Genomic DNA, 72089 nt, shown 5'->3' with positions numbered 1-72089 from the left:
GGGACCGGGCAGGACTGGCAAGTACAAGGGGCAGCAGTGACTTCAGTCAGTTGTTTCCTTCTTAAACAAGATTAGTGGAGTGAGCTAGGCCTGGGTCACGTGACCTGACTGAGACCCAATAGGTTATCTGAAATCAATTCCCTACTGCGGTGGCACACACTAATGCAGTGAAGCCCCAGAGGTTCGGCTGGGCTGACCCGGAGGCTAAGGCGGCGCATAGTAATACAGAGCAGGCCTCAGCAGCTTGACTGACCCGGAGGGGAGGGGCCAGCATATACTGCCCCTGTCTGCAACTCACTAGCAAACTGTAGTGGGAAGGGTCACCTAGCCAGTGTGCTTCAGAAGAATTGTAACCAACAAAGAAAGAAACTGGGGCCTCCTGGAAGAAACAAAAAGGATGGGAAGAGGAAGCAACAACAAAAAGTCCCCAGGTTCCAACCCTGAAAACATTGACCCAGGACAGGTAAATACAAAGGAGAATGAGAACAGCAAACATGCAATATCAGACACAGCACCAGTGGACATAAAGAGATATCTTCAGGACCTCATAGACGAGTCCAAAAGTGAAATACTTAGCCAAGTAAAGCAAGATTAATAAAAGAGATGCTGGGGCTGGGGATTTAGCTCAGTGGCATAAGTGTCTGCCTTGCAAGCAGGCAGTCCTGAGTTCGATCCCCAGTACCGATAAAAAAGGAAAAAGACAAAAAAAAAAAAAAAAAAAAAAAAGAGATGCTAAGCACTCCTCAAGCAGACACAGATGGAAGAAGGGAGGAACTCACACAAAGGAGAGAACCATTTGATGAAGAATATAAAGAAAATATAGAATACATGAAGCAGATTCAAAGAGATCACCATGAAACTAAAAACTCTATGGAAAGATGGCAAATCTGCTTGAAAGAAACTAAGCATAGATTATCCAAACTGGAGGAGAGGTTACAATGTGGCATTATGAGAGGGAAAACTTTTTAAAAATAACATGGAAACAAGCAGTAACAATACAAAGGCTAGAAAACGACAAGAGGACCTACAACTTGAGAATAAAGAATGTGAATGAAGAAGCGGGGTACAAACAAAGGAACTACAAAGGCCATTCACAGAAATAATTAAGGAAAACTTCCCACACATAGAAAAAGGAAACAATATTCAGATATATGAGGCATACAGAACTCCAGCCACCTACAACCAAAACAGAGCTACATCTAGGCATATAATAATCAAGATCCCAGAAATTCAACATAAGAACAGAATATTAAAAGCTGTTAGAGACAAGAAACAGATCACCTATAAAGGAAGGCCCATCAGAATAACAGCAGACTTCTTGACACAAACCATGAAGTCAAGAAGAGCCTGGAGCGAAATATTCTAAGCTCTGAAAGAAAATAACCTGCAGCCCAGATTGATGCACCTGCTAAACTGTCTCTAGAAATTAATGGAGAAACAAGATGCTTCCAAGACAAAGAGGAACTTGGGAAATTCACAACCACCAATCCAACTCTACAGAGAATACTGAAGGGCATTCTAGAGAGAGAGAAAAGTACTAGGATTCCAGGAACAGTGGCAGAGAAGCCTCAATGGATGGAGCAGAAAACAGAACGAAGAAGATAAGCAGACAACTGATGACAAAAAAAGAGCATAACAGAAACGAGGCAGAGAAGGTTGGTTATAATCTCTAATATCAATGGCCTTGATACAGTAATTTAAAAAAAAAAGAACCACACATGGAGTAGATCAGGAGGCAGGGTCCACCAAGATGCTATTTATAGGAGATATAATTAACATGAAAAAGACTGAAAATCAAATATGAGAAAACAATGCTCTATGTGACAGAGAACCAGAGAGTAATAGGGGCACCTAAACCAGTATTTGTGGACAGGTTAGAAAGACAAGCTTTAATAGGTAAAGGAATACAATTAGAGATCAAGTCTAGGAGAGAGAAGGTTCAGAACCATTTAGGTAAATAGCAGGTTGCGCCCCTCCAATTTAAAACCAAGGGTCTTGGTCAGACCCAAAATTTCACAGTGTACCTTGGAAAGGGGAGGGAGAGTCTTATAAAAGATGGCAGAAGATATTGTTAATAGTGTATCAGGATTTAAAACCCACTTTACTCACACCACTCTGCTTAGATAGATTTTATTCTTTTTTTGATAGATTTTATTCTGTTCCAGTGTGTCTACTTGCATTAGATTTGAGGGCACAGACAGCTATCCCCAAAACATCAGAATATAGCATAGTAATCATCTTTAATTTCCTATTATCTTAAGCTGGAGCCCTGTATGACTTACACTGTTTTATCATGACTGATCTTAGTTAAATGTGGTTTGTTTGATTGCTGTTTGGTATTGACAGATTTTATTCAAAACTGATATGATTGATAGTATCAAGTCTGAGAGTATAGGCAACTACACTGAAGATGCCAAGACTCTATGATACAAATCCCGGTTTGATAACTGCCTGCTTTTGAAGTTTTATACTATATACAAAGTTGTGTTTTTATTAATACTGTTATGTACTGATATATTCAATTATACTATGTCTGATGATATAGCCAATTCTATTGAAGATAACAAGAAACAACACAGAAACTATGGTAGAACTTCTTGTACAACGGTCTTATATGTCTTTTTCATTTCATGTGTTTATAGGAATGTGTTTTATTTTGTCTTGCTTTGTTTTGTTTCTCCCTCTAATATAGAAAGGATAGAAATACATGTTAAGACTGATGCATGTATAGAATCTATAAACAGTTTATGAGAACTGATCTTATGACTCATGATGAAATGAACAGATACTCTGAAGAAAAAGAGACACTAAATTACCCAGTACTGATCCTGGAGTGTCATAATGTGAAACCCAGCAATATCATTATTCTTGGTTCAGAGTGAGACTAGCCTGCTTGGATTTGTTCAATCTCAACATAATTGAAGATATGGATAACTGCATGTATGTTTAAGTGCATAGGATTGACAACCATATTTCTAAGTTTTTGTTGGACAGTTGAACAGAACTATTTGCAATCTTACTGTTTGAATTCCCACTTTGTATGTTCCACTTTTGTATCTTGAACAAGTATTTGTAAAAGGACAGTGTGTAAACATTAACTAGTGATTTCTTGTTGTTTATTTTTTCTCTGAACATGTGTATTATTTCTACCCATTTTCTGTTTTGTTTAGTCTTTCTTTAAGTAAAATTTGAAAAAAAAAAAGAATGAAAAGGATGAAATCACAAGATGCTGCAGAAATCCAGAAAATCATCTACACCTACTTTGAAAACTTATATTCTAACAAGATGGAAAATAGAGAACAAATGGACAGATTTCTAGATATATATGAATTACCAAAGCTGAATCAAGAAGATATAAAAACCCTAAATATCCCAATATCAATTGATGAAATTGAAGATGTAACTAAAAACCTATCAACAAAGAAAAGCCCAGGCCTTGAAGGACTCACTGTTGAATGCTACAAGAAATTTAGTGAAGACTTAACACCACTACTTCTCAAACTCTTCAGGGAAATTGAAAGTGAAGCAATACTCCCAAATTCATTCCTGAAAGCAAGTATTATTCTGATACCAAAACCAGAGAAGGACCCAACTAAGAAAGAATTACAGGCCAACCTTCCTAATGAACACTTATGCAAAAATCCTCAATAAGATACTAGCAAACAGACTACAGAAAATCATGAAGAAGATTGTACACAATGATCTAGTGGGATTCATACCAGGGATGCAGGGATGGTTCAACATACATAAATCCATAAATTTAATATATCATATTAACAGAGCCAAGGACAAAAATCATATGATCATTTCAACAGATTCAGAAAAAGCGTTTGACAAAGTTCAGCACCCATTCATGATAAAAAAAAATTCTACAGGAAGTTGGAAAAGATGGTCTTTATCTCAATCTGATAAAAGCCATCTATGACAAATCAATAGCCAACATCATACTAACTAGACAAAAACTGAAAGCTTTTTCTTTAGAAACAAGACAAGGATATCCACTGTCTCCACTCGTATTCAATATAGTCTTGGAAACTTTGGCCAGAGCAATTAGACAAGAGAAAGAAATAAAAGGAGTAAATATAGGAAAGGAAAATGTTGAACTACCGTTATTTGCAGGTAACATGATACTCTACTTAGAAGACCCCAAAAGCTTCACCAAAAGACTTCTAGATTTAATGAGCAAATTCAATGATGTAGCTGGTTACAAAGTCAGCACTCAAAAATCAATAACCTTCTTGTACACAAATAACAAACTCACTGAAAGAGAAATCAGGGAAACAATGCCTTTTACGATAGCATCCAAAAAATGAAATACCTAGGAATCAATTTAACAAAGGAGGTAAAGTCCTCTACATTGAAAACAATAGTACTCTGAAAAAGTATTGAAGAGGATATTTGAAAATGGAGAGATATCCCATGCTTTTGGGTAGGAAGAATGAATATAGTGAAAATGGCCATACTTCCAAAACTGTTATACAGATTCAGTGCAATCCCAATCAAAATTCCAATAGCATATCTAACAGAATTAGAGAAAACAATCCTACAATTCATGTGGAACCAGAAGAGACCTATAGCAAGGAAAATTCTGGGTAACAAAGACAAGACAGGGAGTATCACAATTCCTGACTTGAAATTATAGTATAAAGGTACTGTGATAAAAACAAAAAAACAGTGTGATACTGGCAAAAAAAAAAAAAAAAAACCACAACCAGACCTGAAGATCAATGGAGAGATTCAAAGATGCAGAAACAAATGCTGACATCTAAGCTACCTTATCTTTAACAAAGTGAAAACACATTCACTGGAAGAAAGCTTCTTTAAAAATGGTGCTGGAAAAACTAGCTTTCCATATGTTGCAAATTAAAACTGGATCCATATCTTTCGCCATGTACTAAGCTAAAACCAGAATAGATTAAAGATCTTAATATTAAAATAGAAACATTAAATCTGCTGGAAGATAGAGTAGGTAATACTCCTGAAGACACTGGTGTAAGCAAACACTTTATGAACAAAACCCAGATTGCACAGGACTTATCACAAAGAACCAACAAATGGGATCTCATCCTACTGAAAAGTTTTTGCACATCAAGAGAAACCACCAAGAGTGAAGAGACAAACCACAATGTGGGAGCAAATGTTTGCCAGCTGTTTCTTTTACAAAGGATTGTTACGTAAAGAATTCAAATTAATCAGTCTTCCCAGTTTTAAAGACTCAGTCCAAAAATGGGCATCTGAGGTGAACACACACTTCTCACATGAAGTACAAACAAACAAACAAACAAAAAAAGAAGTACAAACAGCAAGTAAATATGTAAAAAAAAAAAAAGTTCAGTGGCACTGGACATTCAAGAGATGCAAATTAAAACAACGCTGAGATTTCAACTCACACCAGAAAGAATAGCTAGTATTAAGAATTCAACTAATAACAAACCCTAGAGGGGCTATGGGGGAAAAGGAACCCTTCTCCACTGTTGGTGGGAATGCAGACTGGTATAAACACTGTGGAAATCAGTGTGGAGATTTCTCAAAAACTAGGATTGGAGGTCCCACTCAACCCAGCTATTCTTCTACTGGGTATCGTCCCCCCAAAATTAAAAACATTATACCAGAGCCATATATGTGCACCCATGTTTATAGCAGCACAGTTTATAACAGTCAGATCTTGGAAACAACAAGGCCTCAATGATCATATACTAAGAAACATGTTGTTCTGGAGTATAATCCTGGGATGACTCAAGAGGGCTGCTTGGAATATTTTCAGTGAAGCTTTTATTCTCCTGGATATCTGCTTGAATCTGCTTTATGGATTGCATTTCTTTCCAATGTTGAATTTCTATAATTTGCTTACGCTCACCTTTTTTTTTTTTTTTTTTCCGTCTGCGTCTGCTCTAATGTCGCCAAGCACGGTGTATATTTTGGTAATCTCTGTAGTTATCTGAGAGGTTATTTCTGATTTCAGAAAGAAGGAGGCTAATTTGGGAGATTCACGGGAGCCTCCTAGCGGTAAGGGCTGTACTAAATCTACTTTCTCCGGCCGAACTGAGGCTCAGGGCGGTTTTGCAAAAGTAGCTCTCTCTATAGTTCAGAGGCGATCGGCGCTGTCAGTCAGAAAGCGGCTCTGCGCCCCCACCTGGAAATTTAGCCCCAGAGAGCGGGTGAGCCGCTTACCTACGGTCTCTGCGTGCTCGGGAGGCCCTCTGGAAGGCGTGGTTCAGAGTCGCCCGCGAACGTGCGGGGATGCCGACGTGCCCCAGCTGTCCTCCTCCGTTCTTTCCCGCAGAAACTACCCCGGCTTCTCCTCTGACGGCATCTGGCACTTCTGCTTACTTTCTCTGAATTTACCAAGCTGAAACCGAAGCTGAGAAGAGTCGCCTACGTCGTCGCCCGAGTCACACAGCGCCTGTCTTTGCATTTTGTTTCCTGTCACTTCTTGCAGCTTCTAGACCTCTAAACAAGCAGTTTCAAAACAGGATGATTCATGGTAATGTCCGAAGCAGCAGGCAGGAAGGAGAGTCTTGGGAGACAGGATTAAGGGTACAGAGCCTCAAAGGCAGCAAAGGGAGCAATGCCTTACTGGTATAGAGACTAACCTAATTATAATTGGGTTTTGTTATGGTTGTGCTTCCACTGGCTTGTAAACCCTTAAGTTGTCAGGGACTGTCTCCCTAAACCTGGCTGGATTTGGTTCTTTCATTTGTTTTTGTTTTTTAACTATAAAACCTGTATAGTTCAAGGTAAAACAAACACCCACTTTCTCTCCACTTAGATTTAACAATCAGAATAACTCAAGTATAGCAAGTTTACAAAGCTCCACAACATTACCATATTGCAAATGCAACTCTAACTGGTGAGCAGTGTGGGGATCTATTGAGAGCCCCATTATGCAATCCCTCAGCAGAGTCCATTCCACCTTGGTGTCAGCCTTACTTTGAATAGCTAGCCTCTTGCTCTGTTATAACCTAAGTCCCTAACTGCTGCACTGTGTTGCCTGTCCTGTAAAGCGCCTGCTGCTCCCCCTCCCCTTCCCCTTCACATCTAACTAGGTTAAGTTTCAATTTCCTGCGAGGCCCTAAGAAAAGGCCTGAGGCCAGGCCTGGCTTAAAATAAAGCCTTTGCTCCCCAAATTTTAATTTCTTGCTTCCTTGGGTTTTATTCCGGGATCTGAGCTGTCACAGCTCCTCCCATTTCCATCCTGATCAGAAGCTCACAACTTTGTTAACTGGAAGCACAGTTATTAATGATTCTTAGTAGGAAGAGACCTAAGCAGCAGGCAAATTAGCCAAAGTTAAGAATTAGATCCTACAATAGTGTTCTGTTGCCTGCAGGATTCAACACCTACTCCTTAAGGTAGCACAAATGGTTCTTTGTAGAACATGGCCAAAGGCAGTGGTGACTCTTTACAGCCCAGTCCTATCCTCACCATCCAATCTATCCACTGTCCTGTTGGCTCTACTTTTGGGGTTATCCAGAATACAATGCTTCCCTACAGGTTTAAGGCCCTACAGTCTTTGTTCTAGAACTAGATTGTTTGTTTACTTGTTTGATCTCTCTACCTGTTCTCCTCTACTGTGTCTTCCTTACAAAGTTAGTTTTTCATTTAAAGCAGTAGAATCTGTCATTGCTGTGCTCAAACTTCCAAGTATCCCTCATCCTGGAGGAAAAGCCTAGTCCTTATTATAAAGTGGAAGCCCCATTTCATTGAGCTTCCTCTCCAAGCACTATTTTTCCTCAGTCACTAAGCATGCAGTTCCTCTAGATCCTTTACACCAATTCTAGAAGTAGCTGAAAACTGCTCATTTCCAAAATGAATTTTTGCTTCATTGTCTCCACTTTGTTAGGTCTCTGTTGAAGCATGAGTCTTTCTGAAACTGCCCTATTTTAAGTGAGTCCCTTACACTCACGAACTTCCTTATTTTTCTGTGGATTTTTTCAACTTCCTCATTACTCCCAATACATAGTATATTGTTTGTTGTTGACCTACACTTCCTCATAAGAGTGCACCGTGGGAGGAACTTTGTTTTATTTACTTCTGTAGCCATAGTAGGTAGAATGATATCTGGCACATGGCAGAGTCTCAATAAATATGAGTTAAATGAAAGAGCTGTATTAGTGTTCAGCCTCAATTAACAGCCCTAAGAAGGTAGCCAACTCCTCCAGGTTTCTCAAGACTGAAAGTTTCCAGAACAAGAGGACCAAACTGCATCTTGGTCCCAGACAATTTGTAGGTGACTTTACCTCTAAGTCAAGGCTTTCTCATCTAGAAGAAAGAAAGAAAGAAAGAAAGAAAGAAAGAAAGAAAGAAAGAAAGAAAGAAAGAAAGCGAGCAAGCAGGCAGAGTGGCTGTCTTAGATACTCTTATTGGGACAAAATACCCAACACCCACAAAAAGGAGAAAAGGTCTATTTTAGTCCACTGTGGAGTTTTCAGTCCAGAGTCTGAAGGCTCAAAGGCAGGGCAGCATGGCTGAGGAGAAACAGTTTATGAAAGGGCAGACAGGAGGCAGGAAGCCTTCCTTTCTCTTTTATTCCTTTCAGGCTTCAAACCCATTGACTGGGCCACATCAACTGGGCCTTCCCATTTTCCACACTTAGAACTATACTAAACCAGTCAGAGAATTAATTTATATTTCACATACCCTAATTCATATTTATATACTCTAGATCCAGTCACCTAGGAGAAAAGCCCCACCTAGGAGTACATGAAGCAGACTTTAGGAGGACATCTAGATACAACTCATAATAGTGGAACATGCCCATAATCCCAGCACTTGGGGAGGTAGAGGCAAGAGGATCACAATTTCAATCCCAGCCTGGGCAATTTAAAATTTTTATGAGATCCTGAACAAAATATTCAAAAACAAAAAGGAGCTACTGTATGTCAACGCAGATACCTTGGGTTCACTACATAGTACCAGGGTAATGTATGCAACATGGGAGTTCTGGAATATAATACATCACAGATTTTGTAAGTATGAATTGTAGTTCTATTCTGAGCCTGTCTCTTAGGCTTCAGTTACAATGAATAGCCTTTAAGCTCTATTGATAGGCCTTAGCTTATGCCCATCCCCCAGCTTGTGCATTTCAAGGCTGTCATTTTGTTTTATTCATTTTGGTTCAGCTTTTTGGGTGTATCAAAACATGTTTTGTCTCTCGATGAGATTCTTTTGACACAGATATTTAGACTTTGGCATTTTATTTTGGCATATTATTCTTGAGATGGTCTCTCTGTGTAGTTCAGGGTGGTCTTGAATTTATGGTGATCCTCTTGCCTCAGCATCACAAGTACTAGGATTATAGACAAGTGCCACCATGCTCGACAGGAATTTTTTTAAAAAATCAATAAATTGGTGATATAGTTGAGTAACAGAGTGCTTATCTAGCATGCATAATGCCCTTGGTTTGATTTCTAGAACTGAAGTTAAAAATTTAGAAAATAATTACCTTTTTAGGCTCTAAATTTTGTATTTATCAAGTACTGTGCAAAACACGATATTGATGCTACAGTGAGGACTGGTGTTGGGAATTAGGAGCCAGCTGCAGATAAGCTGTGAAAGGTCACCAGGCATTTCTTAGCAGCTTGCTCAACCTGGAGAAGGCCTCTGAGCAACCCCAAGCAAAGCATCTGTTTATTGCTTAGGAATTCACTTCAAACTTGAATGCTTAGCCTCTAAAAGTCTCAGATTTTGCTTTTAAAACTAAATATCTTAGGGACTGCATAAGGGGGGAGTTCTCAATTATAGATCAGCAAATTTCCCAACGATTCTTTTCATTCTTTCAAGGACAGATATATTTAAGTACCATAAACCTCCTTTATTATGTTTTAGGGAAGAGCACATATATTCCCTGAGAGACTAAATTAATTGTAAATGCCTTTTTAGAAACTACCATTTTTGTTATTATAAAATACAATAATCACTATAAAAGTCCACAAATGGGGTTAGGGATGTAGGACACTTTCTTATCATGTACAAAGCTCTGTGTTTGATCTTCAGCACTGGGGGAAAAATTGCATAACAATGTCAAAATGAATGTCATAGAAAGGGAAGCACCTCAGGGACAAACTTGGAAGGGAGATCAAGGAATCTGAGAATGTTCTTGGAGAAAAGAGCAGAGGATGCATCTTTTGCAGCAATTGTATTGGATTTGTTTATCATGTTGAACACAAGTAATGTTACTCATCTAGTGGGAGAGAAATAAGAAACAAGTGCTTATTACCACTCCACTCTCATTAGTAAATCAAACATTTAAAATATATCACAAGGGATATAATTCTATTTTCACATTCTTTCATTTTAAAAATTACCAGAACTTCACTAAACACAAGTTTCATGAGCCTTCCTCAGGAAGGCCCCCCATTTAACTTAGAAAGGCCCCCAAATCATCAAAACACTGCCTCAGAATTGTCCCTGTTGCAAAAGATGTCATTGCAATTGTGAAATATCCTGCTTTAGGCTGGAAAGCCCCATTCACTGCCCCTATTATGCATAGATGCTCAGAGGAGTTTCCTGACCAAATAAGATAGGGTCAGGGGTCCCCAGGAAGCCAAGGCAGCCTGCCTGTTACTTTACCACTTCATCATTTTTCTTTGGAAGGGATCTTTCCAAAGTCTGATACAGTTACTGGTCATAGCAAGACCCCACTCAGCATCCTGTGGCCTAACCTGAGAATTTCACACATCTACCATCAGCGCCATAAATATATATTTGGCTTCACCCATTTCTAGGAGAAAATGGGGTTGTCTTCTCGCATATCCAGTGTCAAAAAAAAAAAAAACAAGCCAAAAGCACTGAATACTCTGTGAAATATGAAGCACATGAACCATTCAGAGAATAAGTTAAATTCTGTTAACCAGAACTCATCAAAATCTTTTCAATCCCCTCAAAATTAGTCATCCCAGTGGTGCTCATACACCAGGAAGGCATCAGAATCTTTTAGTTGGCCTGTGAAAGAAGTCTATTCTGAGCCTCAGACATCAACTAAAAACAATTCCCTGATGAGTAATGAAGACTAAAATAATGAATTATAATCCGGAAGGAAAAAATACCATGAGGTGTTGAGTTTGTATCCTTATTCTGGATGTCATGAAGCCACTGATACCTGGCTGTTCATGGAGATAATAAATCCAGCACCGCAGAGCAGTCTCAGAGGTAATGTTTACAGAATAAACAGCACCTGCTACAGAGTAAGTGCTGTGGAAGGGTTATTGTGTTATCCATAAAATATCTTTTAACCAAAAATTTCATGAGGACAAAAAGTTTAAACCAAGATATGCACATGATGCTAATTGATAGAAACCTCACTGTTTTTAATCACTGTTGTAATAATTGATTTAAGAAAGGTTCATCAATGACTTGATAAAGGCAGAGGGAGAATGATCTGGGAAAAGATCACCACATGATAATTAAGGTCACTTAATTACAAAGAAAAAAATGTCCTTGAATATTGCAGAAATCTTAAGTATACATGGATATTAGTGCCAATCTAATGATAAGGAAACAATAACAGAAATCTAAATTGAAGGAATGGATCTTTAAAAACTTCTATGTTGGGGCTGGGGATTTAGCTCAGCAGCATAAGTGCCTTCCTTGCAAGTGTGCGGTCGTGAGTTCGATCCCTGGTACCAATAAAAACAAAGACAAAAAAAAACGAAACAAATAAACAAAAAAAACTTCTATGTCTTTAAAGAGAAAAATTTGAAGAAGTGAAAATGTTGTGTATAAAAGGAAACTATAGACTGGACTGAAAAACAATGCACAATCTCTAGACCCTGGGTTGGAAAATAAAAAGCATAAACTCTATAGTAGACATCATTGGGACCATGGTGAAGTTTGATTATGGAATAATTATTGTATTGTAACAACGTAATATTTATTTGTAGTAATTATATTATGACCACTTTAAAGTATCACCGTGGACACTATTTTGTGTATCTAGACTATGTGGAGTGATGTGTGATGTTTTCAATTTATTACCTAATGGTTAAGAGAAAAAGAAGCATCAGAGAGGTAAAGCAGAAAATACTGCAAAAATGTAAGCAGTTGGTGGATCTAAGTAAAGGATATGTAAGTATTCATTATGCTGTACTTTCCACTTCTTTTTAGATTGAAAGTTTGTAGATTGAAATGATTGAAGATGAAAATCAGAATGTGAAGAAGGGCAGAAACCAGTAATAAAGTTGCCATCCCCTCTCCATGCAACTTCCATTAGCTTTGGTGCCACCTCTGGGAACCAGCCTGGGAGCTTTTCATCTCCAGCACCTGACAAATGCCAAGAACATGTGATCTTAAAAGATGCACAAAAAAGCACCCTAGTTCTCAGGGAGCAAGGGATAAGTCAGCTCCAGGTACAGAAAAATCAAGATGATAGTCCTGGATATCAATTTTATGTTTAGACCTTTATGTTCCTGGAAAAACTGTAAATGGACTAGAACAACATCAACAGATGTGATAACAGTGCTTGTCCTCTAACTGTACTCTAATGGCCTCACCTGCCTTCTTGACAGGCCAACTTGTGAGCAGCTATATTTGCTGCTCATCTCACCTGTTGACATTATCCCTGAAAGTTCCAAGTGCTCCAAGAGTCTGGAGGAAAGCAGTTGGCCGGGTGGCTGAACTCTAGCATGGCTAACCCTTCAACCAGCAAGGGATAAAGAATGGAAGATCTGAACTGCAATCCCAGGTCCACTTTCTGCCATTCAGCATAGAGGTCTGGGAACATGGTTGGGAAGGTAAAGTCTTCCCTACTGGAAAATTTCCTCAATTCACAAAGAGGGGATGTAGCAGCCTGAGCACTGGACACACCCTTTCCCTTAGTCTTAGTTCCACTTTAGTTCCTGTTCCTTTTCCATGATTTCACAAGCTGCTTGCTCACTTGTGGGCTCCTGTTAGAGGGCTTTTTATCCTGCCAGAAGTCAGAGAGCTGGCTCCAGGTTCTCCTGGTCAGCACCATGGCCACGAACCTTAGCGACCATCTGCTGAATACTCTGGAGGAGCTTGTACCGTATGACTTTGAGAAATTCAAGTTCAAGCTGCAGAACACCGGTATGGAGAAGGGGCACACCCGGATTCCCCGAGGCCAGCTCCAGATGGCCAGACCAGTGAAACTGGCTACCTTGCTGATCACCCACTATGGGGAAGAGTATGCTGTGCAACTGACTCTGCAGGTCCTGCGGTCCATCAACCAGCGCCTCCTGGCAGAGGAGCTCCACAGGGCCACTGGCCAGGGTAAGCAGCCCAAGTCCCCTCATGGCCCAGTGCTGTCTGCTGACGAGGGAGAGGAAGACATACTCAGGCTAGAACTCTCTGGTTTAAATGTTAAGGGTCTCTCATCCACCACAACTTGAGCAGCTTGGGTCAAGCACATCCGGGTCCTCTTTCTGGCCCATATAGAGGTGTTAGTAAAGCCCCCTGGGGTTCCTAGTGGCTTTTTAAAAAAGGCTAAGGGTCTGACAGTCTTCATTTCCTTATGTAGACCTTGGAATTATGCCTTTCCTGTTACGTATATTATTGGTTGATTTCTTGACAATAGCCATTCTTTCTGGGTGAGGTGAAATCTCAGTGTTTTAATTTGCATCTCTCAAATGAACAGTGATGTTGAACATATTTTTTACGTATTTATTTGCTGTTTGTATGAAAAATATTTCTGAGCTGGAGGGCTGTGGGTAAAGAGGAACTCTTCTCCACTCTTTTTTTTTTTCGTTTTTGTTTTTTTTTTATCAGTACCAGGGGTCAAACTCACGACCGCACACTTGCAAGGAAGGCACTTATGCCGCTGAGCTAAATCCCCAGCCCCCTTCTCCACTCTTGATAGAAGTGTAGACTGGTGCAACCACTCTGGAAATCAATATAGAGATTCCTCAAAAAACTAGGATTGGTGGTCCCATTTGACCTAGTTATTCCCCTTCTGGGTATCTTTCTAGAAGAATTAAAAACATTGTACCACATCAATATATGTGCACTCATGTTTATAGCAGCACAATTTGTAATAACTAGATCTTGGAAACAAACTAAATGTCCATCAACCAAAGAATGAATTAAAAAATGTGGTATTTGTATACAATAGAGTACTACTCAGCCATAAAGAAGGATGCACTTGAGACTTTTATAGGTAAATGGATGCAATTAGAGATCTTATTCATAAGTGAAATAAATCATATTGACATGTGTAAACATCATATTATCTTCCTAGTGTCAGAAGCTAATATATGTATGTATATAAATGATAGTTACGATAGTTATACTACTAATTTCTCTTAGTTCTTTGAAAAGAATGTTATGTTTATGATATACATATGTAAATGTTTATGTTAATATTGTTCAGACAATTAAATGAAGATGTCTTGTACCCTAAGTAACTAATTTAAAGATAATACCAAGGTATTAGTCATTGTTATCCTCTAATTACCATGTTTTGAAATTTCATTATTTTTTCTCTTTAAAATAAAGTAATAAAAGTAAATATACATAACAAAAAATACTTTTCAGGTATTTCTGTAAGGCTAAATAGTTTAAATAACATAAAATGACTGTAGTCTGTGAAAGTCAGAGAACTTAGTAGAGTTTCATGAGTAGAATTTCAAAATTACTTTTTCATGATGTAAAACTTGATATTTTCAAGGGTTCTCATCAGTTCTTGAGCCAGTTTTGGTACATCTGCCAAAATATTACTTTTAGCTTTTTTGGACCACAAAGGAAGGTACTAATTACAGTTTATCTTCATGTCCTTCATGTCCTTCATGTCCTTGGAATTAAACCTTTCCTGTTATTTCCCAATAGAAACAGTGTACTGAAATTTCCAGGCAAGCTGTTTCTTTGTTTGTTTTACCATTTATACTTATTTCTTTTTACTTTTGTGGGTTTTTTTATGGAGTATCTTCTTTGAGACAGGGTCTTACTATGAAGTTCAGGGTCTTACTATGAACTCATTTTGTTGCCCAGGCTTGTCCTTGAACTCACAGCAGTGTTCCTGCCTCAGCCTCTCAAGTGCTGGCATTACAGACATGAGCCACCATGCCCAGCTTACATTTATTTCTGTATAAGAATTTTCTTCAGTTTATTCAATGAAGGAAAAATGAAAGAATTATAGACCTTAATTTCAAATTTTTTATGTTAATCAAACATTCTTTTTACTGATTGACTTTATAAAAAGTGCAATTTGTTTTGTTATTTTGCCTTGTCTTTTTAAAAATCCATTTTATTCAAAGATAAATGGAAAGAAAAAAAAGGATAAAAAACTATAAAAAAATTTCAAAGCCCATCAATCAGGGAAAAGGTAAAGTGGTACATCTGCAATCACACATAAATTTACATGAATAACCAGAATTTTATGTTATTTGAAATGAGATCTTATTGAAACAAGGTCTTCTACTTAAAAAGTTTGAGAAGTACTATTTGAGAAAAATACAGCAAATTATGTGTATGTTCTTACCTCATCATAATTAACTGCTACTGAGCAGGATAGTCTACACTTTACCTGCTGTAATTCTTAATGGGATGTCCCTCTCTCCCCTCCCCCAACACCCCAATCCTGGTCTATTGGCATGGGAGAGCTTCATGTCTTTGCATCTGATTGTCTTTACAGAACGAGAAAGTTGTACGGACACTTTGGCACCATCTTCTGGGGAGAACAAGTCTAAGAGCCTGAAGGTACCAAATGACCCAGCAGGTGATGGACAGAGACAAAGTGCTGAGGGGGCAGTCAGCTTGCTGTCCAGCCAGACTGAGGCAGTGAGGGGACCTCAGAAGAAGTCTCTGGGCAAACGGAGGGACCCGAAGGGCCCTGAGGGCCTGGATGCCCAGGGTAAGCTGTTGGGTAGGAGCACAGTGCTGCCAGCAAGGAGAAGTCCAGTGCCCACCCAGCAGCAGCCTGGAAACTTGGAGATCCAGCGGAGTATCAAGCTTCGAAGAAATGCCAGCTCAGCAGGAAGACTCCAGGGGCTCTCTAGCGGGGCCCTAGGGAAAAGAGACTGCAAGAAATCGGAAGTATATCTGCCTTCAGGAAAACAGCGACCCAAAAGTCTTGAATTTACTATTTCTTCAGAAAAAGAAGAACCCTCAAATCCAGAAACTCTTCTGACATCTCTTGAGGAAATGAGAAATACAAATGTACACTCAGCAGCCATCTCCAGAGGAGCGGCTAGTGTGGCTCTGGAGAATGGCTCCAGGAATGCAGAACGCTTTGGGGTCATGGAGGAGGGTGCATTCAAGATCACACTTTCCAGTGCATGTTTGGCTACAGACGAAAAATCCACAGCATCCACCGAGGAATATGGAACTGGGCATCCAGACACTGAAGGGAAGATCGCAGGTAGTGTGTTTCACAAGTCCTCAAATCCAGAAGTACGTTCATCTTCTGATGACAGGGAAGCCTGGAATTCCTCTACCAAATTTCCTTTTATCCCTCCTGAATTTATATCACTGGGATACCTGGGTGCCTTCTAAGGTCTCCTGATCCTGGCTATAGATCCTAAAAAGTACATGTAAGCACATCCTTACAAAATGTTGCATCAAAGTTCAATTTGTTCTTGGGCCCTCAGAAGTCCTTCTTTAGATTTCATGGCTTCATGGGGCCTAGAATGAAAACCCAAAAAATATCCCTTTTCCACGATCACTCCATAACAACATGTCACAAGGCCAAGAATCTACCGTTTGCCTTTCTCTGGGTAGGGAAGACATCCATTCATGAAAATTATGGGTCTTTCTTACTAAGGAATTAAGTCCTCATGATTCTGTTTGAAACAGAAACTCAAATATTTCAGAAGTTAAAACAATAGAAGTTTGTTCCTCTTTCACATAAATGACACCCAGTTGGGCCAGGACAAATCCATGGGCCTGGAACCTCAGACTTCTGTTTTTTTTTGTTTTTGTTTTTTTGTTTTTTTGTTTTTTTGTTTTTTTTGCTCCACCAAATTTACTTTTAAACTCATAATCTCAGAGTGTGACATCTCATCTTCATACCAGAATGAAGATAGATAGTGACATCTTCATACCATGCAGGATAGAGAAAGTAGATTACTTTGGGAAAGTTTCTAGAAGTTTCTAGAAGCTGCTCATGACACCTTGTTTATATTCTTTTGGCTAGAATATGGTCAGATGGGCACTCTTAACTGCAAAGGAGTTTGGGAAGCAGGCATATGGGTAGCAATGAATTATGTCATAAGGGAGGAGAGGAGAATGCTTCTTGGGAACTATTAATAGCTTTGTTTACAGGTGTAATGTGAATTCCTGGGGCAGCAAGTTTAGGAAGACAGAAGGACTGACTGCATGTATTTCTATTTTTTCTTCTGTTTCCTGTCATTTCTGTGATAGTCTTTGAGTAGAACTATTCATAACTGTTACATCTTCAAGTCAAGATATACCCAATAGCCTTACAAAGTCCCTTTCTTTGCTTTCATTTAATGCCTTTTTTAACTTGGATATGAGCAGTGATCCATTTGCTCTTTCATTCAACACATGCACCAGATGTTTAATATGTATTCTGCCAGGAGCTAAGAATCAATCTGAGAGAGGTAGTTTTAAGTGGCAAAGCAAATGCTGTTCAGGATGTCTTTTTTTTTTTTTTTTTTTTTTTTTTTTTTTTTTTTTTTTTTTTGTCTTTTTCCTTTTTATCGGTACCGGGGATCGAACTCATGACTGCCTGCTTGCAAGGCAGGCACTTATGCCGCTGAGCTAAATCTCCAGCCCCAGGATGTCTTTTTTCATTTCACCCACTGTATCCATGCCTCGGCAGGAGGAAGGTAGAGGCTCTGTAGGAAAAGCCTGCGTCTCTTTCCTAGAATGAATGCCCAAGAATCCCATGTCTCAGAAATAGGCCTGCCCTTAGCTTTTGATCCCTGTGGCCTGTGTGCTCCTTCAATGAATGGAAGTCAGGACAGAAAACCGTAAGAAGCAACCAGATACAACTAAGAACTCATGGCATAGGCTCCTTCTCATAACATCTTGGAATTGACACTCAGGAGTTTCTTTTACTTCCATGTCCCCAGGGAGACCACAGGATGAGGCTGCATGTCCCCAATGCCGCTCCCAGGAAGGGGATCTCCTTGGTGGTACCTGTGTGCATGGTTCCGACAGCTGCCTGGTTGCTTCTGGAGACTCCAAGACCTCAGGCAACAGCTTTCCCAGCTTCCTGAAATGCCAGGCCTTATTGGCAAGGAAGAGCTCTGGAGATATGAGTCCCCAGGCCCTGCCACAGTGCCAGCGCCACATGAAACAGGCACGGCTGCTCTTTTGTGAGGACCATGGCGAGCTCATCTGCCTCATCTGCAGGCTGAGTCAGGAGCACCAAGGCCACCAAGTACGCCCCATTGAGGAGGCTGCCTTGGACTACAAGGTAAATACTCCCTGTCTGGGATATCTTCTCTGCCACAAACTTGGACACACTGGACCTTCTTCATTTCTCCAATCACTCTGACCCATGAGTGCACTATCCAGGATTCTTGGGCTATAAATGGAAAAAACACAACACAAACCAAGACAGCAAAGAAAATTGAGTTTTTGTTGCTCAGAAATTCACAGGGGAAGGGTATCTACTTTCAGGTATGGCTGTATCCAGAAGATTCCAGGAGGTCAATGGAACTCCTCCTCACCACCTCTTGGCTCTGTTTCCCATGATAATAGAATCCTTCCTTCTTCCTTCTTCCTGAACACATCTCCTTATGATCTTGATTGTAGCACCCTCCTACTTTGCTCCTGGAAGTGTATTTTCCTCTGGAATTGTCAGTAGCTAAAGTAGGAGCTAACGGAAGCATCTAAAATATGTTTTTTCTCCAGGAGCAAATTCAGAAGAAGCTGGAGTATCTGAAGGAACTGAGAAAATCTGGGGAGGAGCAGAGGTCACAGGGGGATATGAAGACAGCACACTTCCTGGTAAGGTTGGGAGCATGCTGTGGCTGGTCCTTTCCCTGTCACACATACAGAAGGAAAAGAAGGGATTGAAAGCAGGTAGGAGTCTGAAATTTTGCTCTGGTTCACAGGGCATTAAGGATAGTCATCTGTTCTTCAGGCACAGGGAGTTAATAGCATCCAAGGCCAAACTTGTCCCAGTAGAGGGAGACTACCCCAGCAGGGACAGTCACCACTGAAAACCAGGTGCATTTTCTTATTCTCAGCATCAAAGAGTTCACAGAGACCAAAGGCAATGGCTGTCACCAAGGAAAGAGATTTTAAAAAGGGAAGGAAAACTATTTTGTCTTTAAATTCTTCTTTTTTTCAGTACTGAGAATTGAGTCTAGGGCCTTAGAACTAAGCTACATCAATTTAAATTTTGATACAACATCATTGTAAGGCACGAAGTGGCCCATGCTCAGCTCAAACTGTTAATCCTCCTGCCTTAGCCTTCCAGAGTGCTGAGATTACAGGCATGTACCATGCCTCGTTCCCCTATAGTTTTTATAGTTACTATCTTCTTAAATATAAAAACTATAATGATTCTTAATATTCAAATGGAAAACATTTCCTTTAAATTGGTCATTTTGTGACACCACATATTTTACTGGCATATATCAAGCAGGAGGTGTCCAGCCTTTTGGATGTTTAAGTTGCTTCCACTTTTCCTCGACCCTATCCTACAGATTTTTTGAGTTGTCTAATGCATTTTCATTGGCTGGATCCTGTCTACCTCTGACTCCCAAAATTTGAGAAGTCAAGGGTACTCACCATGCCTCACTGGGTCACGGGAAAGATAACAAAAGAATGAATGAAGGTGACCCAGGTGTCTGGCTTGTGGACACTCCTGAACTGTAGGAAAATGAAAATCTCTTCCTATAAATCTCAAATGGCTAGAAGCCTGTGGATGGAGCAAAGGTCAGAGTGTCCTTAAGGAGATCAGGCAGGAATCTGGGTTGTTTTGGAAAACCCAGAAAGACCAATGGTCCAGCCTTTCCTTAATGCACAACACAGGGTCCTTTTGCTCCTTCTCTTTCCTTTTTCTCCTTCTTTCCATAGTGAAAAAAATACTTTTAGTTATAGGGAATAGAGCAGGGATTCTTATTTATAACAGAATGCCAGCTAATACAAACAGTATAAAAATATGATTGGGTTAGAAATCTTCCATTATACCGAGACTAGTGTGATGATTGACAGGCAGGAACTATTACTTGATGCTAAATTTTTTAGAGAAAGAGTGTTACAAAACAGGATATTTGTTCATTCTCAGAATACCATTCTCCAGGTAATTAGAGGGAAAATAATGTAAATTTATAATGGAGAAACCTGGTAGACCCTTCTATAACCAACTGATCAATTTAACTCTCACAATAATGGCAATGGACCAATTGTATATTCTTTGTTTCTAGATGAGATGTACTAGGAAGGACATTTGAGATTAACTAGTTTAATTAGGTTTTTTTGCCCAAAATGTTTAGCATAAAATTAATCATAAGCAAAGTTACATTTTATAATATAAATTAAACATGAAAACTGACTAATCCTTTTCAAAAAAGAAAACAATCATCATCATCACCAATAGGAACACCTGAAGATGAGGAGACATTTGAAGTTCAAAAGAACTAAAGAGGGATGGAGATACAGCTTAATAGTAGGGCACTTCCCTGGCATGCATAAGGCTCTGGATTTAATCTTCAATACCACCAAAAGAGAAGAGGAGAAGAAGGGAGAGGAGGAGGAAAAAGAGGAGCAAGAAGAGGAGGAGGAGAAGGAGGAGTAACAAGATAAGTTAGTCCTGTTGTTTGGAAACCAGAGCAATAAGACTTTTAAGTAGCCTAACGTTTGTACTTCTGAGCATCTCTCTCCCTTTTGGAGGAAGGAATGAGTGCTCTGGAACCATGTCACCTCTCTAAAGAAGCTTCCTAGCCAGACATGATGGTACTTGCCTATAATCCATCCCAGCACTTGGGAGGCTGAGATAGGAGGATAACTTTGAGTTTGAGGCCAGCCTGGGTTACACAGGAAACTTAAGGCCAATCTGAACTACACTGGACACACATGTCCACCCCCGCTGCACAGACTCCCTGCACTTACTCCTATGGGAAACCCTGCAGCAAGACTTGTCTCAAAAAAAAAAAAAAAAAGATTCCTGAGGACCATGAGAAAGAGGATAACAGAAAACCAATGATTGACCTCTGCATGATAGTACAAAGCCGAACTCATGTATTCAAATAGGCTGACTGTCCCCATTCAGAGCCAGAGTCATTAGAGCCATGTTAAGAAGCCCCTGCACACCAGCACTTTGGGAGTGAACAGAGGCCACCATTCTGGGACACAGTTTGGTGGTTCACTTGTAGCCTTGGCCACTTATGACGCCAGGACACTTTCTATCTTCATTCTGGCTTTCAAGACAGGAGAGAAATAACCCTGATGTCTTAGTTTCCTATGGCCATCATACCCAAAAATTTATCGTCTCACAGTTCTAGAGACCAGAAGTCTGAAACCAGTATATGCAGGGTTGGTTCCTCTTGAAAATGAGGGAAGGATCTGGTCTGCCTTCCTTCTCAGCTTTAATGACCATTTTCTCTGTATCTTTCCAGCTCATGTTCTGCCAGTGTGTGTGTGTGTGCGTGCGTGTGTGTGTGTGTTTTAATGTTGTTATTATTTCATAAGGACACCAGTCATATTAGATTAGAGGCCTGTCCTACCCCAGTATCACATCATCTTAATTAAGTAAACTTGCTTGGACTGTAATGTTCAAATAAGAACACTTTTTGAGGTACTAAAGGGTTAGTGCTTCAACATATGAATTTTGGAGGGAACACAAATAAACCTGTAACCCCAGATTGGAGAGCATCTTCCAAAAGCTAACATCTCTAATCCTGTCTATTCTGAAATGTTCCAGACAACACTACCTTTGGCTCTGGAGTCCAGGCCTCCAAGAAGCAGAGGAAACCTGCCTTTAATCCACCTCCAGGATTCAGAGGCCTTACTGGACACACATGTCCACCCCCACTGCACAGACTCCCTGCAACTTACTCCCTATCTTATGATTCCCAGAAACAAACTGAAACCCAGAAACAGAGGGTGCAGTATCAACTAGAGCAGCTGTGTCAGTTTCTCAAGCAACAGGAGCAGGTCTTTCTGGCCTGGCTTGAAGAGCTGAGCCAAACCATTGGTCGGGTCCAGAAGACCTATGGCACCCAGATGTCCCAGCACATAGCCCTCCTTGATGAGCGGATTGGGGAGCTTGAGGCCAAGCAGGGACAGTCGGAATGGGAGCTCATGCAGGTGAGTGCTCTGGACCAATGACATGACCCAAACAAGGGCACCTCTGTCGAAGCAAGGGAATAAGGCCCTGGAGGCTTAGGTGCGGGCTTGGTTTTGGTGTGCTACTGTGCTTCATGGGCCTAGACTTTTCTGATGAGGTCTCTGGAGGATCCAGGGTGGTACAGCATCAGGATGGCTCTGGCATTGACCAGAAGAGATATGTAGGGATCTTGTGTAGTTCTACAACAGACTCTGGCAGGGGGTACCACCTGAGTGATGAGAATTAGAATTCAAGAGAGGTATTTCAGCTACCTGATGCCACAAGGCTGGAATTCCTGGAAAGGGGAGGGAGAAGCTTAAAGACCAGAAGTCCACAAGGAGAGGACAGGATTAGCCTGGCCACCAGGAGACTGGTAATGGAGAGTGTCCTTCTTTTCTCTCCTAGGACATCAGAGTCACCTTGAACAGGTACAAAGAGGTCCCTGGTGTTCCCTTAAGTATCTTGCAGGCGGCATTCGGGTGAGACAGTCCTAGGAGGAAGCTGTGTCTGTGACTTGTGACTCCCCTCATTTCCTGAAGCTTCTTGGATTTGTGCAGGGTTAAAAGGAACCTAGCCAGGTTGGGTGGAGGGAACATGGGGTGGAAGCCTGGGAAAAACACAAGTGAAACCTTCACTTTATGAAAACTCCCCCTGTAGAGCTGTCAATGGCCTCCAGGGAAAAAGTACTTTCTAGGAGTCTCTGGAGAGATATTTGGACTAAGGACAGAAGTCAATATAAGAGAGGGGTAGAACAGTCATTTGGAGAACTTTATGCAAATCTGGCGTCTGCCATCTACCTCTAGAACTTTTTCACTTTCCTGTGGGAAACCCTGCAGCATTAAAACTAACTTTTCACCGCTCTACCACTAGTCCCCGAAAACAACCATGTCCTCTCCGGTCATCCTGGCCAGGTTTCTGTTCTCCCTATAGCCCCCGCTGAGCTATGCAAAGTGAGGACCTTCCTTTGCATAGACCAGGCTGACCTGATTGTGTGTCATGGAGACTGCAACTCATTTACAGCTCATGGGGACTCAGGTCACCCTCTCTCTCCAGTCTTCCAGATAAGTTTCTTGTCTCTAGGACCAAGATAATGACTGTCCCTGAGCCATGGACTACTCCTCCAGAAGTGAAAGATAAGATCCACCTGCTGCACCAGAAATCAGAGATTGTGGAGAAGAGTATGAAATACTTCTCAGGTAGGTGGGCTCGGGGAAGGATGGGCAGTTGCTCACTTTCCCCATGGGGTTTGTGGAGCCCAGATCACATTTGCTTCCCTTTTTACCTCCCAAGTCCTTTATGACCATGCCTTCAGCTTCTCTTTGATTTTTTCCTAGCCAGACCTAACTTGATCCTCTATTCTCTTTCCCCCTTTGTAGATACTTTGCGTTCTGAAATGGAAACATTCAATGGTGAGTAGGGTGGCAGAAGTGTACACTGACCAGGAATTATTGTGACAGTCACTTATGCAGTTGATTTCAGGGAGTTGTTTTAGAAGAGAGACAAACATCTGGAGAAAAGGCAGGAGGAAGGTCATGGCAGGGTCCACAGAATTGCATAGTCTTTTCATACTTGCCTCTCTGGCAGCCACAGTCACTAATGTGGGGATGGCTGGCATGGAGGCCGAGCCTAGGAGGTGGGCCCTAAGCAGGGGGATCTTTGTCTTTCCTTGTTGCAGGATAGTGTAATTTAGATCCTCTGTATGGGAATGTCCAGGACCTTTTCTTCTCATCACTCTTTTTTTCTCTCTGTAGTTCAAGAACTGACTAGTGCTCAAGCACATGCTGGTAAGTGCCCGGATCAAGACTAGTAGTCTTGGCTTGTGAGGTCCCACTACAATCTAGAAAAACAGGTCTGTCCTGTTTCCTGGAGGTAGGTGAACCCTAGCAGCAGGATGTTATCCATGAAATCCTAGATAAGTATTCTAATTCTCTTTCCAGTTAGAGTGTTCCTGGATCCAGCAACTGCCCATCCAAACCTTGTCTTTTCTGATGATATGAAGAGTGTGAGACTTGGAGGCAGATGGGACAGGCTGCCTGACAGCCCAGAAAGATTCGACAGCTGCATCTTTACCCTGGGCTCCCCTAGATTTTTCTCTGGCTGCCATTACTGGGAAGTGGAGGTTGGAAACAAGACAGCGTGGGTCCTGGGAATATGCCACGCATCCACAAGCAGAAAAGGAAGCGTGACTCTGTCACCAGAGAATGGCTACTGGGTGGTCATGATGATGAAGCCAAATGAATACCAGGCATCTACCGTTCCTCCAACCCACCTTCGCATGAGTGAGCCCCCGAAACGTGTGGGCATCTTCCTGGACTGGAAGATTGGACACATTTCCTTTTACAATGTGACAGCCAGATCCCACATCTATACATTTACCAGCTTCTCTTCCCCTGGACCCCTTCAGCCTATCTTCAGCCCTGGAACACATGATGGAGGGAAGAACCTGGATCCTCTGACCGTCTGTGCAGTGAATAGCAAGGCACCTCACTGAACACCCAACACTGTGCCTCCATGCCATCTCCTGGCCTTGTATCTTGTGTTCAGGCACTCAGCAGTTACTAGTTGCATATCTACTGTGAGCCTGCTGCTGCCATAGGGGAAGCCAATGAACAAGAAAACAGTTTCAGTGCCAAGAAGTTTATCAAACCATAGCAGAGGTAAGGTAGCTATACAGATATTGGCAGTGAAGATAAAACATACATTGATAACACGCAGTGGATTTCACAGGAGGAAGTACATGGACGTTGTGTAATAAGTCCTAGTATGAATTAGCACTCTCAGATCCTCTGGAAGCAGAACACGCTGCTCTCATTCTCCCTTCTGTATTCCCTCTGTCTGCCTATTTTGAGGACATAGGAAACCTAGATAAAATGCAAGTATACGGGATTGTTACAAAAGTATTTATATGTCCGCATTAATAAATTGTGATTCTCAAGGATATTAACTGGGCCTCACAAATAAATCAATCAGAAAATCTGATCATAATTTGTCACTTTTTATCACTGGGGAGTTTCATTTTCCTACTATGTAGGAAAAGAAACTGAGTTGATATCATGGAAAAGCAATGAACATAACACAAACCATTGTTCATTTTCTGTTAGTTAATTCTAAACACCCTGTAATACTTTCATTCTCTTGAATGGTTTTACATTGTCTTGATATGTTTGATGCTACAGTATACGAAGTTATACTCAAAGATTTCAAGGAAAGAGACACTATAGTAACTACTTTTATGTTGGGATATCTTGTGGTGAAACACTATTTTGCTTAAATGGTTATGTTTTGACCTGTGCTGTTTTGTTGTTATGCCCTCTTTTATCTCAATCTCCTTTTTTTATTATTTACTTTTTTATTTTTATCCTTTTAATTAAGGGAAAAATAAATAAAAAATAGCAGGATATATTATAGTAACCCACTTTGATTTCCTATATTAATTTTATTTGAAACCCTGTATTGCTCTCACCATCTTCTTTTGACTGATTTTCCTCTATTCTATTTTGCTTGATAGTACCAAGTTCGAAAGTATAGGCCACAACTGTGAAGACAATAAGATTCATTGTAACGCCCATTCTGGTTGGCTATTATCTTCTTTTGAAGACCTGTAATGTCTCCAATGTTTTGGTTTTATTGGTTTAGTTCTTTACTGTTTTGTTCAATTTTATTATAACTGATGATATAGGCAATTCTTTTTAAGATAGCAAGAGGCATTATGGTAACCATTGTCAATCACCTTATATTTTGTTTTTACATTATGTATTATGTCCATCCTTTTGATTTGACTGACTCTGTTCTGTTATGTCACATTTGGTTTTACTCTCTTCAAAAAAAAGTAGTAAGAACTGTGGGAGTAATAAAACCCAAAATGTGTAATTGTCATTGTAGAAAAGAGAGCAAAAGAAAGTGCTCTAAAGGACATAACTGCATGTATATTTAAGTGTATAAGATAGATAACCATATTACTGACTTTTGTTGGATCATTGAACCAGAACTGTTTGCAGTCTCACTGTTTGAATGTCCACTTTATATGCTTTAATTTTGTAACTTGAACAACTATTTCTAAGATGACAATATGTAATCTATTAACTAATGAATTCCTACTGTTTATTTTTTCTGAAATTCTGTATAACTTGTATCCTTTTTCTGCTTTTTTTTCTTTTTCTCCTTAAATAAAGTTAAAAAGAAAAAGAAAAGCAATGAATACACAGTCCAAGAGTTCTGTCTTAGTTTTTATCAGAAAATTTTATGGGTTTGTGGAACACTAAGTGTTTTACTTCATGAATGTCTCATGACATTCCCATTAAAGAGAAGAAGAGAAGAGAAGAAAAGCATGCCTATACTCCCAGCTATTTGGGATGCTGAGGTAGGAGAATCACTTGAACCCACTTCAAGGGCAGTCTGGGTAACATAGCAAGACCACTGTGCCCTCAAAATAAAAGCAGAAAAGAAAATCAAACGGAGATTTGAAAAATCAGTACATTGGTAGTATATGATTATGTTTATTATGGGGATCAAATGAAGTTTAAATTCCTCCTATCCCAACTTGTCTTTTGTGTTTGCTACTAGAGTCTAGCCGGGACTCCCAAGTTCTCCATAGTTACAGTCATAGCATGCACCAACATGTTTTGCTTTCTTCATAGACCTTTATTCCACATATGGAATCCACATGCTAACAAACTTCATGTGCCCTATTATTTAGCTGTTTCCTGTGGTTGGGAATTTGTTACTCACAGTTCTCCTTACTGATAAGCTTTCCAAAAGCTGCCCTGAGTATGTGTTCCACCACCCTGAAGTATACATATTTGTCTCCTGTAATTCCTGAAATATTAGCTAATATTAGCTATAGGTTGTTACACTATCCTTCAAAAAGGTTAAGATATTTTACGCCCAAGTAAATATATGTTACTTTAAAAGTCTTAATAGGGATATAATGAGGTTATACCTTGACTTTAGTTCATTATGTGTGAGGCTGTAAATTTTTCCATGTGAATTTTTGCTTTTCACTTCATCCTTTTTTTTTTTCACTTCATTCTATAGAAATACTACAGTTTCTTTGACTACTATTTGGAATCTAGATGCTGAACTTAGTGGTTTGTAGCTCTTCATAAATTAGTAAAATAGTAAACATTCAAAAATAGTAAACATTCGTATCCATCAGATGGAGTTTTTCTACCTGCTAATCTTTTAAATGTATAATTTACCCCTTTAGAGCACAAAATCTAGTGATTTTTAGTATATTCATTATGTGTTCAAATATTACCACCATCTAATTTCAGAACATTTTATTTCCTCAAAAAGATAAGCTATATTCATTTGCAATCACTCCCCATTCTTTCCTTTCCCCAGTCCAGAAAATCACTAAGCTATTTTCTCTCTATATTGATTTTCTTATTCTAAACAGAGTATGCAAATGGAATCATAAAATAAATGGTCTTTGGTGACCAGTTTCATTCAGTTAGTATAATGTTTTCAAGGACCACCCATATTGTAATATGTATTAGGGCTTTTTTCCTTTTTATTGTTGAGTATATGGATTCACATATATATAGAGACAGAGGGAGAGAGACTGGGAAAGGGAGAGGTTCATTTTTACTTTTAGGAGTGGAACTTCTTATTCATATAGTAACTATGTTGAGAATAAGCCAAACTTTTCCAAAGTGGCTGGATTATTTTATATCCTCACCAGAAATACATGAAGACTCCAGTTCTCCATGTGACTATACTTGACCCATACGGTCTGTTTTACTATAGCCATTATAGTGTGTATGAAGTAGTATGTCATTGTAGATTCATTTGCACTTAATATATTAATAGAATTTTCTTCCTTCACTATTTTACTTCTAAATGACCAAATATTAAAGTATTAACCCTTCAAATGTTTTTTCCAATTATAAAACTAACACATATTATTTGAAAACCTCTGGATTTCTAAAATATAGAGTCAAAAATCCCCTCTAATCCTACTTCTTAGAGATAACTGATATGCGGAGGTTAAGGCAAGAGGACTGTTACGAGTTGAAGCCAATCTGGGCTACACAGTAAGACCCGGTCTCTAAAACAAAAAAACAAACAAACCTATGGTAAATTATTCCAGTTTAAAGAAAAGACTAATATTTTTACTTTGTTTTAGTTTTTTGAGACAAGATCTGACTATGTAGTTCAGGCTGACCTTGAACTCTCTATGTAGCCCAGACTATCCCTGAGCTTGCTGTGATTCTCCTGCCTCAGCCTCCCAAATTCTGGGATTACAGGCATGCACCACCATGTCCAGCTTTTAAAAAAACACCTAGCATTTTTAAATAACATCTTATGTGTACTGTTCTGTAACTTGTATTTTCACTTAATTTATTTCTTAAATGGTTGCATTGTATCCTGCTGTATAAACACATAATGATTTAATCAATTTTTGATCTTACAAAGATATATACCCATCTTATTTTCTTTAATATAAATTGAGAGCCAAGTAGAGTGGCAAATGCCAGTAATCCTAGCACTTGGGAGGCTGAGGCAGGAGGTTTTCAGGGAGTTTAAGCCAGCCTGGGCTACACAGGGAGTTCAAGGCCACTCACCATGAATTATATAGAGAGACTACCTCAAGAAACAAAATTAAAATAAGATAAGTTGAGAAACATTTGCAAACTTAACAAACATGTACTTTTAAAAATAGTGCTATATTGCCTTATTACACTGAAGAGGCACCAAGCTTCTGAGTATTGGGAGGGAGAAATTAACAGAGTGTAGAATTTCCACTCCTGCAGGCTACTGGCAGGAGTAACACTGACCACAAAGACTTTCCCAAGAACTACAGTAACCACAGAGACCAACGATGTTTCTGTGTTTCATAACTCCACCCCTAAAGTAGCGGTTTTGCCCTCTTGAGCAGCTGTTCTGGCCAGCTCCTCTATTTCCCCCGCTGTAGCTTTGATATATACAAGCCTGTCTGTGAGACAACCCCTGCCTTGTGCCAAATAAACTTCTTTATGGCAGTGTCTCCATCATCTTTGTGCAGGTTATGGTCTCATTTACCTTTCATACAGAATACTATTAGTTTGATTTCAGAACACTGTTACTTTTGATAAATAAATGCAATTTTAATAAATACAAGATTTTGGAGGTGGAGCAAAGATGGCAGATAGATAACAACTGGCTACAGAAGCTCCCTGAGATAATCAGCTTAGAATTCAACATAATACAGAGTGGGGAGCCCCAAACAGAGGGAGATGAATTCTCTCGTCCCAAGAAGAAATTAAGGCGACTTGACGGCCAACCAAGGTCCCACCCAGACTGGCCGACACTGTGACTTGCCAGGGCCCTGCTGCGACTTACTGGGGGTCCCGCTGCCACTGGCCAGGGTCCCACTGTGACTTGCTGAGGTCCTGACGCAACTTGCTGAGCCTTCCGAGGTCCCGCCACTTTGACTCAGGTTGAGTTCGGGGGTCAGAGTGCCGAATGGAGAGCTGAGTTGGCAAGGAGCCTATATCAACCTGTGGTGAGTGACGGGAGTGGAGCCATTCCATAAATGGGGGGGGGGGGCAGTGGAGGACATTCTGGGAACTGGAGAAACTGGAGGCAAGTACAAGGGGCAGCAGTGACTTCAGTCAATTGTTTCCTTCCTGAATGGGATTGGAGTGAGCTAGACCTCAGTCACGTGACCTGGCGGAGACCCAATAGGTTATCCCTGCAGCCGGGGTGCACACTAAACACACTGGCCTAGTGGGGCCTCAGAGATTTGGCTGGTCTGGAAGGAGGCAGTGCAAAGTAATACAGTAGTGCAGGCCACAGAAGCTTGACTAACCTGGAAGGGAGGGTTCATATGCTGTCCCTGTCTGCAACTCACTAACACACTGCAGTGGAAAGGGTCATCTAGCCAGTGTGATTCAGAAGAACTGTAACCAACAAAAAAAGAAACTGGGGCCTCCTAGAAGAAGCAAAAAAAGATGGGAAGAGGAAGCAACAAGAAAAAGTCCCCAGGTCCCAACCCTGAGAACACTGACCCAGGACAGGTAAATACAAAGGAGAATGAGAACAGCAAACATGCAATATCAGACACAGCACCAGTGGACATAAAGAGATATATTTGAGACCTCATAGATGAGTTCAAAAGTGAGATATTTAGCCAAATAAAGCAAGATATAAGATTAATAAAAAAGATACTAAGCACCCCTCAAGCAGACACAGAAGGGAGGAACTCACACAAAGGAGAAAACCATTTGGTGAAGAACATAAAAAAATATAGAATATATGAAGCAGATTCAAAGAGATTGCCAGGAAATTAAAAACTCTATGGAAAGATGGCAAATCAGCTTGAAATAAACTAAGGATAGATTATCCAAACTGGAGGACAATTTTGCAACGTGGGAGTATGAAAGGGAAAACTTTTTAAAAATAACAAGGAAAAAAATAACAAGGAAACAAGCAGTAATAATACAAAGGCTAGAAGATGACAAAAGGATCTATAACTTGAGAATAAAGAATGTAAATGAAGAAGCTGGGATACAAACAAAGGAACTACAAAGGTTATTCACAGAAATAATTAAGCAAAATTTCCCAAACATAGGAAAAGGAAATGATATTCTGATATATGAGGCATATAGAACTCCAGCCACCTACAACCAAAACAGAGCTACACCCAGGCATATAATAATCAAGAGAAATTCAATATAAGAACAGAATATTAAATGCTGTTAGAGACAAGAAACAGATAACCTATAGAGGAAGGCCCGTCAGAATAACGGCAGACTTCTTGACACAAACCATCAAGTCAAGAAGAGCCTGGAGTGAAATATTCCAAGCCTTGAAAGAAAATAACCTCCATCCCAGATTGATATATCCTGATAAACTATTTCTAGAAATTAATGGAGAAACAAGATGCTTCCAAGAAAAAGGGGAACTTGGGAAATTTGCAACCACCAATCCGACTCTACAGAGAATACTGCAGGGCATTTTAGAGAGAGATAAAAGTACTAGGAATCCAGGAACAGTGGCAGAGAGGCCTCAATGAATGGAGCAGAAAACAGAATGAAGAAGATAAGCAGACAACTGATGGCAAAAAAAGAGCATAACAGAAATGAGGCAGAGAAGATTTCATTCAAAACATGATTGGTAGTATCAAGTCTGAGAGTATAGGCAACTACACTGAAGATGATAAGCCTCAATGATACACATTCTGATTTGATAACTGCCTGATTTTGAAGTTTTATACTATATACAAAGTTGTGTTTTTATTAATACTGTTATGTACTGACATATTCAATTATACTATGTCTGATGATATAGTCAATTCTATTGGAGATAAGAGATAACACAGGAACAATGGTAGAATGATTCATACAATGGTTTTATATGTTTATTTTGTTTCATGTGTTTATAGGAATATGTTTTGTTTTGCCTTGCTTTGTTTCTTCCTCTAATACAGAAAGGATAGAAATACATGTTAAGACTCATGCATGTGTAGAATCTACAAACAGTTTATGAGAACTGATCTTATGACACATGATGAAATGAACAGATACTTTGAAGAAAAAGACACACTAAAGTACCCAGTGCTGATCCTGGAATGTCATAATGTGAAACCCAGCAATATTATTATTCTTTGTTCAGAATGATATTAGACTGCTTGGGTTTGTTCAATCTCAACTAAATGAAGATGTGGGTAACTGCATGTATGTTTAAGTGTATAGGATTGATAACCATATTTTTAAGTTTTTGTTGGATAGTTGAACAGAACTGGTTGCAGTCTCACTGTTTGAATCCCTACTTTATATGCTCCACCTTAGTATCTTGAATAACTATTTGTAAGAAGACAATCTGTAATCATCAACTAGTGATTTCTTACTGTTTTTTTTCTTTGAAAGTATATATTATGTCTACCCATTTTGTTTTGTTTAGTCTTTCTTATAAATAAATTTTTTTTAAAAAAAAAGACACTATAGTACCCAGTGCTGATTCTGGAGTCATGATGTGAAATCCAGCAATACTATTATTGTTGATTCAGAATGACTTTAGCCTGCTTTAGTTTGTTTAATCCCAACATAAATAAAGATATGGATAGCTACATGTATGTTTAAGTGTATAGGATTGACAACCATATTACTAAGTTTTTGTTGGATAGTTGAACAGAACTGTTTGCAGTCTCATTGTTTGAATTCCTACTTTATATGTTCCACTTTTGTATCTTGAACAACTATTTGTAAAAGGACAGTATTTTTTTTTTGTCTTTTTCCTTTTTATCGGTACCAGGGATCGAACTTACGACTGCCTGCTTGCAAGGCAGGCACTTATGCTGCTGAGCTAAATCCCCAGCCCCTAAAAGGACAGTATGTTAATTTTAAATAGTGATTTCTTATTATTTATTTTTCTCTAAATGTATGTATTATTTCTACCTATTTTGTTTGTTTAGTCTTTCTTTAAATAAAATAAAAAGAAAAATAAATACAAGATTTACAAAACAATTCAAAATTTGTATTATTTTAAATTGCATTTCTTTAGTTTTGCATGACAATGACCATCTTTTATGTTAAAAGGCCTTAGTAGATCTATTGTCTACCTGTACCCTTAAAGTCTGATATTATTTCAAATATATTTATGATATCTATTTCACTGATCAATTTTTTTAAATGCTATCAAATTTTTAAAAATTATTCTATTATCATCCTTCAGCTTAAGACCTTATAGAATCTCATTAAGTTTCCCACACTGATCTTGAATTTGTGATCCTCCTTCCTCAGTCTCCCAAGTGGCTGAAATTATAGGCTACCCTACCACACTTAGCGAGATTTTATTTTTAGTTACTATCTTGGTTACTTTTGCCTCTTTGTGCAAACAAAATACCTGACACCCAAAATGAGGGAAGGAAAGGTTTATTTAGCTTACAGTTTTTGAAGGTTTCAGTCCATACTAGCTGGCTCCAAGGCAGGGTGGCCTGTCAGCAAGGAAAAAGTGGGCCAGCACAAAAGGGAGAATGAGCAAGTCTCTTTTCCCCTCTAATATTGTATACAGGTCACATCCCCCTCCAAGGCGGGTATAGCACTCACAAAATCTTTGTGCCCTCCTCTTGTACAGGATGAGGGTATTTACAAAGTAAAGATCCTGGCTCCCTGCAGAGTCTCCCAGTTAAACTTCTAAAGGTCTCAGGTTGATAGGATATATCAATCATAACAGTTAGTAAACTGATGCTTTTGGGCCGGGGATTTAGCTCAGTGTTATAAGTGCCTGCCAAGCACTAGGTCTTGAGTTCTATCCCCAGTACCAAACAAACAACCTTAAATTGATGCTTGTTCATTAAATGAAGTGAGGAGGCAGTGCAATAGTGTTTCATCTCCCCTTTTGTTCTCCTCTCTCATCGAGCAGTAACCGTTTTAATAATCCAGTATGTATCCTTCCATGCAAACATATATAGGATGTTTTCTGTTTGTCCCAAAAATGAGGTACAGTGACTCGTAATTCTTTTCACTCAATATTCTATAGCCATCTACATATAGCTCTAATTCGTTCTTCACAGCAATTTCCAGATTAAGAATGCGAAAATGTATTACACTATGACCTTACTGATGGGCGTACGTGTTGTTTCAGTGTCATTACAGAGAACCCTATCTTTAAGTTCTAGAGACTTACATTGCCAAGGTCAAAGGGTAGGTACGTGTACTTTTAATTTTAATATTTATTATAAGATGACTTCACGCACCTACCAGAAAACAAAAGTAGAATGCCTCTCCACCGTTTTATAAGTTGACAAGTGAAAAATAGCGTACTCTGTGCGTCGCGGGGGCGGGGGGGAGGTACTGGGAATTTGTGCTCGCCGGGGCGCAGCGCGGATACGCAGCGGCTCTTGCAGACCTTCCGGTCTGAGAAATAGCCCATTTCCGGTAGCTCCTCAAACCTGCCCAATCCCGGGACAGCCACCACCTGGTGGTTTTCTTATTGGCTGTTTGAAGCCAACTACATTTCCCAGAGACACCTGGAGCCAGACGGGCCACAAGGCAGTGCTGACAGCACGAGGAGGACTGGTATCAACTTTCCGCTTTCGGATTCCGAGGCAGATCAAAAAGAGAAAGCGGCTTTCACCGGTTTGCCCTGTCTGGACCCGAGAGTCCTGCCGGCGAGCTCGAGCTTCGTCCTTTCCGGGACACACTGCTCGCTCCGAGCGGGGAGACCAGGCTTTCACGCCGGAAGCGAATCACCGTGCGTGACGTCAGAGAACGGAGGCGCCCACACTCCCGGAAGGCATCACGTCGGCGACTGCTCTCCCTGAAGGCGGCGCTTTCCAAAACTTGCTTGCGGCTAGTAAGGACACTCGAAAGGGCGAGGTGAGCGTCAGGCCTCTTGTCCCTCGTTTTCCTGTCTCTTCCAAAGCCCAGGCCTCAGAGCCTCCTTCTGGGAGAGGCTTCTCGAGGTGACGGGCTCAAAGGGGTGGGAGCCAGGCTGAGGTGGCTTCTGAGGAGCCGAGCGCACTCCGTGCCGGGGAGCCAGGCTGGGTGGAGAACCGGGGCCGCGACCCAGGCACTGCCGCCGGTTGAGCTTTGCCCTTTGGCCCCTAGAGTCGGACTGGCCCGGTAAACCCGAGTATGATGGCCCTTGCCGATTTCAGTAGGACATTGACAAGAGAGAGAATTAAGCACGCCATGTGTAGACACCTCAAGAGATGTGAGACACCTCTCAGATATGCTCCCCTTGGAGCCGCATCAAGCGCTCCGGCTCCCGAAGGAGTGCTGAAATGTGAGGGGCGCAGTGTGGCCAGGTTCAGCTGTTAGCTTTCCTCTAAACAGTGGCCCTCTCGATTGGACCCAGGCTTACCTGTTTTCTGGTCCGTTGCTCTTTGTACAAGATTGAGTTTTTCTTTTCTCATTGAGTATCGTACTTATTTCCTCGGGAGATTACCTTTTGGCCTTCTGTGGCTTTGTTCCCTTCTGTTTGGGTCTTGAGCTTAGTTTTCATTCACAGGGTCTTCCTTTCAGGCCTTCCTAAGTGTATCCTGTTCTGGAATGTTCCATTTCGGTTTTGACTTGACCCCACCACCCATGCCTTATATTGAAGTCATACACCTGCCTTGTCCTGTGGCTAATCAGTGGTTTCTCTATCTGCAGCTTGACTAACCGGAAGATTTCCTTCAGTAAGAAGTGGATCGAACAGCCCTCAGTAAACGAGTGTAGTCTTATGTGGTGAGGCATGATGGCTACAAAAGTGGCTTCTATATCCTCAAAACCAAAGCAGTCTTTTGTACTGAGAGTTCCTCCAGATTCCAAGCTGGGGCAAGACCTCCTTCAACATGCCACTAGTGGGCCCAAGACCATCCACCAGCTGGTGCTAGAGCACTTCCTTACCTTCTTGCCCAAGGCAGGCATGGTCCAGCCCAATCAGAAAGTGAAGGAGACCTTGGTTATTATGAAGGATATTTCAGGCCTTCAGAATAGAGGTAAGAAGCACATGCTTATGTCAGTAGAAGAGAAGAGCATGGTACTGGGCTCTGAGATAAACTTCTGTATTAGTCATGAAATAAAGTTAGGATGGTGAGTATTGAGGAAAAAAAGTCAATTTTAATACATTAAGGTATTGCTTTATTTTTAAGCTGGGGCTTATGTGGTGTGCCAGATGTGTATAAAGCTATATGAAGCATGCATCTTTTTGTATTGTCCATCTTAGTGAAACTTCTGCCCAAACATTGTGGAGGGAAGTATCTTTAAAAGAATATAGAAATCAGGCAGATTATCATGTTGTCTGTACTTTATATGGGATTTTAGAAATTTTATGCTTGTTCAAGTTTTTATACTTTGCCTTCCTCCAAACTCCTATATAGTGACTCTTAGTTAGAAATTTTGAAAGATGCTTAGGGGAATCTTTTTAATACTGAAGAGATCCCACAAAGGTTCAAGACTCTGGGGCTTGTGGCTTGAACTCTGTTAGGGTTCACAGGAGCAGAAATAGCTGTGAATTGCCTGCTGAAGAAGTAAACATATCTTGGCTCGAAGGTATGGGCGGTATCTGTATTAGAGCCACTGAGTTTTTCCTCTAACTACAATTTCTTCTTTTCCCAGTGCAATCTCATCCCTTAGTGAAATTTCTGCCCAAAGAGAGAGTCCAGCAGAAACAGGAGACAGTGTCTCTGTCTTTTAAAGCTGACTATGAGGTGAGTTTGATTTTCCACTCACTAAGTACATCACCTTCTCTGCTCTTGAAATCTTGTCTTCTGGGTCAACCTGTGTCTAACACATTTTTGGGAATCAACCTTGTAGGACATTTCTCTTCTGCTTTGCTGCGACCCATGTGGCTCTTGAGGTTCCTGGGGTGAAGGATTGTGAAAGGATGAAAAAATAAAGAAGAGATAAAGCTGTGGTCAGGTGGAGCCCCCGATGAGAGAGAAGGAACTGCTTAACCACTGTAGCACACTTATTTATACATTCAAGAGGAAGATGTCGATTTTAACCTCGTTGCCTAATAACTTGTTTGCCTGACTGGCCTGGGCCCCTTGCCTTCTTAAAACTGAAACAGCTTGTTTATGTGGCTTGTTTTGAGCCCTCTCTGTTTTTAGGGCTGGCCTTGCTTTAGCCCCACATGTGATCAATCTCCAGCTTCAGTGGCTCCCTATACTACTTGGTTCTGGCTCCTCTTAGCCTGGCTATCTTGTCTACGTTGCTCCTATGTGAAGCTTATAGAGATGTCTTTCAGAAAAGAAGGGCTGCAAAGGAACCTCATTTACTGAGAAAAAGGGGATCTCTTGCTCTTTTAGGAGCTGGTAATCTTTGAGGATTTGAATGTGTTTCACTCCCAAGAAGAATGTGTGTGCATGGAATCTGCTCAGCAACCCACCTCAGAGAAGGAAGATAACAGTGATGTTGGGGAGATGGTATTACTAGGTAAGAAATCAAGTGCTTTGTGTGTTCAGGCTGCAATGCTGTAGCAAAAGCATGTCCTTCACCTATGGAACTTCTAAATTGCTATTCACAGCTGCTAAAGCACAAGTGCACACATTTTGGTTTTGTTTTATCTCATATGACAGAGCCTAACTACAGAGTTCTAGCTGTAGATAATCATTTTTACCTGAAGTTAGGGAGGAGAGGACATCTTTGGTAATCAAGACCTACAAACAGATAAAAAATGTGGGCACACTTTCTGAACTCTTTCCTGGAGTCAGTTCTCACAACAGATATATATTTTGAGTTATTGATTTAACGTTTTCTTTAGACCCATGACTTTTCTAAGTTACCTGCTTTGATTTTTTTTTTTTTTTTAATGTTTAGTAGGGGCAGTTACTACCATTGCAAGTGAAAGTATATTCCATTTTTGGTGAAAATAACATATATATACATATGTGTAACTATATATTGCTTGTTTTTTGCAACAGGATCTTACTATAGTTCAGGCTGGCCTTGCTCTTACTATGTAGCCCAGGCTGGCCTCAAGCTTGCAGTGATCTTTCTGCCTCAGCATCCCAAATGCTCAGATTATAGGCTTGTGCCATCATGCCTGGCTAATGAAAATAATGTCTAATAATTACTGAGCACTTAATGCTATCTGTATTGTATGTAAGGCACTGATCCATGCATGCATGCAAACATACAATTATTTATTTGTTTGTTGTTGAGACAGAGTCTTACTGTGCAACTCAGGCTGACCCAAAACTCACTGTGCAACCCCAGGATGGCCACAGACTTGAGACAGTCCTCCTGCCTGAGCATCCTGAGTGCTGGGATTATAAGCATGTGCCTCCATACCTGGCTTAAACATGCATTTATTTTATGTACTCCTCATAATAGTACTGTAGGGTATAGCAATTATTAATACTTTATAGGTGACAAAATGAGACAGAGGTTAAATTTGCCAGGGTCATAGCTGAAAGTAGTTAGTAGAGTAGGTAGTTAGACTCAGAGACTCATGTGAGAGTTTGCAGTTGTAGTTCACATGTGCTGCTTCCTGGATGAATTTGTTACTCGTTTGTCAGTGAATTCTCTGTGTGGTTGCTAAGTAGGGCTTTATTTGTCCTCATTTTCTTTTTTCCTTTTTCTTTTTCTTTTTTTTTTTTTTTTTTTGGTACTGGAGATCGAACTCATGACCGTGTGCTTCAAGGCAGGTACTTATGCCACTGAACTAAATACACAGCCCCCAATTTTCCTCATTTTCCAACTGTGATGCTGCATGTGATATGATCTGGCAGCAGACTCATTATAATCTGCTTAGACATGCTTCAACTTTTCTTTAGAAACATAAAACTATTTTAGAATTGGATGTCCTCACAAGTGTCTTTCCTGGGTGCCTCATACTCTTAATTTGCCTTTGGGGCAGTTTGCATCTGAGACTGAAGTTGAGCAGAGGGTAGGTTTGAGGAGTTCTCCTGAGTGACAGTAATCAATTATAACTTACAGAACTCTTACGTACATTGTTATGTGTGGTCAGGTTAGTGGTACATAATGGGCCTAGTTTGTTTCCCACAGCATGCTCTGTGAAACATTTTGTTTACTGTAGAGAAAAGTATAAAAAGACCAGATTTATTACAATGGGTTTTTCTTGAGTCATAAAACTAGCATTTATTTCAGGTTATTCAATACTATGTATGTTGCTTATTCCAGGCATAGTTTTGAGTGTATTCTTTGGGGCCCTAAAACTGAATTCTCACCCTTTCTTCTTCATTGTAGGATATTGTAGGATAATTTAAACTAGAAAGTAAGTAATCTGAAAATAAAAATTCCTTCCACGTAGAATTCTAAAACTGTTAGGCAGGGGCTGGGGATTTAGCTCAGCGACATAAGCGCCTGCCTTGCAAGCAGGCAGTCTTGAGTTCCATCCCTGGTACCGATTAAAAAAAAAAAAAAAAAAAAAAAACTGTTAGGCAATCTTGGGCTAAAAGGAAAATACAAATTAGAATTGCATAGTTTTTATTTTATTAGTATATGTTTTCAGTATATGTGGTTTATAGTCATTTTGGGGGGTGGATATTTGTGCCCAATAAAATTTGGTTCATTTTAGTTCACACCTCCCTCCCATCTTTTAATTTCTCTTTCTCCATTTTCATCTTGGTGATATTACAAACTTAGCTCATCTTTATGGCATGTAATGTTTATATTCATTGAGGTTATTAGATTCCTGAATATGGCATATCTTTATTCTATCTAATTCCCCTTCCCCTCTTTCTCATCCCTTATCCTTGATCTCTTTCCCATTTGAAAGAGATAATTGTTCTCTTGATTCCTATCTATACTTTATTATCTCTTTGTGCTTTACCTTGCTCAAATAGCATTGGGTATTTAAGCTTGCGTGCCTGGTTTATTTCACACATTATATTTTCCAGTAGCATCCATTTTCCTATAGGTGTCTCAAATGTGTCCTCCTTTATAGTGAAGTAGTATTCCATTATACATAGATAACCACATTTTCTTTATCCAGTCATCTGTTGATGGGTATACAGTCTGCATGCAGGATTTAGCTATTATGAATTATGTTGCTATAAACATTGATATGCATGTATCACTGTATTACGGTATCTTAAGCTCTTTGGTGAAAATACCTAGATGGAAGATAGCTGCGTCATATGGAATTTCTAATTTTAGTACTTTTAGAAATCTGCATACTGATTTCCTTAATGGTTGTACTAGTTAATATTACCACCAATACCTTTTTCTCCACAATTTCTCCAGCATTTGTTATTTTTTAAATTTCTTAATGATTGCCATTCTTTCTAGTATAAGATGGAATCTTGGTATTGTTTTAATTTGCATTTCTGTAATGACCAGAGAGGTTGAACACGTTTTCATGTATTTGTTGGCTATTTGCACTTCTTCCTCTGTGAAGTACCTGTTTACATGCCCATTTCTTGCCTGAGTTTTTTTATTTTACATGATCTGGTTTTTTTCTAGTTCTTTATGTATCCTAAATATTAGCCCTCTGTCTGAGTAGTAGCTGGCAAAAATTTTTTCCCATTCCACAGGTTGTGTCTTTACTAACTGATTCTTTGTTATATGGAGGCTTCTTAATTTGATATAATCCATTTGCTGATTCTTGCCATTGTTTCTTATGCAATTGAGATTTTGTTTCAGAATCCTTTCCACCACCTATGACTTCAAGTATTTTACCTTTTATATCTTCCAGAAGGCGTAGTATTTGTTTTAGTGTCTAATTCTTTATTCCATTTTTTACTTAATTTAGTACACAGTGAGAGATATGGGGCCAGTTTTCCCTCTACCACTTGTTGAATAGGCTATCTTCTCTCCAATGTATGCTTTTGGCCCCTTTGTCAAAGATCAAATACAGTGGACCCTTAACTTATGAACTCTGTTTGTGAGGACTGGTTGTAACTCAAGTTACTTGTAAATCAAGACTATGTTTCCCAAAAGAAATAATGAAAATACCCTGTGTACATTCCAAACCTCCCAAAGCATCCCTTATCTAACCTTTTCAAAATAAAAAGGGTTGTATAATGTGTGCAGTTTACCAGAAACACCAGTAATTTGCCTAGTATATACACCAAACAAGTTATAAAATATGTGTAGTTTATCAGAAACAACAGTTTCATACTGTACTCACCGTTTAAGTTGACATCTTTGGTTTGCAGGAAGAAAGGGTGGCATAGAAGGTCGTTACTGTTTGAAAAGAGAATCCACTTCCATAAGAAAATGAGGAATCTGGCTTGCTGTCCTTTCTCTCCTAGGACCTGCTTCTCAATCATTAGGTCTCAACCTTTTTAGAACTGAAGACTGCTGCTCTAAGGTTGTCTGTTTTTGTCTTTTCTTTAACACTGTTCTATAGTATGACATGACATTGTTATTTAAGCAAGTGAATACAATGATTGTCTTTTTCCCTGTCTGAGTGGTCTTCTTTACAAATGTTTGTAGCTCTGTCCATCTTTTCAAGATTTCCTTTATTTTAAAAGAAACTTGCTGCACTGATTGTTGATACCCCCCCTCCTCTTCAGAAGGCTCCTCAGCTACCATTGCTCAGCCAGAAGTTGCTGCAATGCCTCTATAGACAATTCTTCAGTGTTCCTCCACCAGTTCCTCAACATCACGGTCTACCTACAAGCCTATCAACTCTACTGTAGTGACAGTGTCATTAGCCACAGGGTCATTTGAAGGCTCAGGGTCCCCTATGTAGCCTTTAACATCTCTTTCCTGTATAATTTTAGGCCATACTTTCTTCCAGGCAAATCTCAATGTCTTTAGAGACATTGGCCCAGAATTTTTCAACCCACAGGAAAGGAGTTGGAATGTTCCTTCTAGAACTCTTTAAGGGTTGGATGTGTATCTGAGACCACTTGGAAGCACTTCAGGAATAATTCTCGGTGTATAGCTTCTTAAGCTTAACTATAACTTGCTGGTCCATAGACTGTAATGAGGAGTTATATTAGGTAGGAAGAGCTCAACTGAGAGCCATGGGAATTCTTAAGCCAGTTCTTCTTCTAAATCTCATGAATGAGCAGGAGCACTGTCCATGATGAGGAGAGCCTTGCATGGCAAACCCTTGTCCTTTAGATATTTCTTAATAGTAGGAAAGTCTCCTTTATCCACTTGGGAAAATACTCTTTTTAGCCAGTCTTTTGCTTTAGATCTCCCTGGAACTCCTAGCCTGTTCTTCGTGACTATGTTTTCTGAACACTGTGGACACCTTAAAGTCATAAACCAAGAGAGGCTTTATTGGCACTTGTGTTGGCACATAGCAATATGGTTAGCCTAGGTCGGGGATTTAGCTCAGTGGCTTAAGCACCTACCTGGCAAGTGCGAGTTTGTGAGTTCAAGCCTTGGTACCAAAAAAAAAAAAAAAAAAAAAAGGATTAGCCTATACTTTATAACTTGTGGCCTGGCATGTATGTTCTTCTGAGCATTTTCTCCCCAAAAAGGCCAGTTTCATCACAGTTGAAAACCTGATGACAGGGGCTGGGGATTTAGCTCAGCGGCATAAGCACCTGCCTTGCAAGGAGGCAGTCGTGAGTTCGATCCCCAGTACCGATTAAAAAAAAAAAAAAAAAAAAGAAAGAAAACCTGATGACAGCAAAAGCCATTTCTCTGTGTCATTGTTTCAGAGTGGTTGTGTGTAATTTTCAGCAGCCTTTTATCAGCATTGGCTGCTTTACCATGCCTAGGTACACTGTGTACCCTAATTCTCACTTGAATATTGTGAAACCACCCCTTACTGGCATGAAATGTTTCGCCATTAACACTTATTAATGGAGTATCTTTTATGAGATCTGTATTTATAAACCTAGTTTTCTCACAACTTACAGACTTGGGAAGGCTATAATCTGCTCTTTACCTTTAGTTTATCCATACTAATAATGGCCTTTCTACCTAGTCTGTTGATTGTGACTTAACTAATCTGAGTAATACCTTTAGCAACACTAGGAGATGTGCTGTATGTATGAGTGAGATTGATCACATGCCATGCTCATATTTCTCCGTAGTTTTCTTCTTTTCAATCATGATTGCTTATTTACCTTCCCTTCCTTCCTTGGCTTCTTTCTACCTTTTTTGGGTAGTAACTGTAATGCCTATATAAAACTTTGACTGAAATCATGTCCACAAACACATGTACCTGGGTTTGGACTGATGCTTATGTATGCTTTTCTGACATCACGAGACTGCAATATTCAGGTTGTAACTCAAGACTTTGGTCCTAAGTTACCTAAAATTCTGGCCCTTACCCAGGTTATTTGTGTGCGAGGCCAGTCATAAGTCTCAGGATCCGCTGTAGCCGAATGTATCAGGAGACATTTCTGTGTCCTCTGTTCTGTTCCATTGATCAGTGTGTCTGTTTTTGTTCCAGTACTGTTGTATCACTGTTGCTTTGTAATATAATGTAAAGTCAGATATTGTGATGGCTCCTGCTTTGTCTTGTTGCCTAAGATTGTTTTTGCTATTCTGGGTCTCTTCTGATTCCATGTATATTTTAGGATTGTAAATTTTTCTAGATCTGCAAAATGTGTTCTTGGTAGTTTGATTGGTACTGCATTGACTCTGTTTTGGGAATGTGGGCATTTTGACAGTAGTTTTGCCTAATGAGAAATGGGACATATTTCCATTTTCTGATGTCCTCTTCAATCTCCTTTTTCAGAGCACTGTAGGTTTCATTGTAGAGACCTTTCACTTCTTTGATTAGGTTAATTCCTAGGTATTTCATTTTTCTTGAATTTACCATAAGAGTATTGGGTTTGTTTGTTTGTTTTGGTACCAGAGATCAAACTTAGGACTTTATGCTTGCCAGGCAAGCGCTTAAGTGCTTGCCAGGCAAGCGCTTACTCCTCTGAGTAAAATCCCTGGCCAAGCACATTGTTTTCATAATTTCTTTTTCATTGAGTTCTTTATTGGGGCACTTTATTGGGGCACAAATGCTAATGATTTTTGTGTGTGGATATTGTATTCTACTACATTGCTGACACTGGTTATTCTAAAAGATTTTTGGTAGAGTTCTTTGTGTCTTCTATGTAGACTTATGATGTCATCTGTAAATAAGGATTAATGATCTTCCTTTCCTGTATGTATCCCTTTTTATTTCTCCCACTTGCCTGATTGCTCTGGCTGTTTCAAGTACTATGTTGAATAGAAGTGTTGATAATGAGCATCCTTGTCTTATTCTTGATTTTAGAGGAAATACTTTCAGTTTCTCCCCATTTAATATGATGTTGGCTGTTGGTTTGTCATAAATAGCTTTTATCAAATTTAGCTATGGTCCCTCTATACCTATTTTCTTCAGGATGTTATCATGAAGGGGTTTTAGATTTTGTCATAAGCCTTTCCTGCATCTATTGATGCGGTCATGTAGACCGTATTTATGTGATGTATTATATTTATTGATTTGCATATGTTGAACCATTCTTGCATCTTTTTTTGGAGGGGCTCCGCTGGGGATCAAACTCATGACTGTGCAAACTTGCAAGGCAGACGCTTATGCTGCTGAGCTAAATCCCCAGCCCCGATCCTTGCATCTTTGAGATCAAACCTACTTGATCACAACATACAATCTTCTTGATGATGTCCTGCATTCTATTTGCTAATGTCTTGTTGAGAACTTTTGCATCTTTGTTCATTACAGAGATCAGCCTATCGTTTTCTTTTTTAATTGGGTCTCGGTTTGGTTTGGTTTAGTTTGGTTTGGTTTTAGCTTTTTGACACAGGATTTCACTATGCAGTTTAGGCTGGCTGAACTTGCAGAGATCCTTTTGCCTCAACCTCCCAAGTGTTAGGATTACAGGCATGCACCACCGTGCTCAGCTTTAGCTGGATCTTTATTGGGATCAGGGTGATGCTGGCTTCCATAAATGAATTTGGCAGAACTGCGTCCCTTTCAATTTGTTTGAAAAGCTTAAGGAGTATTAGTAATCCAACATCCTTAAAAGTTTTGTATAATTCAGCAGTGAATTCAAGTCCTGGGCTTTTTAAAATTGGTAGATTCTTTATTACTATCAATATTTTATTGCCTGCTATTAGGTTATTTAGCATTTGTGTGTCTTCTTGGGTTAGCTTTGCGTGAGTTCAAGAACCTGTTCAATCCTTTAGAATTTGCCAATTTGTTGGAATACGAGTTTTCAAAGTAGATACTATCTTTTTCTTTTCTAGTTGCATTGATGTGAGTTTTTATTTCTCTTTGTAAGTCTAGCTAAGGACTTACTGTGTTCTTTCAAAGAACCAACTCTTCATTTTATTGATTATTTTGTGAATTTTTTGGTTTTTGATTTTCACGATAGTCTTTATAATTTTTTCTGCTTAATTTCAGTTTGGGCCTGGCTTATAGTTTCTCAAATATCTTAAAATTCCCCGTTAGGTTATTTATTGGGGTTGCTCTGTTTTCTGCTGACTGCAGTTCACTTTCCTTTTAGGAGTACTTTCATTGTATCCCAGACACTATGTATAAGCATTGTCATTAACTTACAGAAATTTTAAAATTTCTTCCGTGATTTTTTTCTGTGACTCATTGGTTGTTTAGAAGTGTGTTGTTAATTTTCCAGGTGCTTATACTTTTTCCATGATTTCTTCTGTCATTCATTTCTATTTTTACTGTTCAGTGATCCAATAGTACACATGGGGTAATTTTGATTCTTTTACATTTATGTAAGCAGGCTTTGTGAACTAGTATGTGACCTTTTTTGCAAAACATACCATGTGCTGCAGGAAAGAATGTATATTGTACTGGGGTGGGATATTCTGTAGTCTACATGTAATAAGAGTGTGGTTCAGAGCCTGGGGATTTAGCTCAGCAGCAAAAGCGCCTGCCTTGCAAGTGTGGTCCTGAGTTCAGTCCCCGGTACCAATAAAAAAGAAAAAGTCAAAAAAAAAAAAAAAGTGTGGTTCACCTCTGATATTTCTTTACTGACTTTTTTTTTTTGTTTAACTGATCTATCTGTTTGTGAAAGTGGGGAGTTACAATCCCCTACTATAATGGTGTTAGTATTTATTTGATTTTTATGTTGAGCAGTATTTCTTTTTTGAGTACACGTGCTCCAGTATTTGATACATGAATATTTATAAACATTCTCTCTTCTTGTTGGATTATTCCCTTAAGTAGTATATACTGATCTTCTTTATCTTTTAAAATCAGTTTTAATTTGAAATTGCTATATCTGAGATTAAAATTATTACCTCTGCTTATTTTTGGCATCCCTGTGCATTCCTTTTTAATTTTTTTTTTAATTTTATTTAAGGAGAAAAAGAAAAAAAGCAGAGAAAGGGTACAAGTTATACAGATTTATAGAAAAAAATAAACAGTAGGAAATCACTAGTTAATGGATTACACATTGTCATCTTAGAAATAATTGTTCAAGTTACAAAATTAAAGCTTATAAAGTGGACATTCCAACAGTGAGACTGCAAACAGTTCTGTTCAATGATCCAACAAAACTCAGTAATATCATTGTCTATCTTATACACTTAAATATACATGCAGTTATATCGTTTAGAGCACTTTCTTTTCCTCTCTTTTGTACAATGACAATTACACATTTTGGGTTTTGTTGCTCCCACAGATCTTATTACTTTTTTGGAAGAGAGTAGAACCAAATGTGACGTAACAGAACAGAGTCAGTCAAATCAAAAGGGTGGACATAATAGATAATGTAAAAGCATAATTCAAGCTGATCAACAATAGTTACCATAATGCCTCCCGCTATCTCTAATAGAATTGCCTATATCATCAGTTATAATAAAATTGAACAAAACAGTAAAGAACAAAACCAAAACATTGGAGACATTATAGGTCTTCAAAAGTAGATAATAGTCAAACAGAATGGGCGTCATAATGAATCCCACTATCTTCACAGCTGTTGCCTAAACTTTCGAACCTGGTACTATCAAGCAAAACAGAATAGAGGGACGTCAGTCAAAACAAGATGGTGAGAGCAATACAGGGCTTTAAATCAAGATAATGGAAAGTCAAAGTGGGTTACTATAATATATCCTGTTTTTTTAAAATTTATTTTTCCCTTAATTAAAAAGATAAAAATAAAAAAGTAAATAATAAAATGTAGATTGAGATAAAAGAGGGCATAACAACAAAACAGCGCAGATCAAAACATAACCATTTAAGCAAAATAGTGTTTCACCACAAGATAATCCCAACATAAAAGTAGTTACCATATTGTCTCTTTCCTTGAAATCTTTGAGTATAACTTCATATACTGTAGCATCAAAACAGTGTAAAACCATTCAAGAGAATGACAGTATTACAGGGTATTTAGAATCAACTAACAGAAAATGAACAATGGTTTCTGTATAATCTCCTTGTCTATAAAAGGTTTTGCTTATACTATCATATATAATAAAATCCAATAAGATACAACCTGTTTAGACCAATGGAGACAGAAGAACAAAAGCTTGATGAGACTTCAAAACAAGATGATACTAAATCAGTATTACCTATTAAGACGTCATTTTCTCCAAAATAGCTGTTCCTATCATCCAATCTTCTCTGCCTCGTTTTTGTTGAGCTCTTTTTCTGTCATTAGTTATCAGTTTGTCTTCTTCATTTTGTTTTCTGCTCCATTCATTGTGGCCTCTCTGCCACTATTTGTGGATTCTTCGTATTTTTCTTTTTTAGAATATCCTGCAGTATTCTCTGTAGAGTTGAATTGGTGGTTGCATATTCCCCTAGTTCCCCTTTATCCTGGAAGCACCTTGTTTTTCCATCAATTTCCAGGGATAGTTGTGCAGGATATATCTCAATCTTGGCTGGAGATTATTATCTTTCAAAGCTTGAATTATTTCCCCCCACGCTCTTCGTGATTTGATGGTTTGTGCGGAGAAGTCTGCTGTAATTCTGATGGGTGTTCCCTTGTAAGTGATCTGTTTCTTGTCTCTGATGGCTTTTAATATTCTGTTCTTGTATTGGATTTCTGGAATTTTAATTATTATATGCCTGGGTGTTGCTCTGTTTGGGTTGTAGGTGGCTGGGGTCCTGTATGCTTCATACAACTGAGTATCTTTACCTTTTGCTAAATTAGGAAAATTCTCCTGGATTATTTCTGTGAGTAGCTTTTGTAGTTCATTTATGTCCCTGCTTCTCCTTTTATGTTCTTAATTCTTAAGTTATACATCTTCTTATCATCTTCTAGTCTTTGTATTATTGCTGTTTGTTTCTTTGTTATTTTTAAGAAGTTTTTCATTTCATGCTCCCATATTACAAATCTGGCCTCCAGTTCAGATAATCTGTCCTTAGTTTCTTTCAAGCTGTTATGCCAGTTTTCAATAGAGTTTTTAGTTTCCTGGTAATCTCTTTGAACCTGCTTCACGTATTCTGTGCTATCTCTATTTTTTCCATCAAACAATTCTCTCCTCTTTTTCTGTTGTTCCATTCCACCATCTGTTTTTTCTTTGGTGATACTTAGCATTTCTCTAACTATTTTGCTTATGTCTAGCTTCAGGTCATTAATAACTTCATTCCTGAACTTGTCTATGAGGCTCTGGAGATAGCACTTTATATGTATTGGTGCTGTGTCTGCTATTGCCTCTTTCTCAAGATTAGGGGCCGAGGACCCTTTCTTGTTGCTGCCTCTTCCCATATTCTTTGTTCCTTATATATGCAAGCATATATAGGAGGCCCAGCTTCCTTCCCTATTGGCCACAGTCTGATTGAATTGCAAAGGCTAGGTGTTCCCGCCCACCGCAGCGCACCAGGAAGTTGCAGACCAGGCAGCCTATGCGGGGCCGCCCCTCCAGGTCAGTCTACCTTCAGGCGCTGGGACCTAGGTTGTGCTAGCCTACTGGGTCTCAGCCAGCAGCGTCACGTAGGCTAGGCACTGCTCACCAATCCTGCTTGAGAGGGAGATATGTGACTGAAGTCACTGCAGCGCCCTGTTCCCACAAGTCTGCTCGGTCCCAGAATGTCCTCTGTTGGAGTCTCCTAGACTGTGGAAGAGTCCCAGTTTCTCTCACTCACCTCAGGTCAATGCACAGTTTCCCGCCCGTCCTGCTTTCAACTCCGTTCACTGCTTCCCGTTCTCAGAGCTTTCGCGCGTCTCTCTCCCTGCCTAGCCGATGTAGACACAGCGGCAGCGGCGGTAAACCCAAATCACGGCTTCCAATGGTGCGGGCTTCCACACTGAGGCTTTTCTGTTCCTGTTATTGTAGCACCAGGATTGCATTCCCAGTTGGTTTCTCTCAGCCCAGTTCGTTCTTGGGTCAGCAGGGCATATCTCCTCTTGCTTATGATTCCTTACTCTGCACCATTCCTGAATTCTAAGCTGGGTCTTTCAGAGAGCCTCTGTAGCTGCTGCTATCTGTCCGCCATGTTCTCCCGGAAGTGTGTGCATTCCTTTTTAGTCTAAACCTTTTTCCATTCCTTTTTAGTCTATATCTTTTTGGATTAGATGAGTTTCTTGAATGCAGCAGACTGTTGGATTTGTTTGTTTTTTTTTTTAATTTTGTCTGCCAATCTTTGTCTTTTAATGGGAGGGTTGAGGCCATTAACATTGAGAGAGAGTACTGAAATGTGCTGATAATTTACTATTGTTGCATTGTTTCTCTATTAGTAACTCATTTTTCTTTTACTGTCATTTTTTGTTGCTTACCTGGTGTTTTGTGTCATGTGGGTTTTTAGTTGTTTTGGTTTCATTGTTTCTGTCTAGAATATTCAAGAGAATGTCCTGGAGTGCTAGTTTCTGATTCATACATCTTTTGAGCTGGTCTGTTTCATGAAGTGCCCTCATTTCTCCATCTATTTTGAAAGATAGCTTTGCTGGATAAGTTAATTTGGGTTAGAAGTTACTTGCTTTTAAGATTGAAATACTTCACTCCAGATTCTTCTGGCCATTAAGGTTTGTTATGAGAAGCCTGCTGTAATCATAATTGTTTTACCTTTATATGTGACTATTTTTCTCTGACCGTTTTTATTTTTTTATCTTTTTTTTTTTTTTTTTGTGGATACTGGGACTCAAACTAAGGACCTTGTGCTTGCCAGGCATGCACTGTACCTGCTGAGCTATATCCCAGGTCCTCTGACTGCTTTTAAAATTATTGGATCTTTTTTGCTGGCTATCTGGCAGTTTAATAAGAATATGCCTTTGTGGGCTTTTTTTTTTTTTTTTTGGTCATAGTTGTTTGTTCTATAAGGCTCACTGAATTTTAAATTCTTTTCACATATTTGGGAAATTTTCTCTGTGGTTTCTTTAACATTAGTAATCTGTTGTCTTCTAGCTTTTGTCTAACTCCAGGTAGCCTTAGGTTGGTCTTCATGTCATATCATAGCTGCTAAATGGTCTTTTCTTGTTCTCAATCAGTCTCAGTCTCTCTCTCTCTCTCTCTCTCTCTCTCTCTCTCTCTCTCTCTCTCTCTCTTCTCTCCTTCTCTTTCTTTTCAGTAATTTCTTTGAGTACTGCTTCATACTGTACCATTTTTGTCCTCAATTTCAGACATTCTTGTCTTCACATTGGTCATTTCTACAATTTTTTTAAATTTTATTTTATTTTATTTTTTAATTTTTTATCGGTACCAGGGATCGAACTCATGACTGCCTGTTTGCAAGGCAGGCACTTATGCCACTGAGCTTTACCCAACCCCTACAATTTTTTAATCTATACAGTTTTATTTCAGGTATTTTTCCCTGACATTTTTTTGAGGATTCTATATCCTTGTTGAGTTTGTCATTTGTATTTTAAACTGTTTTGGTCAGCTTGTCCAGTTTTTTACTTATTTCCCCTGAATTCACTTTGGGCATATTAGTGATAATTCTTTCTTTGAATTTGTCTACTTTCTTCATCCCTAGTATAAAATTTTTGTGGAGTTAACACTACCTGGCATTTGCTTTCTTCTTCTTTGTTCCCTCTTGCTCTCCTGTTGGAGAGTTGAGTGACTTTGTGGGTCTTCTGTTTCCTTCTTTCCCTATGATCTTCTGTATATGTATATCCATTTTTTATTGTTTATGGTCCCCAGGAGCTCTAGATGTTGACATAGAGAGAAAACCAGTTGTTACCCACTACCATGTTACCTTTGCTACAGTGGTAAATTCAGTGACATCAATGGCATCAAATGACAACTGGATATTGCCAAACTTTTAAGAACAGCTCATGGAACCCTTAACCAGAATTAATAAGGATATACTTTTAGTGCAAACATAGTACCCACATATAAGCTTGTAATATTTCAGATCACTAGTTTCTGCTTGATGTAAGAAATAGTGCCAGAAGCCATCATCAGTACTTCCTCCTCTGGCAGTTTCACCCTCCAAGCCTGGCATCCCTTAATGGAATACTGACCTCAAAAAAAGAAAAGAGGTGAAAAATTATTGTCTAAAGAATCAGAAATATTTTTAAAAACGAATAAAAAATAGAAAATGGATAAAATAGACACCAGAGTTGAAGTAAGGCATCTTAATATATATATATATAATACACATTTTTTTCCCTGACTGATTTTACCAATACCAGATATATTACAAAATAACAAGCCATTTGTGGTATAATCCCAGCCTAAATAATGTTCTACTAATGAAAAATAGCCAAAATTCAGTCCAGCTGTGTAAACATGTCAAAATAGGTTGAAAATGAGACTGTCATAAGTAGAACCGAATTATCTGCATCACAATGTAAAAGGAAATTGTCTTGTATAAGAATGGCCAGAAATAGAACAGAGCTTTGTCATATCTTTGAAAGACTGATGTATTTTTTTGTGTGTGATTTTAATGTTGGGTTCAGATTTTAAATATTTGTCTTAATGAAGTAGGCATGATGGCACACACCTGTAACCCAGCACTCGAGGCTGAGGGGATCACTATGAGTCCAAGGCCAGTTTGGGCTACATAGTGAGTTCAAGATCTGCATAAACTACATAGTGAGACACTGTCTCAAAAGCAAAACAAACAAAAACCCGAAGTAGCAATGCATGCCTGAATTGCAACACTCAAGAAACTGAGGTAGGAGGATCACCATACTGAGCTACATGGTGGGATCCTGTCCCTCTCCCTCAAAAAACAAGCAAACAAAAATCATTAATTTAAAAAATATATATGTTTACATCAATGATTGGCAGGTTAAGATCTTTAATATATAAAATTACTAAATTATAAAATTTAAAAAGATAAATTACCTGTTTTGCATAATGAAATGTTTAACAACAATGAGACAAAATTTGATACTAAATATTTTTAAATTTTATACTGACAAGATGAGTTAAAATTGATATTTACATCATGATAGTTATATTAAAATTGGTATACCTTTGAAAGAGGTATAGTAGTTCACATTAAGAGCTGTGATACAAATCACCCTAAGCTTTAACCCAGCATTTTCATTATCTAAGGGGCAATTAAGAAGGAAATCTGTTGGTGTAAAACTGCTGAATCCTAAAGTGATTCACCTTCTACCTTTTGGATCAGCCACATCTAAGTGGTTGAATTCTTGTTGGGCACGGGGGCATTGGGGCCTAAGTGGTTAATTTAAATCCTTCATTCTCCACTGGTTCTCCAAAGTTAAGAATTCCTTATCAGACTGTCTGTTCAGAGAAGACTTTTAGGGGAGGGGGTTACCTAATTAATATAGAAAAGCTACATGTCTTCAGTATACAACTCAGATTTTTATAAAATGTACATACTCATTTATCATCCAAAATTAGTGTTCCAAGCACTCTAGAAATCCTTATGCCCCTTTTCAGTCATTACTCCCTTTCAATCCCCAAAATACTGTTGATTTCTAATATCAGTTTCATTTTATGAGTCATAGCAATCACTTCAATAACCAAATACTAATTCTCTTTGTGACCATGCTATGCCTTCATTAATTTTGATCACTTGAATTATCTCTAGTTTTTCTTTATATGTAGGACATTGTACTATTATTATTGCTATAATATTGTAGGTTTAATATAGCAAAGACCTAGAATCCTGAAGCTTATGAGTGGTGCCCTTCTTTATGTAAGATCACTATGAACTTGAATAATTGTCATCTATTAAGAAACAGAAGAAATCTTTTAGTACAATCCTATCCATTTTATTTTCCCATAAAAGTAAAAAGAGGAGTGTTTGTTCACAGTGTAGGAGGGTGAGAGGAGCTCTGTTGCTCATCTATCCCACCAAGAGTAGAAAAAGAATTGATGGTGGTTATCTGCCAGTCCTCAGGGTTCAGACTTTCAAGGTTATTATTGAAATTTAATTTGTTTTTTTACTACCTGGTGTTACCATATCCCTAAAAAGTTACTACATTCTCTCTCTATTTCAATAGTCAATGACAGTAGTCCTGTGAGTGAAGATCTTCAGAAGGAAGATTATAGAGAAAAGTCTTCAGATAGTGATGGAATGGACTGTCTCTTGGTTTCTGAGCAGCCTCCAGGTTGCCAAGAAGAAAGCCTAAATACCTCTGTTCCACAGCAAAGAAAACTGAGAAATCTTTTAGTTACCATTAAAAATGATACTCCACTAGAGGAGCTCTCAAAATACGTGGACATCAATGTTATTGCACTTAATCGAAATCAGAGAACAAGAAGGTGGTACACTTGTCCACTGTGTGGGAAACAATTCAGTGAAAGTTCTTACCTTATTTCCCACCAGAGGACTCATACTGGAGAGAAACCTTATGACTGTAGCCACTGTGGGAAAAGCTTCAATCATAAAACAAACCTCAATAAACATGAGCGAATTCATACAGGAGAGAAGCCTTACTCCTGTTCTCGGTGTGGGAAAAACTTTCGTCAGAATTCTCATCGAAGTCGTCATGAAGGAATCCATATAAGGGAGAAGATATTTAAGTGTCCAGAATGTGGGAAAACCTTCCCAAAGAATGAAGAGTTTGTGCTTCATCTACAGAGTCATGAAGCCAAAAGACCTTATAGTTGCAGAAACTGTGGGAGAAGATTTGGTCGACTGTCCAACTGCACCCGGCATGAAAGAACTCACTCAGCATCTGAGACCCAAAAGCATAAGTGAGACCAAGACAGATCCTGCTGCAACCCAAAAAGTTGTGTAAGGAATTCTGAATTCCCAGGCTGCCTAAAAAGATACAGATATATGAAAACCTCATGAAAATCAAAGTTGGGATGAATAACCAGGTTGGCTGAAATCTCAAGGAACCATCCTCAAGGGATATACCTCAGTTAGCATACAGGCTTTTTGAACTACAGAATTTTTTTGGTGAAATTGTGTAACAGTATATAGATCACAAATCCATTTTCCAGAAACACTTTGAATGTGAATTAGGCTTGGGGCTGCTACCTACATTTCTATTGAAATAGATAACCACATACACACACATACTCACACACGCACACATGCACACACCAGAATTTACCTTCAGAAAGGAGAAATAATACCACAGTCCTTATCTAGAACTGTGGTTTCTCTGAAAGAACCAAACTACTAATTTGTTAGGCCAACAGTTTCTAATAACAGTTCATGTAACCCTCTGAACACCCTGTGATAAAGTTTTGAGTGTTGAATTGTTTACTTTGGAATGTAGGAAAAATGCAGCTTTTGAATGTCATACTCTCATTTGTATGTAATCTAAAAGTAACTATCAATTTGAATAACATTTGCAATTTGTGAAAATCAGCTGTTTTATAGCAATCCTTTTCACACCATAAATATGTCTACTGTTCTTTCTGAATTTTATTCAGGTGTTAATCTCTCAAACAGCTGTCTTTGCCAAGAGTTTTGGATCATTTAGGTCTGGCTGTCGAGTCCCACTACTGGATAGCTCTTGAGAATCTTGTCTCTCTGCTAAGCCAAGACCATGGCTGCTAGAGAATAGGAGGAATGAACCTGAATGCAGAAAAGAGTTGGTTTGATGCATGACTAATGAACAATCTTATCTATGTCTGACTCCCTTTTATGGACTCATCAAACCTTTGAAAATGGAGTGTTTACTACCTCACAAAGCAGTTTTAAGGAATTATGTCTCTGGTGATTAGCTCACATTACCCCACAAGAGATAGGATTCCAGGTGTCTTCACTGTAGTGAGTGGTTGGCCTGATAACCAGACCCCCTCCTGTGCTCTTTGCCTAGTAACAGAGCGGGTGGTGCCTTCACAGGTGCCCCTCCTGTGATATAGTTAGGAATTCTCTGTCAGTTTGCTTGATATTGTTTCCTGAAGTCTTACGTTTGTATTTTGGTTTGAAGACATTCATCCTATAAACTATTTGAGAAAGTTTAAATCTTTATAGATTTTGTTTTCCATCCAAAAACATGCCTTTCTATATTATGACAATATTGTATATCTGAGTAAATTTTTCTATTTTTTCATTAAATTTTGTGCAATTTTGTTATTATGAGTAGCTTTCCCATTATATTTTTCTATTTGCTTATTGTTCTTACAAAGAAAAGTTTTTAAAAATATATTTGTGTAACTATCTCACTGGATGGTCTTAATTTTCATTAAATTGTCAGTTCTGTTTGGTAAAAGTACAATATCTAAGCGGGGTATGGTGGTGCACACCTGTAATCCCAGTACTTAGAAGGTAAGTCACAAGCATCATTACAAATTTGAGCATGGGCTACATTGTGAGTCTTGAGGCCAGCCTGAACCACATAGTGATACCCTGTTCAAAAAACAAAAAGTATACATCTACAAATAATAGTTTTGTTTCTTCCTTTCTGCCTAGTGGGTTTTATTTTTAAACAAATTCTGTGTGTTGTGGCACAAAATACAGTATTCTGAAATAAGGACATTTTTATGATTCAGTTCAACTCTATCTAAAAAAACAAAAACCATGACACGAGAGGAACAGCTGAAGAATACTAACAATAATAACTGTATTTCCTGGGAGCAGTGCCCTTTAAGACTAGAACAAAACTGGCAGCCCATGGCATTCTCATTCTTTGGAAGTGTGGCCCACAAACAGGCAGGAACTCCAGGACCTTACTGGTATGACATGCCATTATCACCTGTGTAGGGTCCACCTGCATGTGAGCTTTTGGTAAAGCAACTCCAGGCAGAGTGGGGGTGGGGGAATCCCTGGGAAGGAAGCAGTGTCTTTTGCTATCAATGGGATATCCAAAGCAAGTATTTCACATCTGGATAGTTGATGCTACCACAACCTAACTTTTCATGCCAGGGAGGAGCCTGCTGCTAGGTGGTAGCTATTTGGTACCTGCCGTGCCCAATGGCAGTTAGGGAACCCTTCTCCCTGGGCCCCAGAGACCAGTGTGTTGATCAAGGGTTACTCCCAAATATCAAAGACCCTGGAAAACTGGGAAGAGTAAGTGCTCAGGAGTATCTTATCAATTAAATAGAAAAAAGAAATTTTCCAATATAGCAGCAAGAGCTAGCTTTAGAAGATGTGCAAAAACAAAGATCCAGAGCCAGGCTCTTTTCATCTTGAACAAAGAATTGAAAGTAGCAAAAAGCAGTGGGAAATGCTGTTTGAAAAAGTAGAAGTGAAAAGTGAGGGGGATACATACTGGCTCTGCAGAGCAAGCTTTGGCTGAGTAAAAGAGGGAAACGTAAGATAAAACAACAGTCTGGAGAAAACAGACTATCATGAGGAAAGCCATGATAGATACCTATTCTTGATGCCTGTGTCCCTTTTATACTGTTCAAATCTCAAAACGTGAGAAATTTTACATATGGGTCCTTCGAGGCAGTGCTAAGATCCCTCTGACTTCAGGTCTAGGTGATCCTATTGAAAACTTGCTCAAATTCTCATTAGAAGTCCACAGACGGCTTTGGAAATTGTTCGGTGCGTATTTTCCAGGATTTTGTAATTGAACAGGTTATACTTGCTTCCCCAGCCAGCTTTGCTACTCTCTAATCTTGTGTCTCAGAATTAACTGAAGGATTTTAAAAAGTCATGTGACTGGCCTTCCCATGAGCCAGGGTCTGCCATTGGGAACTGGAAGAGACTCAGCAAGAAGACAAACCACACCTTCCCATGAGCCAGCCCGTGTGCGGCTGGGAAACCAGAAGGGCACCCCCCCACACACACTCCTGGCCACCCTGTAAGCAACTGACTTGATTCAGAGGAACTCGGGGTGAGATGATAGCAACGGAGGAATAGCTTGAGGCCTGGGTCTGGTGGTCTGGGAATCTATTTGGAGGATGGCAGTGTGCATTGTGGCAACTGGGAGGGATTTCCTTCTGTCTTGTTTTTGACAGCCAGTGTTTTGTTCTGTTTTACTGTTTTATTTTATTCCTGTATCTGGTAACCTGATCAGCTATTTTGAAGAGAAAATGCAGTGTAACAACCATTGTTAAATTCCTATCGTTTTGTTTTGAAAACCTACATAGCTGCTGGTTTTTTGTTGTTGCTTTCATTTTGCTTTTGTTGTTATTTAGGTTTGTTTGCTTCTTGATTTTTCTGTTTTTTTCTTTTTTTCTCTTTAAAATAAAATTTTAAAATACCATGAGACCAAGAAGGCTGGGGATTTAGCCCAAAGGAGTAATTGCCTGCCTGGCAAGTAGGAGGTAATGCGTTTGATCCCCAGGACCAAAAGAAAAAAAAAAAAAATCATTGGACCCAACACACACACACACACATACAACCAATTAAATCAGAATCTGATGGGATTCAGATCTCAGCATTTTTTAAGGTTAAAAAGGCCATTATGGTAGGTACAGAGACACTGCAATAGGGCTATATCCAAGGAGCAGAATAGAGTTCAGTAGATGGAAAAGTTAGCATGAAGAAATATCAAGGGTAAAAGCATTATGACTAACCCAACCTAGCAGCATTTTTTTTTCTTGTACTGGGGATGAAACTCATGATCTCATGCTTGCCAGGCAGGCGCTTATACCACTGAGCTAAATCCCCAGCCCCCCAGCAGCATTCTTGCTGAAGATAGCCCAGGGTGGTCACACATCACCTGAAGAGGTAATAGAGGATGAGAGGCCTGATGGGATACTGATAGGGGTTTTTGAAAAACTAAATTAACAGGTTTCTTTGCAAAAGCAGTTTTGCAAGAAAGGACACAGATGAATCCTAGAGGAAGTTTCAAAAGCTTGACCAAACCTGGTATGGTGATACATTCCTAGCACTCATGAAATTGGAGCAGGAAGATCCCTGCTACTTGAAGGCCAGCCTGGGCTACATACTTAGTTCAAGGCCAGCCTGAAATACATAGTGAGACCTTGTCTTAAAAACAAAAGCCACATTTTGTTATCATGAAGTGGAAGTACAATTGTTTTCAATAAACGTGTATTTAAAAAAATTTTTTAAAGCCTGACCAAAATTTGGCAAAGCAAAGAATCATCAGCTCCCAGGTGAATCCAGTGGTCACCCAAGATACTAGGAAGTATGAAGGGTAAGAGGATTCTGGCTAAACTAACCTTGCAACATTCTTGCTGAAGATAAGCTAGGGCCTAAATTCTAAATGTTGATGTAAACCAGAGCTTAGTCTTTAACCCACTTGTCACTTCTGTGTACACCAGCTCTCTCTTGTTAGAGGTTTTTAATAGTAGGACACAATAGAACCATGTAAAATTTCCAGTGTTTATGGCCTACCTCCAGAGAACATGATTCCATTTGCCTGGAATGGGTGAAGAACTGCTCTAAGTGATCTCACCCAGTTTCATAGTACCAAGTAGTATGTATGTAATTAATAATTTTTACTTTGCCCAACATAAACAGAATATACATCCTCAAAATACATTGAACATTCACTAAGACAGATTCTATTATGGGCCTGTGGGGAACTAACTAGTCAGATTACTTCAAAGCTCAGGCATCTAAGGACACGTGAGGAAGTGAGCCCTTGTCTTAGTGTAGCTGCATAGTAGGATACAGTTATGTAATCATGACATAGCACAGGTAAATACACATGGGCTGATATGGCACTATGTGAGAATGTAAATACAAGATAGCAACCTGAATAAGAATTATGCATAAAGACACAGGCAGCTCTTGCTCATGTTCTTGTGCTCTGTTCTGTTGCATGCGGCCTGCTGTTGTTGATTTGTGCATGTGCATTCTTTAACCTTGGGATCCCACTCTTGGAAATCTCCCTTGAGCCCACTGAGTGGGTCAACAGGGCCACAAAATAGAAGTTATGTTAAGCATGCTCTCAGATCGCAATGCAATTAAAGTTAAAATTAGTAAGAGAAAGATAGCTGGAAAATCTCAAAGTGTTTAAAGATTAACTTGTCTTCCACATAATAAGTGTATCAAAGTAAAGGTATTGAGAAAATATTAAGAGTCTAACAAATGGAAAATTAAAATATAACTTATTTAAATGTTTGAGGTGCGATAAATGCAGCTATAAACGAATGCCTTTAGTTGCATTTATGAGAAAAATGTAAATAATATGTGTTGGTCAGCTTTCCATTTCTATGACAAAATACTGTACCTGAGAACTTAAAAGAGAAAGTGTGTTTTGGCTCACAGTTTCAAAGGTTTAGTACATGGTCAACCCTGTTGTTTTGGTCCTATAGTAGCACCATATATCATGGTGAAAGTGTATTTCAGAGGAGGCAAAGAGAGATAGAAAGTAACTGGGGACCTAGTATCCTCTTCAAGGGATCTAACTTACGACCACTAGGCTTCTACTTCTAAAGGTTCCACCACTTCCCAGGCTGGTGACCACCTTTCACACCCTTGAGATACACTCCAGATACAAACTGTAGCACTGTTTCCACTTTAGAAAATTAGAAAAAGAATAAATGAAATCCAAACTAAGCAGAAATAAGAAATAATAAAATAGAACAGAAATATCAGAGGGCTGGGGTTAACTCAATGGCATAAGTGCCTGCTTTGCAAGTGCACGGTCATGAGTTCAATCCCTGGTACCAAAAAAAAAGAAAGAAAGAAAGAAAAAAATAAATCAAAAACAAGAAATAGAGAAAATCAATGAAAACAAAAGTAGGCTTTTTAAAATTCGTTAATGTTGAGCCAGTGTAGGCAACAAAAAGGTACAAATTACTGCCAAATTACTTATAAATGATGCCCAAGCAACACCTGCTTTCATGGGCCTTTTTTTTTTTTTCTATAGGAATCAAATTCAGGACCTTGCACTTGCCAAACAGGCACTTGTGCTACTGAGCTATATCCCTAGCCCAATGGATCTCTTTATAAGGCAAAATGTATAAAGCTTGCCATAAAGGACAAACAAGTAAAATATACATTACAGTGGTTGGAATAAAAATTGGGGTGAATGGGTTCCAGGAAGCAGAGTATGTAGCTATGTGGACACCAATCTGCAGAAACATTGAAAACTTCCAAGAGCCAATCAGAAGTAACATGCAGAGGGAAAGACAAAAGGAGCTGCTCTAAGAAAAAAGACATGGGGCTGGAGGTTTAGCTCAGCGGCATAAGCGCCTGCCTTGCAAGCAGGCAGTCGTGAGTTCGATCCCCGGTACTGATAAAAAGGAAAAAGGAAAAAGAAAAAAAGAAAAAAAACATCTGGTCTGCAACAGAAAAACAAAAAACAAACAATGGTAATGGAGATTGTGGCAGTACCAGTGACACACCTCAGCCTCTTCCTCAGAAAAGAGCCCAGGTAGGTCCTACTGTTGAAACTGAAGAAACATTTATGAACAGGATTGATGTTAATGTAAAGACCCCTGAACAGCTAAAACTGTGGCTTGTTGATGTGACTGGGACTTGACTATCAAATTGAAACAGCTCTTTCATCTTCCTGCAAGAAGAATGTGAATTCCATTCTAGAGGATTATGCAAATTATGAGCAGTATCAAGAAAACACACATAATGAGTATGCTGTAAATGAGGCTGTAGTACGGATAAAAGATTGTTTCAATCTCATGCTGGGCACTCAGCCCCTCTACAAATTTGAATGACCAAAGTATGCTGAGATCCTTGCCAATAACTGATGTGCCCACCTCCCAGATGTACGGAGCACCATATCAACTGAGATTGTTTGTATAATTTGGAGCAATATTGGCTATACAGTTCTGAATGAAAAGGGACATGCTTTATTAATGAGTTATTTTCATGATTTCCTCGGCAGAGAATTTAGCAACTGAACATGGTGGAGTGATAAGCAGCAGAGAAAACCTTTTTGCAATTTGCTGTCCAGACACTAATATAGCAACTTGAAGAAGAGAAGGGGGAGGGAAGTGCATCACTTGGATCCAGGAAGGATCTGAACTGAGAAGCCCACAGGGAGAGCAAAGAGAAAAACTTCAACAAAGAAGAAGAAGGTGATGGTCAGTACTCTCTCCTTGAGTCAGAACTCATTGCTGGAAGGAGCAGTTCAAGCCTGCAGACGCACAGTGACTGTTGGAAACTCCGTTGGCCTCCACAGACAGATGCAGCAGTGCAGTGGAGGAGTAGATGCCATGGACTCTACTGACTCCGGGATTCGGGCATCCCACAGGGTAGTGACTGACTGACTTGGGGAGGGGCCAACTGAGCTTTGAATTCAGAATACCTGCTGGCTCCATCCAGAGGCTCCCAACTGAGTTCAAGCCCACACAAAGTGCGCTGACTGGGCTGGGTGTTTAGTTTAGCAGGATAAGTGGTTGAGTTTGATCCCCAATACCAGAGAGAGAGAGAGAGAGAGAGAGAGAGAGAGAGAGAGAGAGAGAGAGAGAGAGAGAAGAAAAGAAAGAAAGTACATTGACTGGTACAGTTTGAATGAATCTGGTTCCAGCCTCACAGCCAGAAACCAGCCTGAACTTTCAGGGGAATAAAGGTGCAGCCTCACTGAAATTATTCACTGTCCCACTGTAAAGCTACTGCTGGCTTGCTGGGATACATCAACACAGATCTGGACTTTATCTTCACGTGTTATCTGTCAATGACAGCAGAGACAAACCTTGAAGTGGATTGTTTTTCTCTCCTATATTTTTCTTCATTGCTTGATCTTGTTTTTATATGCATGTAAACATAATTTTTAGTATTTTTTGGTTGTTGTTCTGTTCTGTTCTTCCTTTTCTCTTTCCCTACTTTCTTCTGCACCAGGTTCCGAGGGTTTGCATGATTCTCTTTTGTCCTCCAACTTTACTCATTATTTCTTCTGCTTCTGCTGCTGCTGCTTCTTTCTTCTTCTCCTCCTCCTCCTCCTCTTCCTCCTCCTCCTTCTCCTCCTCCTTCACCTTCTTCTCTTATTGCTCTATCTTTTCCCCTAACTCCTTTTAAATTTTCTCCCCTGAGGGTAAAATTAGCATATTGAGGGCCTATTTACTGCATAACATTTTCTGGTTTGTTTTAGATTTTGTTATATAACCACAAATCTAATTCATACATTTAAAGGAGCAAATTAATAGTTACCTTATACTGTCAATATCTAGGCTGTGTTTGATGCTATTGTTATAGCTGATTGTATCACTTTAGCCAAAGTGACATAATTGTTCTAATAGTTGTTCTTCCTGGTATACCAAGACTGAGACTGCCTAATGGTCATAGAAAATACTGTGAGCCACTGCCAAAGAACCAGGGACTAGGCCAAGTAGGCAACAACTTCTCATCCCCAGTAAATTGAAGAGGTAAGATCTTGCAACAGACTCAAAACCCAAAAGCCAGCTATACTTGGAAGACACCTCTGAGAAGTAGTCATATCCTAAAGGTTCTAAATATGAGCAAAAGCTACTCACTGTAGGCAATTTACAAGCACCAATCCAGGAATCAATCTTAAAAAAATAGAAAATGAGAATACACTTAAGATGCAATCCCAGATATCCAGTTCACCAGAAGCAAACCCAGGGTGTAGTAAGGTGGGACAATCCAAAAGCCACCCACCTAGTCTCTCTCAAGTGGTAATAACAAAGCAAATGAATGAGCGTCTACAAAAAAATGAAATCAGAAATAGTTTCTCAGATAACTAAAGAGATGGTAACCACAATGAAAAATATGTCCTGTTTAGCTGCCGCGCCTGGCTATCGGTCTGCAAAGGAGGAGCTGGGCAGATCTGGGGTGCCCTCACCGGCCTCTCTGCGTGTCTGGAGGACTCTGGATATCTCCGCCCAGACTGTTGGAGTTCCCCCAGGCTTCCAGGTGCAGTGAAGGGGAGAGGTGGGTTTGAGGCTTCCACATTAGCCTCCCCATTCCGGTTACACTTGGAGAATTGCTGAGCTCCCGACGGGTGGGCAGGCCCACACTATCAGCTAGCCCAGCCTGTTTAGCTGCCGCGCCTGGCCATCGGTCTGCAGAGGAGGAGCTGGGCAGATCTGGGGTGCCCTCACCGGCCTCTCTGCGTGTCTGGAGCACTCTGGATATCTCCGCCCAGTCTGCTGGAGTTCCCCCAGGCTTCCAGGTGCAGTGAAGGGGAGAGGTGGGTTTGAGGCTTCCACATCAGCCTCCCCATTCCGGTTACACTTGGAGAATTGCTGAGCTCCCGACGGGTGGGCGGGCCCACACTATCAGCCTAGCCCAGCCTGTTTAGCTGCCGCGCCTGGCCATCGGTCTGCAGAGGAGGAGCTGGGCAGATCTGGGGTGCCTGCATCGGCCTCTCCATGTGTCTGGAGGACTGTGGATATCTCTGCAACCAGGGAGGGTCCACAGGTGCCTGAGGCACTGTGGCCTGTGGTGAGTACTCTAACCCGGCTGCGATTGAAGAACTGTGGAGCTTCCAAGGGGCAGGTGGGCGCACAGTGTCCCTGAGGCCCAGCTTGTCTGGAACTGCGGAGTTCTGAGCAGGCAGAGGAGGGCCACTGGTTCTGTAGGCCCAATGGCTTGGGGTAGCGCGGTGCCAGAGTCTCAGTAGCTCCAAACAAAGAAGGGGATTTTCAACAGATACTGAGGAAGCTTTCAAATAACACTTGAAACACAGAAATATAGGAAAATGACAAAACGAAAGACCAAATTACAACCTCAAACCTCCAGCCCATCTCAAGAAACCCTAGGAGCGATGTATATAGAAGAAAATATATCCCATCCACCTCATATATCGGACACAATAGCCACTGAAATTGACAAGCAACTCCAGGAAGCTTTAAAGAAATTCAAACTCAAAATAATCTCCCAGATAAAAGAAGAAATGATAAAAGAAATGAAAGAGATTCTAAATATATCTAAAGAAAACACAGATAAAAAATTGGAGGAACTAAACAAAAAGATAGAATCCCAAGATGAGCAATATAAGAAACAAACAGAATACATAATGCAGATGCACAGAGATATACAGGAAATAAAAAACTCCACTGAAAGTTGTAAAAACCGCCTTAATGAAAGTGAAGATAGAATTTCAGACCTTGAAGACAGGATTGCAGCTAGTGAACAGGAAAGGAAAGATCTTTTGAAAATAACAAGGAATCAGGAAACAACAATTCAACAACTGCAAGACGATGCAAAGAAGAATAACATAAGAATGATAGGGATTAATGAAAGAGAGGGAGACAACATGAAGGATGTCAGCAGGATATTTAGAGAAGTAATAGCTGAAAATTTCCCAAGCATGAGATCAGAAACTGACATCAGGATCAGTGAAGCATATAGAACTCCAAACAGTCATAACCAAAATAAAACTACACCCAGACATATAATAATCACCATCCCAGAAATCCAACACAAGAATAGATTATTAAAAGCTGTCAGAGAGAAAAGACAGATCACTTATAAAGGAAAACCTATCAGAATCACAGCAGACTTCTCAGCACAAACGATAAAGTCAAGAAGAGCATGGAGTGAAGTATTCCAGATCCTAAAGCAAAATGATTTCCAACCAAGACTGATATATCCTGCAAAACTATCATTCAAAATAGATGGTGCAATACGATACTTCCATGACAAAGAACAGCTGAAGAACTTCATGAACACCAAACCAACCCTGCAAAAAATATTGAAAGACAGTTTAGATACACAAAGGAAAAAAGCACTAAGCAAAGCAAATAATTAAACAGAACAGAAAGATAAAGATGCAACAGCAGAGAGATAACATTCCTACAATTAACCAGCATTTAACAGTAATAACCATTAATGTAAATGGTCTCAATGCACCAATCAAAAGAAACAGACTAGCAGAATGGATCAAGAAACAAAATCCAACCATATGCTGTTTACAGGAAACCCATCTAACCCAGAAGGATACTCACAGACTGAAAGTCAAAGGATGGAAAACAATTCTTCATGCAGCAGGAATCCAAAAAAAGGCAGGAGTAGCCATTCTGTTTGCAGACAACGTGAACTTTAAACCAACAATGACCATAAAGGACAAAGAAGGTCACTACATACTCGTAAGGGGAAAACTCCAAGAGGAAGAGATAACTATCTTAAATATATACGCACCAAACTCCAGAGCACCCAGTTATATAAAACAATTATTAACAGAAATGAAAACTCAAATTATCAGTAACACAATTGTAACAGGAGACCTTAATACACCACTGACACCAAGGGACAGATCAACCAGACAGAAAATGAGCAAAGAAATAACAGAACTGAATCACACCTGTGAACAAATGGGTTTGATAGACATATACAGAATGTTCCACCCAACAACATCAGAATACACATTCTTCTCAGCAGTACATGGATCATTTTCTAAAATAGACCATATATTAGCTCACAGAACATATTTAAGCAAATGCAAAAGAGTTGAAATCATCCCTTGCATATTATCGGATCATAGCGCTCTGAAATTAGAAATTAATGATAAAAGATACTGCAAAAATTCCGCAAACACATGGAAACTAAATAACACACTCTGGAGTAATCAGTGGGTCACAGAAGAAATTAAAGAAGAAATTAAACAATACCTAAAAGAAAATGAAAATGCAGATACAACTTACCGGAATCTGTGGGATGCAATGAAAGCCATTCTGAGAGGAAAATTTATTGCACTGAGTTCCCACATCAGGAAAACAGAATGAATACAAATAAATAACTTGATGCTACACCTCAAACAGCTAGAAAAAGAAGAGCAAGTCAAGCCCAAAGCCAAAAGAAGAGAGGAAATTATAAAAATCAGAGCAGAAATCAATGCAATAGAGACTAAGAAAACAATCCAAAGAATCAACGAATCAAAGAGTTGGTTCTTTGAAAGAATAAATAAAATCGATAAGCCCCTAGCCAACCTTATTAAAAAAAGGGAAGAAAAAGCTCAAATTCTTGCAATAAGAAATGAAAAAGGAGAAATCACTACAGACCCAATAGAAATACAGAGGATCATCAACACCTATTTCGAAAACTCTACTCTCAAAAGTTTGATAACACAGAAGAAATAGACAGATTCTTAGAAGCATATGAAGTACCAAAGCTAGATCAAGAGGATATAAAACTGTTGAATAACCCAATCTCTGCTAATGAAATTGAAAATGTAATTAAGTCCTTACCCACCAAGAAGAGCCCAGGCCCAGATGGATTCACTGCAGAATTCTACAAGAAATATAAAGAAGACCTAATGCCGACACTCCTCAAACTATTCAATGAAATTGAAAGGGAAGCAATCCTTCCTAAGTCATTCCTGGAAGCAAATATTACTCTAGTACCAAAACCTGAGAAAGACCCAACTACAAAAGAGAACTATAGACCGATCTCCCTAATGAACACAGATGCAAAAATCCTCAATAAAATATTGGCAAATAGGATCCAGCAAATCATCAAGAAAATTATACACCATGACCAAGTGGGATTCATCCCAGGAATGCAAGGATGGTTCAACATATGCAAATCAATAAATGTAATCCACCATATCAATAAAGCCAAAAATAAGAATCACATGATCATTTCTATAGATGCAGAAAAAGCCTTTGATAAGGTCCAACACTTATTCATGATAAGAACTTTACAGAAAATTGGAATAAATGGTCTTTACCTCAATATAATAAAGGCCATTTATGACAAACCAACAGCCAGCATCATACTAAATGGCCAAAAATTGAAAGCCTTTACTTTAAAATCGGGCACAAGACAAGGATGTCCTTTATCACCACTCCTATTTAATATAGTACTGGAAGTACTAGCCAGAGCAATTAGGCAAGAAAGAGAAATAAAAGGGGTAAAGATAGGAAAAGAAGAAGTTAAATTATCATTGTTTGCAGATGACATGATAGTCTACATAGAAGACCCCCTAAACTCCATTGAAATACTCTTAGATACAATAAATAAATTCAGTAATGTGGCTGGATACAAAATCAATACTCAGAAATCAATAGCATTCCTATACACGAACAACAAAATTACAGAGAGGGAAACAAGAGAAACTGGACTATTCACATTAGCAAGCAAAAAAAAAGAAATATTTAGGAATTACTCTTACGAAAGAAGTGAAAGACTTATACAGTGAAAATTATAATACACTGAAAAAGGAAATTGAAGATGATCTCAGAAAATGGAAAGATATCCCTTGCTCATGGATAGGAAGAACAAACATTGTGAAAATGGCCATTCTCCCAAAACTGTTATACAGATTCAATGCAATCCCAATAGAAATACCATCAACATACCTTATAGATCTAGAGAAATCACTCCTAAATTTCATCTGGAACCAGAAGAGACCTAGAATCGCAAAGGCAATTCTAAGCAGCAAAGACAAAGCAGGAGGCATCACAATCCCTGACTTGAAGTTATACTACAAAGCAACAGTAGTAAAATCAACATGGTATTGGAATCAAAACAGAGCCGAAGATCAGTGGAATAGATTAGAAGATACAACCACAACTACAAACACACTCAACCACCTTATCTTTGATAAAGGAGCCAAGCAGGTTCACTGGAAGAACGACAGTCTCTTTAATAAACGGTGCTGGAAAAACTGGCTCTCCATTTGCCGAAAACTAAAGCTAGACCCATGTCTATCACCATGTACTAAATTAAAATCTAAATGGGTCAAAGATCTGAATATTAAAACAGAAACACTAAATCTATTGGAAGACAAATTGGGTAGAAACCTTGGAGACATAGGAGTAGGTAAAGAATTCATGAACAGGACTCAAACCGCACGGGAAATTCTTCCCAGAATCAATAACTGGGACCACTTCTTATTAAAAAGTTTCTGCATGTCAAAAGAAATCTCCAGCATAGTGAAAAGAAAACCCACAAACTGGGAAAGATTTTAGTGAACTCTCTCTCAAACAAGGGCCTCTTGTCTAAAACATATAAAGAATTAAAGAAACTCAGACCTCCAAAATTCAAAGATCCAATCCAAAAATGGGCATCTGAGATGAATACGCAATTCTCAGATGAAGAAATGCAAATGGCAAATAAATACATGAAAACATGCTCATCATCATTGGTCATTAGAGAAATGCAAATTAAAACCACACTGAGATACCATCTCACTCCTGAAAGAATGGCCAGGATCAACAAAACCGACAACAAATGCTGGAGAGGCTGTGGGGAAAAAGGAACTCTCCTGCACTGCTGGTGGGAGTGTAGACTGGTACAGCCTTTGTGGAGATCTGTCTGGAGATTTCTCAAAAAGTTGGGACTGGAAATCCCATTTATTCCAGCTATTCCACTTCTAGGCATATTCCCAGAAGAACTGAAAGCATCATACCACAGTGATATATGTGCACCTATGTTTATAGCAGCACAATTTGTAATCGCCAGATCTTGGAAACAAGCCAAGTGTCCATCAACTGAGGAATGGATAAAAAAGTTGTGGTATTTCTATACAATGGAGTATTATTCAGCTATAAAGAAGGATCACATTGAGATATTTATCAATAAATGGGCACAGCTTGAGACCATGCTCATAAGTGAAATAAATCAATCTCGCATGTGTGAATACCGAATAGTTTCCCTAATGTAAGTAATGATTCAAATATATAAAAATAAGTGGTAATCATGATTCCCCATTAGGTGGCCTTGAAGCCTTATAAAGTTTTCACTCATTAATTAGAAAGGCTTTATTCTGGGCTTCTTGATATGAAAATATTTGAAGCTAGAGTATATGAAGTTTTATCCAAATATTTCAAGGAAAAAGACAGACACTATGGTAACTACTATTAAGTCGGGTTATATGGTGGTTAAGTACTAGGTTGCTGAAACAGTCATGCTTTGACCTCTATTGTTATATTGTTATGTCCTGTTTTATCTGAATCTCCCCCTTATTGTTTTTTAAAAAAAATTATTTAGTCATTTCTTATGTTTGTCTTAATTAAAGACAAAATTTAAAAAATTAGGATATATAAATAGGAACTCTTTATGATTTCCTATTAACTTGTTTTGAAGTCCTGTAGTACTCCCACGATCTTGTTTTGACTGATTAGACTCTGTTCCATTCTATATGATAGTATCAAGTTTGAAGACATAGGCAACTACTTTGAAGGCAATAAGATTCACTAAGATACCCATTCTGGTTTGACTATTGTCTTCTTTGGAAGTCCTGTAATGTTTACAATGCCTAAGTTTTATTGGTCTTGTTCTCTACTGTTTTGTCCAACTTTATAATACCTAATGAGATAGACAATTCTTTTTAAGGAAACAAGGGACAACGTTGATAACCATTGTTGATAACCTTGTACTCTGTTCTACACCATGTGCTATGTCTATCCTTGGTATTGACTGACAGCTTTGTTTTGCCATATTTGACTGTATTCTCTCCCCCCCCCAAAAAAGTAATAAGCACTAAGGAGTAATAAAATCCAAAATGTGTAAATTTTGTTGTAAAAAAGAGAGGGGAAAAAAAAGAAAAAGAGCTCTAACGGATATAACAGCAAGTGTGTTTAGGGGTGTTAAATAGCTGACTACATCAATGTTTTTGGATCATTGAACACAGCTGTTTGCAGTCTCCCTGTTTGAATGTCCACCTTGTATTCTTTGATACTGTGATTTGAGCAACTATTTTCAAGATGATAATATGTAATCTACTAACAGGTGATTTCTTACTGTTATGTTTTTTTTTTGTTTTTTGTGTTTTTTTTTTTTGTAGTTCTGTATTACGTGTACCCTTACACAGCTTTGTTTTGTTTTGTGTTTTTCTCTTTTTCCTCTTAAATAAAAAAAAAAGAAAAGAAAAATATGCTTGGTGACCCTAGAACAGATACAGTTTAAAAATAGAGGGCCTTAGGAAAATGATGATAATCATGAATGCTGAACACAGGAAAGAAATGGAATCCATCAAACAGATTCAAGCAGATATCCAGGAAACTAAAAATTCCATCAAAAGTATCTACAGCCTAATAAACCAATGTGAAGACAGACCCTCAGACAGAGAAGACAGGTTTGTAGTTATTGCTTATGAAAAGAAAGATTTCTTTTTCTTTTTTTTTTTTTTTGTCTTTTTCATTTTTTCTTAAAATTTTTTTAAGGAGAAAAAGAAAAAAAAAGCAGAGAAAGGGTTCAAGTTATACAGATTTACAGAAAAAAAAATAGTAGGAAATCACTAGTTAATGGATTACATATTGTCATCTTAGAAATAATTGTTCAAGTTACAAAATTAAAGCTTATAAAGTGGACATTCCAACAGTGAGACTGCAAACAGTTCTGTTCAATGATCCAACAAAACTCAGTAATATCATTATCTATCTTATACACTTAAATATACATGCAGGTATATCATTTAGAGCACTTTCTTTTCCTCTCTTTTGTATAATGACAATTACACATTTTGGGTTTTGTTGCTCCCACAGTTCTTATTACTTTTTTGGAAGAGAGTACAACCAAATGTGACATAACAGAACAGTCAGTCAAATCAAAAAGGTGGACGTAATAGATAATGTAAAAGCATAATACAAGGTGATCAACAATGGTTACCATAATGCCTCCCGCTATCTCTAATAGAATTGCCTATATCATTAGTTATAATAAAATTGAACAAAACAGTAAAGAACAAAACCAACAAAACCAAACATTGGAGACATTATAGGTCTTCAAAAGTAGATAATAGTCAATCAGAATGGGCGTCATAATGAATCTAACTATCTTCACAGCTATTGCCTAAACTTTCGAACCTGGTACTATCAAGCAAAACAGGAACATCAATCAAGGAACATCAGTCAAAACAAGATGGTGAGAGCAATACAGGGCTTTAAATCAAGATAATGGAAAGTCAAAGTGGGTTACTATAATATATCCTGCTATTTTTAAATTTATTTTTCCTTAATTAAAAGGATAAAAAAAGTAAATAATAAAATGGAGATTGAGATAAAAGAGGGCATAACAGCAAAACAGCGCAGATCAAAACATAACCATTTAAGCAAAATAGTGTTTCACCACAAGATTATCCCGACATAAAAGTGGTTACCATATTGTCTCTTTCCTTGAAATCTTTGAGCATAACTTCATAAACTGTAGCATCAAATATATCAAAACAATGTAAAACCATTCAAGAGAATGACAGTATTACAGGGTATTTAGAATCAACTAACAGAAAACGAACAATGGTTTCTGTATAATCTCCTTGTCTATAAAAGGTTTTGCTTATACTATCATATATAATAAAATCCAATAAGATACCACCTGTTTAGACCAATGGAGACAGAAGAGCAAAAGCTTGATGAGACTTCAAAACAAGATGATGCTAAATCAGTATTACCTATTAAGACGTCATTTTCTCCAAAATAGCTGTTCCTATCATCCAATCTTCTCTGCCTCATTTCTGTTGAGCTCTTTTTCTGTCGTTAGTTGTTAGTTTGTCTTCTTCATTTTATTTTCTGCTCCATTCATTGTGGCCTCTCTGCCACTACTTCTGGATTCTTCGTATTTTTCTTTTTTAGAATATCTTGCAATATTCTCTGTAGAGTTGAATTGGTGGTTGCATATTCCCCTAGTTCTTCTTTATGCTGGAAGCACCTTGTTTTTCCATCAATTTCCAGGGATAGTTGTGCAGGATATATCAATCTTGGCTGGAGATTATTATCTTTCAAAGCTTGAATTATTTCCCCCCACCCTCTTCGTGATTTGATGGTTTGTGCCGAGAAGTCTGCTGTAATTCTGATGGGTGTTCTCTTGTAAGTGATCTGTTTCTTGTCTCTGATGGCTTTTAGTATTCTGTTCTTGTATTGGATTTCTGGAATTTTAATTATTATATGCCTGGGTGTAGCTCTGTTTGGATTGTAGGTGGCTGGGGTCCTAAATGCTTCATACAACTGAGTATCTTTACCTTTTGCTAAATTAGGAAAATTCTCCTGGATTATTTTTGTGAGTAGCTTTTGTAGTTCGTTTATGTCCCTGCTTCTCCTTTTATGTTCTTAATTCTTAAGTTATACATCTTCTTATCATCTTCTAGTCTTTGTATTATTGCTGTTTGTTTCTTTGTTATTTTTAAGAAGTTTTTCATTTCATGCTCCCATATTACAAATCTGGCCTCCAGTTCAGATAATCTGTCCTTAGTTTCTTTCAAGCTGTTATGCCAGTTTTCGATAGACTTTTTAGTTTCCTGGTAGTCTCTTTGAACCTGCTTCACATATTCTATGCTTTCTCTATTTTCTCCATTAAACAATTCTCCCCTCTTTTTCTGTTCTTCCATTCCACCATCTGTTTTTTCTTGGGTGGTGCTTAGCATTTCTCTAACTATTCTGCTTATGTCTAGCTTCAGGTTATTAATAACTTCATTCCTGAACTTGTCTATGAGGCTCTTGAGATAGCGCTTTATGTCTATTGGTTGTGTGTCTGCTGTTGCCTCTTTCTCAGGATTAGGGGCTGAGGACCCTTTCTTGTTGCTGCCTCTTCCCATATTCTTTGTTCCTTATATATGCAAGCGTATATAGGAGGCCCAGCTTCCTTCCCCGTCAGCCACAG

At 39.0% G+C, this 72089-nt stretch overlaps 2 protein-coding genes and 1 pseudogene across 2 annotated transcripts; all 3 read left to right on the top strand.

The window, feature by feature from the left end:
* Positions 1-12854: 12854 nt before the first annotated feature.
* Mefv (MEFV innate immunity regulator, pyrin) lies at positions 12855-26393 on the top strand. The gene is made up of 10 exons (XM_013141632.2): positions 12855-13225; positions 15582-16307; positions 17983-18329; positions 18770-18865; positions 21944-22174; positions 22599-22621; positions 23274-23389; positions 23570-23602; positions 23945-23977; positions 24131-26393. Exons 1-10 carry the CDS (start codon positions 12949-12951, stop codon positions 24682-24684), a joined length of 2436 nt encoding a protein of 811 aa, XP_012997086.1. The 5' UTR covers positions 12855-12948; the 3' UTR covers positions 24685-26393.
* A 7756-nt stretch (positions 26394-34149) lies between these two features.
* Positions 34150-54931, top strand: Znf200 (zinc finger protein 200). The gene is made up of 5 exons (XM_003478134.5): positions 34150-34495; positions 35273-35601; positions 36221-36312; positions 36913-37039; positions 52807-54931. Exons 2-5 carry the CDS (start codon positions 35355-35357, stop codon positions 53505-53507), a joined length of 1167 nt encoding a protein of 388 aa, XP_003478182.1. The 5' UTR covers positions 34150-34495; positions 35273-35354; the 3' UTR covers positions 53508-54931.
* Positions 54932-59874: 4943 nt separating this feature from the next.
* On the top strand, positions 59875-61843 carry LOC100715934 (mortality factor 4-like protein 1; annotated as a pseudogene).
* The last annotated feature ends 10246 nt before the right edge of the window (positions 61844-72089 follow it).

The sequence above is a fragment of the Cavia porcellus genome, unplaced genomic scaffold (assembly GCF_034190915.1).
Source record: "Cavia porcellus strain 051 isolate PalLab524CR breed Dunkin Hartley unplaced genomic scaffold, mCavPor4.1 scaffold_16, whole genome shotgun sequence".
NCBI lineage: Eukaryota > Metazoa > Chordata > Mammalia > Rodentia > Caviidae > Cavia > Cavia porcellus.
The sequence above is the reverse complement of the archived record's forward strand: the minus strand, read 5'-3'. Positions and strand labels throughout refer to the sequence as shown.

What these genes read in the sequence shown, in the direction of transcription:
- Znf200 (XM_003478134.5), top strand. Translation starts at nt 35,355, where the DNA reads ATGATGGCTACAAAAGTGGCTTCTATATCCTCAAAACCAAAGCAGTCT. An exon ending in CTTTTAAAGCTGACTATGAG is followed by an intron (nt 36,313 to 36,912) that starts GTGAGTTTGATT and finishes TTGCTCTTTTAG; the next exon opens with GAGCTGGTAATCTTTGAGGA. An exon ending in TGGGGAGATGGTATTACTAG is followed by an intron (nt 37,040 to 52,806) that starts GTAAGAAATCAA and finishes CTATTTCAATAG; the next exon opens with TCAATGACAGTAGTCCTGTG.
- Mefv (XM_013141632.2), top strand. Translation starts at nt 12,949, where the DNA reads ATGGCCACGAACCTTAGCGACCATCTGCTGAATACTCTGGAGGAGCTT. An exon ending in TGAAGACAGCACACTTCCTG is followed by an intron (nt 18,866 to 21,943) that starts GTAAGGTTGGGA and finishes TATGATTCCCAG; the next exon opens with AAACAAACTGAAACCCAGAA. An exon ending in GAGTATGAAATACTTCTCAG is followed by an intron (nt 23,390 to 23,569) that starts GTAGGTGGGCTC and finishes CCCCCTTTGTAG; the next exon opens with ATACTTTGCGTTCTGAAATG.